The 72,089-nt window shown below is 46.1% G+C and overlaps 3 protein-coding genes across 3 annotated transcripts in view; 2 read left to right on the top strand and 1 right to left on the bottom strand.

Moving 5' to 3' along the window:
* GET3 (guided entry of tail-anchored proteins factor 3, ATPase) overlaps positions 1–4,914 on the top strand; it is a 10,674-nt gene extending 5,760 nt beyond the window's left edge. Inside the window, exons 6-7 of the mRNA XM_066593689.1 lie at positions 3,855–4,052; positions 4,398–4,914. Coding sequence (XP_066449786.1) covers positions 3,855–4,052; positions 4,398–4,529 — 330 coding nt within the window. The 3' untranslated portion in view covers positions 4,530–4,914. The remainder of the gene's footprint in view (positions 1–3,854; positions 4,053–4,397) is intronic.
* Positions 4,915–16,414: 11,500 nt separating this feature from the next.
* BEST2 (bestrophin 2) lies at positions 16,415–23,863 on the top strand. The gene is made up of 9 exons (XM_066590074.1): positions 16,415–16,566; positions 16,640–16,734; positions 16,908–17,141; positions 17,349–17,503; positions 21,798–21,875; positions 22,118–22,270; positions 22,398–22,478; positions 22,620–22,774; positions 23,161–23,863. Exons 1-9 carry the CDS (start codon positions 16,415–16,417, stop codon positions 23,588–23,590), a joined length of 1,533 nt encoding a protein of 510 aa, XP_066446171.1. The 3' UTR covers positions 23,591–23,863.
* Positions 23,864–36,003: 12,140 nt separating this feature from the next.
* Positions 36,004–63,396, bottom strand: HOOK2 (hook microtubule tethering protein 2). The gene is made up of 22 exons (XM_066593688.1): positions 63,185–63,396; positions 60,620–60,705; positions 60,125–60,197; positions 59,922–59,972; positions 53,444–53,576; positions 52,682–52,749; positions 50,678–50,740; positions 50,109–50,189; positions 47,603–47,766; positions 47,095–47,235; positions 46,671–46,872; positions 46,382–46,492; positions 45,102–45,189; positions 44,331–44,394; positions 44,109–44,246; positions 43,919–44,006; positions 43,813–43,847; positions 42,997–43,079; positions 40,190–40,293; positions 38,640–38,744; positions 38,383–38,454; positions 36,004–38,297 (listed from the first exon to the last, which is right to left on the bottom strand). Exons 1-22 carry the CDS (start codon positions 63,230–63,232, stop codon positions 38,148–38,150), a joined length of 2,148 nt encoding a protein of 715 aa, XP_066449785.1. The 5' UTR covers positions 63,233–63,396; the 3' UTR covers positions 36,004–38,147.
* Positions 63,397–72,089: the final 8,693 nt, after the last annotated feature.

Genomic DNA, 72,089 nt, shown 5'->3' with positions numbered 1-72,089 from the left:
AATATAACTACTATAATACTGCCCCTATGTACAAGAATATAACTACTATAATACTGCTCCTATGTACAAGAATACAACTACTATAATACTGCCCCCTATGTACCAGAATATAACTACTATAATACTGCCCCCTATGTACAAGAATATAACTACTATAATACTGCCCCCTATGTACAAGAATATAACTACTTAATACTGCCTGCTATGTACAAGAAGATAACTACTATAATACTGCCTCCTATGTACAGGAATATAACTACTATAATACTGCCTGCTATGTACAAGAAGATAACTACTATAATACTGTCCTATGTACAAGAATATACCTACTATAATACTGCCCCCTATGCACAAGAATATAACTACTATAATACTGCTCCTATGTACAAGAATATAACTACTATAATACTGCCCCCTATGTACAAGAATAGAACTGCTATAATACTGCCCCTATGTACAAGAATATAACTACTATAATACTGCCCCCTATGTACAAGGATATAACTACTATAATACTGCCTCCTATGTACAAGAAGATAACTACTATAATACTGCCTGCTATGTACAAGAAGATAACTACTATAATACTGTCCTATGTACAAGAATATACCTACTATAATACTGCCCCCTATGCACAAGAATATAACTACTATAATACTGCTCCTATGTACAAGAATATAACTACTATAATACTGCCTCCTATGTACAAGAATATAACTACTATAATACTGCTCCTATGTACAAGAATATAACTACTATAATACTGCCTCCTATGTACAAGAATATAACTACTATAATACTGCCTGCTATGTACAAGAAGATAACTACTATAATACTGTCCTATGCACAAGAATATAACTACTATAATACTGCCCCCTATGTACAAGAATATAACTACTATAATACTGCCCCCTATGTACAAGAATATAACTACTTAATACTGCCTGCTATGTACAAGAAGATAACTACTATAATACTGCCTCCTATGTACAGGAATATAACTACTATAATACTGCCTGCTATGTACAAGAAGATAACTACTATAATACTGTCCTATGTACAAGAATATACCTACTATAATACTGCCCCCTATGCACAAGAATATAACTACTATAATACTGCTCCTATGTACAAGAATATAACTACTATAATACTGCCTCCTATGTACAAGAAGATAACTACTATAATACTGCCTGCTATGTACAAGAAGATAACTACTATAATACTGTCCTATGTACAAGAATATACCTACTATAATACTGCCCCCTATGCACAAGAATATAACTACTATAATACTGCTCCTATGTACAAGAATATAACTACTATAATACTGCCTCCTATGTACAAGAATATAACTACTATAATACTGCCTCCTATGTACAAGAATATAACTACTATAATACTGCCTGCTATGTACAAGAAGATAACTACTATAATACTGTCCTATGTACAAGAATATACCTACTATAATACTGCCCCCTATGCACAAGAATATAACTACTATAATACTACCCCCTATGTACAAGAATATAACTACTATAATACGGCCCCCTATGTACAAGAATATAACTACTATAATACTGCCCCCCCCCCCCCCCGTGTACAAAAATATAACTACCATAATACTGCACCCCCATGTACAAGAATATACCTACTATAATACTGCTAAGTACAAGAATATAACTACTATAATACTGCCCCCTATGTACAAGAATATAATTACTATAATACTGCCCCCTATGTACAAGAATATAACTACTATAATACGGCCCCCTATGTACAAGAATATAACTACTATAATACTGCCCCCCCCCCCCCCCCGTGTACAAAAATATAACTACCATAATACTGCACCCCCATGTACAAGAATATACCTACTATAATACTGGCCTCCATGTACAAGAATATACCTACTATAATACTGGCCTCCATGTACAAGAATATACCTACTATAATACTGGCCTCCATGTACAAGAATATACCTACTATAATACTGCCTCTATGTACAAGAATATAACTACTATAATATTGCCCCCTATGTACAAGAATATAACTACTACAATACTGCCTCCTATGTACAAGAATATAACTACTATAATACTGCCCCCTATGTACAAGAATATAACTACTATAATACTGCTCCTATATACAAGAATATAACTACTATAATACTGCCCCCTATGTACAAGAATATAACTACTATAATACTGCCCCCTATGTACAAGAATATAACTACTATAATACTGCCCCCTGTGTACAAGAATATAACTACTATAATACTGCCCCCTATGTACAAGAATATAATTACTATAATACTGCCCCCATGTACAAGAATATAACTACTATAATACTGCTAAGTACAAGAATATAACTACTATAATACTGCTCCCTATGTACAAGAATATAACTACTATAATACTGCCCCCTATGTACAAGAATATAATTACTATAATACTGCCCCCATGTACAAGAATATAACTACTATAATACGGCCCCCTATGTACAAGAATATAACTACTATAATACTGCCTCTATGTACAAGAATATAACTACTATAATATTGCCCCCTATGTACAAGAATATAACTACTACAATACTGCCTCCTATGTACAAGAATATAACTACTATAATACTGCTAAGTACAAGAATATAACTACTATAATACTGCTCCCTATGTACAAGAATATAACTACTATAATACTGCCCCCTATGTACAAGAATATAATTACTATAATACTGCCCCCATGTACAAGAATATAACTACTATAATACGGCCCCCTATGTACAAGAATATAACTACTATAATACTGCCCCCCCCCCCCCCCCCCCGTGTACAAAAATATAACTACCATAATACTGGCCTCCTATGTACAAGAATATAACTACTATAATACTGCCCCTATGTACAAGAATATAACTACTATAATACTGCTCCCTATGTACAAGAATATAACTACTATAATACTGTCTCCTATGTACAAGAATATAACTACTATAATACTGCCCCCTATGTACAAGAATATAACTATTATAATACTGCCCCCTATGTACAAGAATATAACTACTATAATGCTGCCCCCTATGTACAAGAATATAACTACTATAATACTGCCCCCATGTACAAGAATATAACTACTATAATACTGCCCCCTATGTACAAGAATATAACTACTATAATACTGCCTCCTATGTACAAGAATATAACTACTATAATACTGCCCCTATGTACAAGAATATAACTACTATAATACTGCCCCCATGTACAAGAATATAACTACTATAATACTGCTCTCTATGTACAAGAATATAACTACTATAATACTTCCCCCTATGTACAAGGATGGAACTACTATAATACTGCTCCTATGTACAAGAATATAACTACTATAATACTGCCTCCTATGTACAAGAATATAACTACTATAATACTGCCCTCTATGTACAAGAATATAACTACTATAATACTGCCCTCTATGTACAAGAATATAACTACTATAATACTGCCTCCTATGTACAAGAATATAACTACTATAATACTGCCCTCTATGTACAAGAATATAACTACTATAATACTGCTCCTATGTACAAGAATATAACTACTATAATACTGCCCCCTATGTACAAGAATATAACTACTGTAATACTGCCCCCTATGTACAAGAATATAACTACTATAATACTGCCCCCTATGTACAAGAATATAACTACTATAATACTATCCCCCATGTACAAGGATGGAACTACTATAATACTGCCTCCTATGTACAAGGATGGAACTACTATAATACTGCCCCCCCAGTGCTGAAGTGCAGAACTGCCAGTAATTGATGCCTGTTTTGTTGTCTCGTCCTCAGGAGCAGACCACTTTCATTTGTGTTTGTATTGCGGAGTTCCTCTCTCTGTATGAGACGGAGCGGCTGATCCAGGAGTTGGCCAAGTGTAAAATAGACACCCACAATATTATCGTCAACCAGTTGGTATTTCCTGAACCTGAGAAACCTTGTCGTATGTGTGAGGCACGGCACAAGATTCAGTCCAAGTACCTGGACCAGGTAGGACGGCTTGGGCTTGAGACTATTTTGTAGAGCGTTAATGTTGTGTACAGCACTGCTCCTCCTACTGGGGGGCAGTCCATCGTGTAGCGCATCCACGCCTTCCTATTCTTGTACACTATTGTTGTTTCAGTAGAGGACCCCAGTCGTGTGATATAGCGCCGGCTCTGGGTTTTTGATTCCACCCTGTAGGCTTATCTCTATATGATATGGCAGTAAGATGTGTGGGTGCAGCCTTCATACCATTGCACAGGCTGGAAGGACTTATGTAATACCTCTCGGTTGCCACTAGGTGTCACGATCCCGATCGCCCTGTATAACCATCCCTGTTTCTCTTGTTCGCAGATGGAAGACCTGTATGAAGATTTCCACATTGTGAAGCTTCCCCTTCTCCCTCATGAGGTCCGAGGTGCAGAAAACGTCAACACCTTCTCCAACCTTCTCCTCGAGCCGTACAAGCCCCCCAGCGGGAAATGAGATGTTGGGGTGCTGCGCGACGACCCTCCTCTGTGTTTGAGGCACAAGACACATTACACCCCTCTGACTGACAGATCAGGCTCCATCCTCCCAGAACCTCTTGTCTTCTCCCCCCACCCTTCTCCTTACTTACTTTAGGGAGGGGTCTATTTATTTTCGGATTTTGGGGACCCAGTCGCTTTGTACATCTCATTCTCTCCACTTTGTTGTCTGTCTCTTCATCTCAAATTTCCACCTACCCGTAAGAATGTTGGGCCCTGAGTCCGTACGGAGCATGACGGCCTCATGGTCTGTAGTTACTGACCGCCATCCCCTGTCTCTTCCCTCAGTGTCATGTCGTGTAGCGCTCTGGGGCGGGGTGACAATTAAACTCTGTTTATATAAAGCTGTGTATGTTGTGTGATCATTCTCGGTGCTCACAGCTCCGCCGCTATAGGTGACTTCCCGTCTATCGTCTTCGGTAGGTCTAGATGGATTAGTAATAGCGTAGGACGCCGCGGTATTCACATGCTGAGGAAATCTTCCCAGGAGTCCCCTCGTCGTCGGCAGCGGTCTCGCACACTCTCGCTCCCCCCCGCCTCTCTGTGTTTGATTTTTCTGCTTAATTTGAGTTAAACAAAGCACCCAGGGGGCTGCGAGGAGACAGAAAGTTCTCGGCAGACTTCAGAAGCCGTCTGAGCCCCTTACATAACCCAGTGCCAACCTCTGCAGCAGAGCCACGTCTCGCTGCTGCTGCCTGCCCCCATACCTGGGCACCATAATACAGAGACCCTCAGACAGGGATTGTACATCATACTAGGTTAGTGCCACATTTATGCTTGGCATGGGTGAAACTCGCATTGGACATTGTCCAATACACAGACTACCTGCACATTGATGTGCATTGGCATGTCCTAATTCTCATCCACGATGCGGACAGGAATAGGACATGTGATGAGTTTTTCCGCCTTCGCGGCTATGGTTGGCAGTGTGCTGTCCGTGAATGAACACAGACCCAAATACACTTAGCCTTAGGCCGCCTGCAGACGAGTGGGTCGGATCCGGCAGCGAGAATTCTCGCCGCGGGACCCGACCCGAGAGCCTGCAGAGACGAGCGCGTACTCACCCGCGCCTGGCGGCCCCGGCTCTTTCATGTGCCGGCTGCCGCGCAGCCGGCGCATGCGCAGACCGGAGCCGGCGGCTGGGTGAGTGCGTGCCCCGCACAAAAATAGGACATGCCGCGGTTTGTTTGCCGCGCGAGATTTCGCGCGGCCAAACCGCGGCCGTCCGCATACGAGTGCGTATTGTAATGCACTCCTATGCAAACTTTCAGTGGCGGAAATCCCGCCGTGGGATTTCCGCCCGTGTGCAGGCGGACTTACAGCAACTTTCCAGTCCTGGACAAACAAACATGGCTGCACCACGACTACCTTCTGCTAACTGTCATCTGCATCGCTAGGCTAAGACACTTCATGCTGCTCTGAGCGGTCACGCTGCTCGTGGTTGGCACGAATTAAAGCAGGTGTAGTGTCCTAGACTACCGACGCACACTCATGGCTCGTTCACGCGAGTGCACTTATGCAGCGTATTACAGGTGCAATTTTGTGCCTATAATGCGCAGTGAATAGAACCCATCGATCTCAATGACTTCATACACGTGAGCATATTTTTTCAGGCGTAGTGCAATCTTGTGACAAAATATGAGGCATGACCCATCTTGGTGCGCGTCTGCACACTGCAGGAGCCCATGGAAATCAATGGATTTGCATAAATACGTATGACATACACATAAAACCTAATGACAAGGCAAATGGGGGCAGTAGTGAGCGCGGGCTGAGAACAGACATCCTTGTCTCTACAATTCCTGCATTGCACAAGTTTCTGGATTACTGGATGGTCGTAAATGACACCTTATGATGGCAATAAGTCCGACTGTGTAGAGGAGCGCTTTTCTAAAGGGTATTTCCAGAATTTTGCCTTTAATAACCAAAGCCAACCCTTGGAATCTCCACCAATCCGCAGAAGAAATGCTCAGTGACGCCCCTTTTACCTGACACAATAGTAACATCCCTCAATCTCTTGAACTGTAGTGAAGGAAATGAGCTGCAATACCAGACACAGCCACACATGGATGTATGTCGCTGTACCATTGAGCATGCAGCTGCCTAATAGGAGATCCCCTCAATCCCTCATTGATTGTCAATTCAATGATTATTTCAGGTCATTTACATGGACTGACTGTACACATCCAATGGTGGTTCTTATCTTGGCACTTCCTGCTGCTATTCAATGCAAATAACTGCTGACAGGATTAGAGACCCCGAAACTGAAACTTCACAAGAGGGGAAAGTAATTGATGTCATCAAGTCTACAGACTGAGATGTGGAATCTGGTAATATGGGGGATGATCTCATCTTTTACACAATAGATACTGGGTGATAACTGGAGTGCCCGGAGGAGTCCTCGCCCAACTTTCTATAGAGCCTAGATAGCATATACATCTTTACTATCATTGTGTATAGTATTATAAGGTAACTCCGAACCATTCAGATGTGTCTGCCATTCAGGGTATGCAGAAAGTTGAGTACCAAATTTATGAAAATTACAATTCGAGTCTAGTTCAGATATAATGAACTCATACTTCCCAGGAGTCCCCTTGTGAAGAATTTAGCCCTTTATTGAAAGTGTCAAAAGTTGTTAGCTGTTTTTATATTTCCAAATTCTTAAAAAAAAGGAAGGAAATGGCCGTGTACCTCTAGTAGTGACCTACAATCCACAGCTAGAGGTACAAAGGAAAACCGCAAGGAAACTCTATCATGCCCTACACAAGGATGACCGTCTGATCACCATATTCCCGCCCTCCCCGCCCCCCCCCCCCTATGTTACAGGCAGCCTCCAAATTTGAGGAACTTGAAATTCAGGAATGCATTACCCTCCAATACACAAAAAGGAACTTATCCCTGTAATGTAAGACCTGCGGACATGTATAGACCGCGGACAGGATACGGATCCCCTACACACAGCAGGACAATAAGATCCCGGGACATTCACATGTTCCACGTCTGATGTGTGCCTGATCCGCTGCAGTGAATGTCCTGTTGGGGGTCTTTATATTGGGGAAACAGGACAAAAACTGAGAGCGAGGATGAGATTGCATCACCACACGAAGAAAGAAAGACCGAATAACCTGCGGCCGAGCACTTCTCTAGTCACGGACACAACATAGAAGATATGAAAGTTGCTATATTAAAAGGCAACTTTAAATCTCAACATCATAGAAGAATTTGGGAATATAAACTTATAACAACTTTTGACACTTTGAATAGAGGGTTAAATTCTTCACGAGGATTCATGTGTGACTGGGAAGTATGAGAAATCTTTAGCGCAGATAACACAGCTGGCCTGGTGACCCCCCAACACTAATTCAGGGACCATAAAACCTTCACTCCCTTGTCAGTGACTATTTAAAGATGTTTGTATTTCTGTTGTAGTATTCTTTTATGTGCAAATTAATCACATCCATGTCTGTGCCTTGTCATAAGTATCTGTGTATAAATATGGATGCCTCTTCGGATTTATTTCATTAAGCCTGAAGAAACCCCCAACCGGGGATGGTTTGGAAGCTCGCTATAACATCATGTATTTTTGTTAGCCATTAAAAGATATTATATCTACAAGATTACTTGGTTTCTCTTGCTGGGAACAATCACATTTTAGTCTAGGTCAGCACACACAGCTGAGGGTTTGCTACAATGGATCAGTTTTCCCAATCCTATGTGAGGTATACACAGCAACAACACAATCCCCTCTCCTGTCCTGGACTCCAGACTGAGAAATTCTACCTACATTGATAGGCTGCATTCACACGGGCGTATGCGCTTCTCAGTCTGTGAACACGCAGCGTAGTGATGAGCCGAAATATGCTGTTGCTTTGCCTTTCTCCCATAGGGCTCCTTCACACTGGCGGGCGCGATATCGCACTTGCCACCATGCGAGAGCCCCATGGATGTGAGGCGTTTTCATGTGATCACTCGCATCACTTCAGGGATCCTCCGGCGCGGCTGTCACAGCAGAGGATCGCAAAGTTCTCCCATTGCTTTCAATGGGGCCGGCGCTGATGCCACTAACCCCATTGAAAACAATGGGCGATCTTGCAGAGAGATGGGACCTGCTGCGGTGTGTTTCCCGCATCCCATCGCGGTGCCATGCGGGAAAACATAGCTAATGTGAATGAACCCATTCAAAAGAATGGGGTTCATATTTATGCATCTCGCAACGCACAAATCTCGCACAATTTGCGCGCCAGTGTGAAGGCAGCCTTAGGGTGTTTTCACGCGGGCGGAATTATAATGCACAAACAATTCCGCAGCCCCCATGTAAGCCTATGAGACTTACATGTCACCACACGCCTCGCAAGTAAGGGCGCCTGCACACGGGCAGATGTGAATTGTGGAATCTGGAGCGGGCGAGCGCCTCCGGATTCAGCAGCAAATACCGCCCATAGCACACAATGCAAAAGCGATTCTTCATGCACACGAGTGGAAACAATTTGCGGTTTCCACTCGGATAGAAAAAACGCAGCATGCTCCATTTTCCTGCGGATGCCGCATTGAAAGGATTCCGCGGGGAAGCCAGTAGTTTGAAAAAACAGAAATCTGTACTACACATGTCCAACAGCGAGCCGGGCGGAACATCTGCAGTACAGAGAGAGGAAAATGAAAGCAGGTACACACGGACGCCGCTGCTGCCAGGGCCGGGCTGCGGCCCAAATCATTACTATAAGTCCGCCCTCTCGCATGGCGGAAACGCCGTGGAAATTCTGCAACATTTACAGTACGAGCCATGCGGAGTGGGGGGGTGGGGGGATATGTTTCGCAACAAATCCGCAGCGCGTCTCTTTATGCTGCAGGATTCAACACTTGGAATGCAAGGGTTAAATTCTGCAGATATTCTGCAAGTGAAAATGTCGCCACATCCGCCTCAAATCTGACCACTGCGCAATTCTTGGGCATTGCTGTGGCGTTCTGTGCAGTATAAGAAATAGCAACCAATCACAGCGCAGCTTTGATTTTACCTCAGCAGTATAAGTAATAGCAACCAATCACAGCGCAGCTTTCATTTTACTTCAGCTGTATTTCGTGTAAGGGATTTGTCACACATTATGTTTAAGTTAAAATTTTTTAGAAATCACCTGCAAAATACTTCAGCTCTGTCACTAAACCGAAAATTGTGTTTTTATCTCGCAGGATATTAAAAAATATAATTAAAGCCTTTTCCTCTTTATGGAAAGTTGGGTGGCAAACAATATGGTGCCCGAAAGGCCGGTCACCCAGCTTCCCCAAGCCTGAACGGCACGTCTGACTAGAACAAAGCCATTTTGCTGATCAGGAGTCTGGGAGAGCTGGGTGAGCCTAGTAGTACTAGGTGATATGCTCGTGCGTCGCATGGCGATTTTCTGAATAGCGGTCCTGGAATAAGTGGCCACATCAATGAGCCGAGCGCTGCAATGTTATGAAAGCTGCCCAAAAGAAAATCTGTGTTGCCCCTAGCAACCAATCACAGCGTAGCTTTCATTCTACCTCAGCAGTATAAGAAATGAAAGCTGTGCTGTGATTGGTTGCTATTGGCAACAAGAATTACATGGGAAGTCGGTGAGTTTTCGATTATTTATTGCGCCAGTATTCGTCGCCGGGTGCTGAAGAACGCTCAGGCAAAATTTGACTCGAATCAGACCATTCTGCATTCTTCCTGCGAGAGATAAAACGCATGCAAGTAAACCCAGTGATCGCAGCGGCGAGTTTTCTGCGTCTCGCATCACAAAAAAACTCGCACAGGATAATTATCCGTGTGAATACATGGATGTGTGCGGTGGACAAAGCGCCTACAACTCGTGACCGCGATCCGAGCAGTTTGGATTTTCCACAGCTGTTGTTTTGCACTTGTGTCACAGCAATACACAGAACATAGATGTTAATGAGTCCGTTCGCATGCGCGTGTTTTGCATGCGCAATTGTGTTGCACAGAAGAAAAAAGCAGCATGCTCTATGTAGATAAAAGCACGCGTCTGGCGCTCATTACACAGTTTGTCCGTCGCAATGTCTAGGAGCGGCCGCGCGTATTTTCTGGCACGTGCAGAAAGTACAGTAAAAGAAAAACGCAGTTGCACGTGCAAATATGCGTCTTTCATTCCGCAAAAAACGGGCGCAAATACGCTCACACTCATGTGAAGGGGCCCTTAGGGCGCAGGGTGGAGCGCAGCACCAGTGGCAATCATTAGAGGAGCTATGGCTGCAATCGACCTGACTGCTGGGAGTTATTGTTCTACCTCGCCCAGCGGGACAATGCCAGGAGGGATGGGCAGGGGGCACAGTAGAGTGTCAGCTGTGGGGTTGTATCCCACCCTCATGTCCCCCTCCCCCCACACCTGGACAATCCCCTGCTAGTGAGTGGGTGGGAAGTTTGGAGAAAGTTTTCTTGCATTGTGATCTAGGAGAGAGAAGGGAAGGCTGCGGAGCCGCTGGTGAGTGATATATCATTATTATACTATGGGAGGGGGGTATAATAAAGGATCATGTGACCCAGGACAACTGGCCTCTGCTATTGTGTGTGTATAAATGTAGCAGAGCTGTGTTTGTGTCATTGATCTTACATGGGACTGCAGGTGGGTCAACTGCATTGTCATCACATCTGCAGTGGAGGCTCCGTTGGGAGAATCCATGTAGTTGCAGACAAAATAGCGCAGCATGCTGCAGTACTTCATCCAGGAACATCTGAGGCGGTCTACAGGTAGCCCACCGTAGTTAATGGGGTCCGGCACGTGCCGGCTCCGGTGCTTCTGATATAACAGCGCCAAACAAGGGAAATTATGTTGGAGGTGTGAATGTGGTCTGTAATACCATCCAGTCACAATGATTCATATTGCGCAGCACGCGGCGACGTCCGATGTGACGTTACATCGCTGTGAGGACGACTTCTGTGCGGTGGTAACTAATGATCTGTCCGTGCGCCCCCACATATCCTGAGTACAGGGATACCGCTCTCTTACGTGGCATTGGGGTCTCCGGGCCCCCCCAATAGTAGGGTTCTGGTGGCCGCTACATCCTTGGTATCTTCTAGTTTAGGAGTGGGCGACCGCTATGGTCGTGCAGGGTCATTAGAGGCGTCCCAGAAATAGTCCAACAACGAGCCGAACAAACACCATAAATCTTATTATTTGTACAGCTGCACTATTTAGACAACGTGTAGCAGCATTATATACAGAGCTGTGATCTAGTCACTGTGTGGTAGTATTATCCAGTTAGTGTATGTGTAGCAGTATTATTCAGTCAGTATATGTGTGGTGGTGTTATATGAGCCCTATGTGGCTGTATTATTCAGTCAGTGTAGGTGTGGCGGTGTTATATGAGCCCTATGTGGCTGTATTATTCAGTCAGTGTAGGTGTGTCGATGTTATATGAGCCCTATGTGGCTGTATTGTTCAGTCAGTGTATGTGTGGTGGTGTTATATGAGCCCTATGCGGCTGTATCATTCAGTCAGTATATGTGTGATGGTGTTATATGAGCCCCGTGAGGCTGTATTGTTCAGTCAGTGTAGGTGTGGCGGTGTTATATGAGCCCTTTGCGGCTGTATTGTTCAGTCAGTATATGTGTGGTGGTGTTATATGAGCCCTATGCGGCTGTATCATTCAGTCAGTGTATGTGTGGTGGTGTTATATGAGCCCTATGCGGCTGTATCATTCAGTCAGTATATGTGTGGTGGTGTTATATGAGCCCTGTGAGGATGTATTGTTCAGTCAGTATATGTGTGGTGGTGTTATATGAGCCCTATGCGGCTGTATCATTCATTCAGTATATGTGTGATGGTGTTATATGAGCCCCGTGAGGCTGTATTGTTCAGTCAGTGTAGGTGTGACGGTGTTATATGAGCCCTTTGCGGCTGTATTGTTCAGTCAGTGTATGTGTGGCCGTGTTATATGAGCCCTATGCGCCTGTATTGTTCAGTCAGTGTAGGTGTGGCGGTGTTATATGAGCCCTTTGCGGCTGTATTGTTCAGTCAGTGTATGTGTAGTGGTGTTATATGATCCCTATTCGGCTGTATTGTTCAGTCAGTGTATGTGTAGTGGTGTTATATGATCCCTATTCGGCTGTATTGTTCAGTCAGTGTATGTGTAGTGGTGTTATATGATCCCTATTCGGCTGTATTGTTCAGTCAGTGTATGTGTGGTGGTGTTATATGAGCCCTATGCGGCTGTATTGTTCAGTCAGTGTATGGCTGGGTTCACACGGGACAGATTCTCGATGGAAATCTCGCAGTTTGGCCGCAGCAAAAAAGCGTGAGATTTCCGCCGGGAGAACCGTTGCTTCAAAACCCGCGGCGGTTTTGAAGCGGCCCAGCCTCTTGCTCTCCCGCTGCGGCTCGCGCTCCCATAGACAAGAGCACGGCCGCAGCGGAAGAAAAATAAATGAACATGCTGCGGCCCGCAAATCCGCGCCGCAGCGGCAGCTTCTGCCCTATCTTTCTGCGTTTCTCTAATTTTTCTCGCTCATGTTTCCCTATGGAGTTTCCGATTTATCGCATCGCAACCGCATGAACTTGCGATGCATTTTTAGCAGTAGCGACTCTTGCTGTTGTCTATTGCGCGATAAAATCATAGGCAACAGCGATGTGCGATGATTTTCAAGAAAAAGGCATCGCTGACGCTCAAAAATCGCATGAGCAAATATGCCGTGATTTTCTCGCGCTCGCCACCGTTAAGGAGCCCTGAGAGTTAATGGGTTTGTGCTCCTCCGTTGTCCTCAGGAATGTCTGCAGATACGGGAAGTCTGTGGACGGTTTGTGTAAATAGCTGCTCCCAGACCGCGTTAATAGAGGACGTTGTCAACCAACCGGCAGTCGCCACGTGGACGTGCGGCACATTATGGCGGATACGCCATGCATGAAGCTTTGTACACACATTTATGGCATACAGGAGTTGCAGTTTTGGCACACACGGGAAAATTGAGACTTTTTGCACTTTAAGTTTGGCACCGACATTTTTCCTAGAAGTGGGCAATCCGATTTTCCTATCACCCGCATACTCACCTGCCAAGAAACAACCGGCGCTATCTGCTGGCTAAAGCCAGTACTACAACAGGTAGCGTGTCGGACGTGCTCTGATAGCGGTGCAGTCGGACAAATACTGTTAAAAAAAACCCTGATGGACGTCTTCAGACATCGGAGCTGTAAAGGCTAAATCTTAATGTCGGCGGTGGAAGGGTTAATACGTTTGTTGCCTTTAGGCCGGCACGCAGTTCAGGGTCCGTTTACACCAAACGATTTTCATACCGTACAAGCAAAATGTATGCGCCCGATACGCAGAGAATAGAGACCATTGATTTCAATGTTCTATGTTCCTGCACATTTGCGCACAAAAGGTCCCCATAGAAGTCACTGGGGCTCTGCCAATGCTCGCGCAATACGAGATGCGCTCCGTAATTCTGCTGAAAAAAGAACACATCTGGAACTAATTAGACTAATTAGCCATTTAAATTGGTGCGTCTTTGTGCCCCGCACAGAAATGAACACTCCTTGCAAAAAGTGCAGTAAAATACACCGATGCGCGTGCGAAAACGCTGCGCTGAGGCGCACACAAATTTGGTGAAGTTGTGTGAAGGAAGCCTTATGGTACGCTCAGAAATCAAATTTTGGCGTTCATTTGAATCCACCTTGAGTGACGCGTCTCTTCTTAAGCGTATTTTCACACGGGCATTTTTATCGCACGACTTTTGTGCGTTGTGAGACGCACAAAACTCGTATGACCATAGAACCCATTATTTACAGCGTGTCTCACGTGGACAACAATTGCTCTCGCAGCGAGGATGGAAGGATCCGTTTGCGCTGTTTGCAGGGTGATCTCTCTCATTATTCATGGAGCGCGGCGTGCGTTTTATTCTTTCTATTGAAATAACATGCGATTTTTGACTCTGAAAATCACGTATAAGAGTGCGATATCGGTCTGCGTTCCTCGGATTGGTAGCGCACGCGCAGTGTGAATCCAGACTAACACATGGAACCCGTGCCAGAAACTCTGCACATGGATTTTTTTACCCATTTAACTAGGGCGATAAATACACGATCTCGCTGCGGATTTGTAACGCAGTTTTAGAGATGGACTCAATATGGAAAAATCCAAATTGGACTCCACTATGTGAACACAACCCGGGGGGCTCATTCACACGGACATGTTTGGGCTGTGAATAGAACCCGGGGGGCTCATTCACACGGACATGTTTGGGCTGTGAATAGAACCCGTTGATCGCAATGAGTTCACATGAGTGTATTTTACACACACGTTTTGCTTGCGCAAAAAATCCTCAGTATGTCCGTGTGTATTGCGCAGAAAAATAGAACGCCCAGGGCCTCACAAGAGCGTGCGTGCGTATCACTCCCATGTACATGCGACGTGCTGCATACGTTCAATCCCCGTAGTCCATGGCAGGTATGCAGCCAAGATAGCACATGCCGCGTTTGTGCACAATGTGCGAGCGACACAGTGACGGTCTATGGGATATTAGTACTGCGGATTGCGCTCGCAATAACTGCGCTGGTGTGAGGGAGCCCTTAAACTAAACTTATATAGAAAATGCTAAATCTATCATATACAAATCCGCAGTTCTGTTCGATTTGAGTGACATTTTAGGTTCAGTAAGTTTTTATTGGGACAGATAGTATTCCGGTATAAACAGGCCATGTGCAATAATTACACAACAATTCCAGTGCATTTTGGCATAAGTACTTTTGCTTGATTCGCCCCTCCCGCACCTGATTGGTGAGGTAAATCAACTTGTCCTCCGTTTTAGGATAACAATAGTTTTCTAGGCTCGAGCTTATGTTCTAGTAAAACTACAAAATGAACTTCAGGGGAGGGGGAACAAAAATTAGAGAGAAAGAGAGAGGAAAAGAATGAGGGGGAGAGGGGTGCGCTTTGAGTGACATTTTGCCTGAGCGTTCTTCAGCACCTGGCGACGAATACTGGCGCAATTAAAAAAAAACAAAAACTCACCGACTTCCCCTGTAATTTTTGTTGCCAATAGCAACCAATCACAGCTCAGCTTTCACTTGTTGTACTGCTGAGGTAAAATGAAAGCTGCGCTGTGATTGGTTGCTATGGGCAACACAGATTTTCTTTTGGGCAGCTTCCATAAGAATGTGGTTCTAGCCTCATTTTTGCAACCATTTCGTACATTCCTGGACTGCTAACGATAAAAACGCCATGCGACGCAGGGTATATGTATGTATGTATGTATATATGGGTATATCTCCGTGCGTGTGTGTATGTATATATATATATAGGTATATCTCCTAGTGTATGTATATATGGGTATATCTCCTAGTGTGTGTGTGTGTGTGTGTGTGTGTGTGTGTGTGTGTGTGTGTGTATATATATACATATATTATATAATTTATATATTACACACAACGCACAGGTATATCTCCTAGTGGGTGTGTGTGTGTGTATATATGTATGTATGTATATATATAGGTATATCTCCTGGTGGGGGTGTGTATGTATGTATAATATATATACAGTGTGTATATGTGTGTGTGTGTGTGTATATATATATATATATATATATATACACACACACAACACATCGCTGTGTATACACTCAACGCACAGGTATACCCGCAGCGCGCGTGTTTCTGAGTCAGCAAATACAGAAATGTGCGTAAAACTGCAACAGCCATCATGCAAATATGCAGCACAAATGCGCACGTAAATACGCATGCGCCCACGTGAAGCTGGCTTAGAGGAACAGATCAGGCAAATCAGCTGAGTGTATCACATAGCTTAGATACTAGATACCCCGTACTGCATATAATGAGCTGTAGCGTCTTGGTACATTGCAGGTACCCGCCAAGCATCATGACGGTGACGTACACGGCTCGTGTGGCGAACGCCCGCTTCGGGGGCTTCTATAAGCTGCTGCTGCTGTGGAGGGGCAGCATCTACAAGCTCTTATATAAGGAGTTCCTGGTGTTCTTCATCATGTATTCGGCCCTCAGTATAACATACAGGTAAGATGGTCGCCGCTGGGGGTCATTCACGGACGGCTCTTGGGGTTTTGAGTTACTTTTGCTGTTTCCTCAGGTTTCTCCTCACCGAGGATCGGAGACGCTGCTTCGAGAAAGTGTCACTTTACTGCAATAACTACGCCAATCTCATCCCCGTGTCCTTCGTGCTAGGTGAGGCGGTCCGACCGCAGCGTTCGCCAACTCCATATGTGACTAGTACAGCGGTCACTTACATACATAGCGCCTCCCTTATGTTCCCAGTGAAGTTATAGACTATGTGTTGTGAAAAAAAACACCTAGGGGGCGCTGTTGATCTACGCCATATTTCCTTTTTCGTCTCTCAGGTTTCTACGTCACGCTAGTAGTGAACCGTTGGTGGAATCAGTACCTCTGCATGCCAATCCCAGACAGGCTGATGTGTGCCATCTCCGCCACCGTGCACGGATCAGACGAGCGAGGGCGCATGTACCGCAGGACGCTGATGCGCTACTGCAGCATGTCCGGTCTGCTCATCCTGCGCTCTGTCAGCACTGCTGCATTCAAGAGGTTTCCAACTATCGATCACGTGGTGGAAGCGGGTAAGTGCTTAACTGACAGCAAGTAGAGATCTTGATACCGGTGACAAAGTGACACATAAAGCATATTAGAAAGTTGCAAAACTTTTGAGTACACAATAATTTAGCTTCATTTGCATAAGGCTAGACGAGCCCTTTAATGATAGAAGTGGGTGTGGTCTGTATAATGTCAGGGGGTGGGGCTTCTGGTAATAAGTGATTTTCCCGCAGGGTTTATGACTCGTCATGAGAGGAAGAAGTTTGAGAACTTGCACTCCTCCTACAATAAGTACTGGGTCCCCTGCGTCTGGTTCTGCAGTTTGGCTGCGCAGGCGCGGAGCGAGGGCCGAATCCGGGACGATCACGCATATAAAATGCTCATACAGGTGAGTGCGGAGGAGGCGTTATGGAGCGATGCTCCGCAGGATCTTGTTGGGCGCCTGTTACCTTAACATCTTGTGGCCTTAGATAAGGTGACCAGATTTTTCCAGGGTCAAAGCGGGACCAACAGTACAGATTTTGACTGTTCTCTTAGATGCTGAATTTGCTACGGAAATTTATGCTGCGGACATTCTGCAGCATTTCTGCCATGTGTAAACATACGCTGAGTCAGCTTGAGGTACGCTGCCATGTGCGGAGCGGCCTCAATAGTAATAGTGTCCCCCACAGTGACCCCAGTAGTATCGCTCCCCTATACCAGGCCCAATAATAGTATTGACCCCCACAGAAGCCCCAGCAGTAGTAGTGACCCCCCCCCACAGAAGCTCCATAGTATTAGCGCTCCCCTATACTAGCGCCAGCAATAAGTGTCCCCCACAGTGACCCCAGTAGTATTATCGCTCCCCTATACCAGGCCCAGTAATAGTATTGACCCCCACAGAAGCCCCAGCAGTAGTATTGACCCCCCACAGAAGCCCCAGCAGTAGTATTGACCCCCCACAGAAGCCCCAGCAGTAGTATTGACCCCCCACAGAAGCCCCAGCAGTAGTATTGACCCCCCACAGAAGCCCCAGCAGTAGTATTGACCCCCCACAGAAGCCCCAGCAGTAGTATTGACCCCCCACAGAAGCCCCAGCAGTAGTATTGACCCCCCACAGAAGCCCCAGCAGTAGTATTGACCCCCCACAGAAGCCCCAGCAGTAGTATTGACCCCCCACAGAAGCCCCAGCAGTAGTATTGACCCCCCACAGAAGCCCCAGCAGTAGTATTGACCCCCCACAGAAGCCCCAGCAGTAGTATTGACCCCCCACAGAAGCCCCAGCAGTAGTATTGACCCCCCACAGAAGCCCCAGCAGTAGTATTGACCCCCCACAGAAGCCCCAGCAGTAGTATTGACCCCCCACAGAAGCCCCAGCAGTAGTATTGACCCCCCACAGAAGCCCCAGCAGTAGTATTGACCCCCCACAGAAGCCCCAGCAGTAGTATTGACCCCCACAGAAGCCCCAGCAGTAGTATTGACCCCCACAGAAGCCCCAGCAGTAGTATTGACCCCCCACAGAAGCCCCAGCAGTAGTATTGACCCCCCACAGAAGCCCCAGCAGTAGTATTGACCCCCCACAGAAGCCCCAGCAGTAGTATTGACCCCCCACAGAAGCCCCAGCAGTAGTATTGACCCCCCACAGAAGCCCCAGCAGTAGTATTGACCCCCCACAGAAGCCCCAGCAGTAGTATTGACCCCCCACAGAAGCCCCAGCAGTAGTATTGACCCCCCACAGAAGCCCCAGCAGTAGTATTGACCCCCCACAGAAGCCCCAGCAGTAGTATTGACCCCCCCACAGAAGCCCCAGCAGTAGTATTGACCCCCCACAGAAGCCCCAGCAGTAGTATTGACCCCCCACAGAAGCCCCAGCAGTAGTATTGACCCCCCACAGAAGCCCCAGCAGTAGTATTGACCCCCCACAGAAGCCCCAGCAGTAGTATTGACCCCCCACAGAAGCCCCAGCAGTAGTATTGACCCCCCACAGAAGCCCCAGCAGTAGTATTGACCCCCCACAGAAGCCCCAGCAGTAGTATTGACCCCCCACAGAAGCCCCAGCAGTAGTATTGACCCCCCACAGAAGCCCCAGCAGTAGTATTGACCCCCCACAGAAGCCCCAGCAGTAGTATTGACCCCCGCAGAAACCCCAGCAGTAGTATTGACCCCCGCAGAAGCCCCAGCAGTAGTATTGACCCCCGCAGAAGCCCCAGCAGTAGTATTGACCCCCGCAGAAGCCCCAGCAGTAGTATTGACCCCCGCAGAAGCCCCAGCAGTAGTATTGACCCCCGCAGAAGCCCCAGCAGTAGTATTGATCCCCACCAGAAGCCTCAGCAGTAGTATTGATCCCCACCAGAAGCCTCAGCAGTAGTATTGATCCCCACCAGAAGCCTCAGCAGTAGTATTGATCCCCACCAGAAGCCTCAGCAGTAGTACTGACCCCCCACAGAAGCCTCAGCAGTAGTATTGACCCCCTACAGAAGCCCCAGCAGTAGTATTGATCCCCACCAGAAGCCTCAGCAGTAGTATTGATCCCCACCAGAAGCCTCAGCAGTAGTATTGATCCCCACCAGAAGCCTCAGCAGTAGTATTGATCCCCACCAGAAGCCTCAGCAGTAGTATTGATCCCCACCAGAAGCCTCAGCAGTAGTACTGACCCCCCACAGAAGCCTCAGCAGTAGTATTGACCCCCCACAGAAGCCCCAGCAGTAGTATTGATCCCCACCAGAAGCCTCAGCAGTAGTATTGACCCCCACAGAAGCCCCCAGCAGTAGTATTGATCCCCACCAGAAGCCTCAGCAGTAGTATTGATCCCCACCAGAAGCCTCAGCAGTAGTATTGATCCCCACCAGAAGCCCCAGCAGTAGTATTGATCCCCACCAGAAGCCCCAGCAGTAGTATTGACCCCCACCAGAAGCCCCAGCAGTAGTATTGACCCCCACCAGAAGCCCCAGCAGTAGTATTGACCCCCACCAGAAGCCCCAGCAGTAGTATTGACCCCCACCAGAAGCCCCAGCAGTAGTATTGACCCCCACCAGAAGCCCCAGCAGTAGTATTGACCCCCACCAGAAGCCCCAGCAGTAGTATTGACCCCCACCAGAAGCCCCAGCAGTAGTATTGACCCCCACCAGAAGCCCCAGCAGTAGTATTGACCCCCACCAGAAGCCCCAGCAGTAGTATTGACCCCCCCACCAGAAGCCCCAGCAGTAGTATTGACCCCCCCCCCCCCACGGAAGCCCCAGCAGTAGTATTGACCCCCCCCCCCCCCCCACGGAAGCCCCCAGCAGTAGTATTGACCCCCCCCCCCACGGAAGCCCCCAGCAGTAGTATTGACCCCCCCCCCCCCACGGAAGCCCCCAGCAGTAGTATTGACACCCCCCTCCACGGAAGCCCCCAGCAGTAGTATTGACCCCCCCCTCCACAGAAGCCCCCAGCAGTAGTATTGACCCCCCCTCCACAGAAGCCCCCAGCAGTAGTATTGACCCCCCCTCCACAGAAGCCCCAAGCAGTAGTATTGACCCCCCTTCACAGAAGCCCCCAGCAGTAGTATTGACCCCCCCCACAGAAGCCCCAAGCAGTAGTAGTGACCCCCCCCCCCCCCCACAGAAGCTCCATAGTATTAGCGCTCCCCTATACTAGCCCCAGCAATAATAATGACCCCCACAGTGACCCATAGTAGCGGTCCCCTATTCCAGACTAGCAGTAAGGCTGCATTCACACAGGGCGGATTTGCCGCGGTTCTGCCGCAGCAGATCCTCCCGCGGCAAAACCGCCTGCGGCCGCTAATCTCGGTATTAGCCAGCCATGTGGACGAGGTTTCTCAGAAACCTCGTCCACACGGGACGGCTAATGCGCTGCGGTAAATCCGGTTGAAACCGCGGCTGCGGCCGCCGCGGTTTCAAAAGATTGAGCATGTCTGTTTACAGTCGGTTTTTTGTTTATTTATGTTACGGCCGCGCTCTCCTCTATGGGAGCGCCGGCCGCAACGGAAAAGCATGCGGCCGGGCCGCTTCAAAGCCACCGCGGCTTAAACCGTGACGGTTCTCCCGGCGGAAATCTTGCGGTTTTTGCTGCGGCCAAACCGCGAGATTTCCGACGGGAATCCGCCGTGTGTGAACCCTGCCTAATAGTGACCCATATACTTACACTCCTCCTGGAGCAGCGCCTTCTCCCCTCTGCTCTCATCTCCTCTCTAGCGAAACCAAAGTGGAGAGCTGAGGTGAGCAATGCTGGGAAAGCCTTTTAAATGGTAATAGTCCATGAAAAGGCCACTAGGGGGCGCTCGCTGCATGTGGTTTTACTTTGTTCAATGGAATCCGAGTACATCCTTGTGGAGTGAGCGCCCCCTAGTGTTGGGTGCAGGAAGACCGTTTATTGTAAAGGGTAACCGAGCAGCGCTGTAATGTTGAGTTGTCCACTAGGGCGGCGCTGTAATGCTGAGTTGTGCACTAGGGCGGCTTTTGTAACCATGACAAAAGTGTGAAATACGTAAGCTTTCTGTCTGACTGTTTCTGTTTTATGTTTGATGTCTGTTTTCATAAAAGCAGTTGTGTTATTAGATACAAATACTGGATGCCGTTTCCTTGACACTGGGGGGCGCTGTTATGTGCTGAAGACTGGGAGATGCTCTTCTCCATATATTTCGGGTACAATAATGCCTTAATTGAATCTTCTGCATTTGTCCTCCCCATCTTCCATTTTTACAGGAGTTAAACACTTTCCGTGGCAACTGCAGCATGCTCTTCCACTACGACTGGATCAGTGTACCACTTGTGTACACTCAGGTAAGGACGCTGGCCCTTTACATCCATTACTCTAAACCGTGTGGTGCCCGATGACATAGTGGTGCCGCTCCCAGTGGCATATCAAAAAAATGCACTGTTTGCCCTCTGTGTATAGAGCCCATAGAGGGCCGTGAAGGGGGTGGAGCTGCAATACCCAACACAACCCACAGACAATAGTGGCGCTGTTTCTCATAAGCAGGCCTCTTTCTTTCTAATCCTTGACCCTCTCTCCTTGGTGTTAGGTAGTGACCATCGCCGTCTACAGCTACTTTCTGTCATGTATCATTGGACGGCAGTTCTTGGACCCCTCCCAGGGTTACAGCGGCCATGAACTCGACCTCTACGTCCCCGTCTTCACTCTCCTGCAGTTCTTCTTTTACGCTGGCTGGCTGAAGGTAAATGAGAAGTCAAGATATTTTGCGTTTAGTTCTACTGGAAGGTTTCTTTATAGTAGTGGAGTTCCTATAGATCACATGGTATTGCACATATTTACACACCCCTCCCCTCCACCACACCCTCTAGGTGGCAGAGCAGCTCATCAACCCTTTCGGGGAGGACGACGATGACTTTGAGACCAACTTCTTGATTGATAGGAACTTCCAGGTAAAGAGAATCTGTACTTGGGGGGGTCACTAACGCAATTCATGGTATAATCCATATTTCCCAATACGAGGGGGGGAATAATTTTTCAGTGGGTGAAGTATCTAAGAGCAGCCATAACTCTGCCCTCTGCCCCTGTGCTAGGTGTCCATGCTGGCCGTTGATGAGATGTACGGTGATGTTCCCCTCCTGGTAAAAGATCGATACTGGAATGACTCAGATCCTCATCCTCCGTACACCGCCGCCACATTGTTCCAGAAGCATCAGCCTTCCTTCCAAGGATCAACTTTTGACATGGCGTAAGTAGCAAGTCTCCTTCTGGGGTGTTTGCTTGCAGGAAGCTGAGATATAGGGAGTTTGTTTGTTGGGGTCTTCAGAGTTCTGAAGTGGTAAAGTCCAGTTATTAGTCATCAATAGTAAATCGGTGAGGGTCTGCTGCCAGGGACTCCTCCAATGAGCTGTTCTACAGCCCAGTGAGCTGCTCATACACTGAGCTGATTTCAGCAGGGAGCAGATAGCTCCGTTCTCACTGCAGTGGCCAGCCTTGGTATTGCAGGTCAAGTTGCCATTGAGCCGAAAGGGAACTTTGCTTGTATTACAGCTCCTCCTATCTCTGCTCCCTGGAGACACAAGGGAGGGGGATATTGTCTGTAAATACTCCTTTAACTCCTCATTTTCCTCTCAGGCTCGCTAAGGAGGACATGCAGTTCCAGCCCCTCTCTGACATTGAGGAGATGAATGAAGAAACCTATAACCACCCATTCCCACTCTTCAACCGCCTGCTCCCGGGTGTGGGGCCCTCTCCACTTTCCTCTTCTGCTGCTCTCACTACTCCCTTTTTGGCCCCTGGGAGCCGTATGACTCTATTGAGACGATCGACGAGCTCTGCCTCCAGGTCTTCTGGCAGTCTGTACCAGGAAAGTCCTCAAGACCCAACGCAAGCAGGGACCCTTCCTCATCCTGAGACGCGACCTCATGATGTCCCAGTCCAGTCGCTCTTCCAGGCTGAGACCCACCCATCCTTCATACCACACAGTGAGGTTACTGCCCACATTGCAGATACCATTGCTGCCACCCAGGAGGTGGAGGCCAAAACCTTATATGAGGCCTTCTGAATTATAACGAATGGGTGGAGTCAGATTTTATTATGAACTAGAACAAAATTTAGGTCAATGAACATTGCAGAGTTGGACGAGCGTCACGTCCCCAGCTCCTCGCTCTACTGTGCCAAATACGCCGTACGTACTGCTGTTTACACTTTATGATTTGGCACTGCTGCCATCTAGATCAGGTTTAGAAGAGATGCAAATCGATGCATTTTACTGCCTTTTTAGTTAGGGTTTTTCTTTTGTATTTTCTACTATTTAATAAAACTGTGCCCCTTTGTAGTTATTGGATGTACAACAGTCACACCCCCTATAAGCGACACACAGTGCCAATGTAATAACACCCGCACAATAGTGTCATCTATAACCGCAATTCCAAAAAAGGTGGGACACTGTAAAATGTAAAGGGAAAAAAAATGCAACAATTTGGAAATCTCATTTAACCAGATTTTATTTAGAGTAGAACATAGAAAATATCAGAAGGGGGAGGGGAGACATTTTTCCATTCATCTAAAAAAAATTTGATTCATTTAGAAACTGAAGTCAGCAACACATCGCACAAACGTTGGGACAGGAGTACCATAAGGCTAGAAAAAGTAAGAGGGACTAATGAAAATAGCTAGAGGGCCAATTTTCTCCTAAAACACAAGACTGTAGAAAAAAGCATGTTAGAGAGGCCGAGTTTCTCAGAAGCAAAGATGGCCAGAGGTTCACTAATCTGTGAGAAGCTGCATCTAAACATTGTGGAACAATTTCAGAAAAATGTTCAATGTAAAACTGTGAAGACTTTGAATATCCCACCAGCTACAGTACTAAATGTCATCAAAAGATGCAGAGAATGTAGAAAAATTCATGTGCACGGTCATTCAAGGTCGACGGTCAATATTGGATGCTGGAGATCTACGGCTGTCAGGCGCCACTGCATTAAAAACAGGCGTGAATCTATAATACAGGTTCCTGCAGGAGCTCAGGAATACTTCCAGAAATCATTATCTGTCAACACAGGCCGCCGTGCAATCCACAGATACAAGTTATAGCGGTATCATGCAGAGAAGAAGCCAAATAGCAACACAATCCAGACACACGTGCAAAGTATTGTAGTACAGTGATCCCTCGCTATATCGCGGTTCAATGATTGCGGCTTTAGTGCATCGCGGATTTATATATAATTCTGTTTTCGCTTGCCAACATGAGATTGTACACGGCACACTATTGGCTGAGGGAATGTGTTCTGTATCATGAGCCCTGATTGGCTCACTGATCGTAGCATCAGTCTGTCTGTTCTCCCGCACTGTGCCCGTACATGCCCATAAGAGAAAAGTTTGTGCAAGTTTGCATTTACCGTATGCCACCCAAACGGTGTGCACCTTCTAAGGCTTCTGGCAGTGAACCCAAGCGGCAGAGGAAAATGCTTACCATCAAAGAATAGGTAGAACTTCTCGACACATTAAAGGAAGGCAAAAGTGATATGGCTGTAGGCCCCCATTATGGTATAAACGAACCTACAGCTCGCTACATAAAGAAAGATGAGAAGAATATTAGGTCTACGGCAAAAATTACTTTTAGCAAGACTGCAAAGACGGTGGTCACTTCCTGCAATAAGGCCATTGTGAAGATGGAGTCTGCAGTGACTGTGTTGATAAGTGACTGCAGGAAGAAGATTTCGCTAGATACCAACATCATCCGGACGAAGGCCAAGAAACTTGATGATAGTTTTGCAGAAAGCATGGATGTTCACGAGGAAGAAGTCGAGGGCGATGAGGCAAAAGCAGGACCGTTGAGTACTTCTCTCACCCCAAAAACTCCATTCAGTGCCAGCAAGGGCTGGTTTGACAAATTTCAGAGACGCTTTGGACTCAAGAGTGTTCCTCTGCATGGATAAAGCCGGAGCCGAGGAGTATGTGAACGACGTGTTCAAATCCATCATCGAAATAGAGGGCTATAAGCCTGAACAAGTGTTCAATCTATGATCTAAAAGACTTGGGTATACTAATAGATCATAGACTGAACATGAGTCAACAATGTGATGCAGCAGCAAAATGACAAACACAATTCTGGGATGTATTAAGAGAAGCATAGAGTCTAGATCACTGGAGGTCATTATCCCCCTCTGCTCTTCCTTAGTCAGACCTCATCTGGAATACTGGGTCCAGTTCTGGACACCCCACTTTAAAAAAGACATAGACAAACTGGAGCAAGTTCAGATGATGGTAAGCGGTCTGCAAATCATGTCCTATGAAGAACGGTTAAAGGACCTGGGACTGTTTAGCTTGCAAAAACGAAGGCTGAGAGGAGATTTAATAGTGTCTACAAATATCTGAACGGCTGTCAAAGTGCAGAGGGATCAGCCCTATTCTGATCTGCACAAGGAAAGACTAGAAGCAATGAGATGAAACTGAAAGAGAGGAGACAGAGATCAGATATTAGAAAAAACTTTCTGACAGTGAGGGGGATCAATGAGTGGAACAGGGTGCCATGGGAGGTGGTGAGTTCTCCTTCAATGGAAGTGTTCAAACAAAGGCTGGATAAATGTCTCTCTGGGATGATTTAGTCAATGCTGCACTGCCTGGATAACAAAACTCCTCATGGCTGATTGGTTCCACCAATCGGAGGTAAAACTTTATCTGGCAGAGAAAAACCTGGAGGTCAAAGTGCTTCTGATCATGGACAATGCTGGAGGCCATGCTGCCGAACTGTCATATAACGACGTCCAGATAGAGTTCTTGTCACCTAACACCACATCACTCATTCAGCCAATGGATCAAGGCGTTAGTCAAACCTATAAGGTGCTCTACATATGAAATGCCCTGCAAAACCTGGTTGAAGCTATGGACTTGGAGGAAAACATCTAGCTGAGGGCTCTTTCCAACGAGCGTATATCGGCTAGCATTTTCACGGTCGGCCGATATACGCCATCATCTGGGGCGTAGAAGCTCGTGAACAGGTGCACAAATCTAACATTTGTGTTCCCATTCACACGGCATGGGCCCCGGTGTATATGCGCCGAGGTCACCATGCCATCGCCCCTTTTGCCCTCCCTCTCCACAGCAGGCTAACCTCTGCTCTCCTCCCCGCTTGTTCTTTGCAATGGGAGGGGGCAAGGACGGAGTTAAGTGCTGGCCCGTCCCGCCTCTTCCCATTGATGGCTATGGACAAGGGGCGGGGAGAGGGTAGGAGCTTAGCTCTCCCCCACGTCCCTCCCCTTGTCTGCAGCTAGCAATGGGAGGGGATGGGACGGTGCTTAGCTCCGCCCCAACCACCCTTCCATTGCAAAGAACAAGCGGGGGCGGTCAGAGGGAGGGAGTTTGGCAGCCACACTGCTAAACTTCCTCCCACCTCTAGTAGCTGCCATGGGCTCCCATAGGAGCCTATGCAGCAGCCGACGTATTCTGGCCCAAAAGATAGTTCCACGACTATCTTTTGGGCCTGACATAAAAACGCCCGGCGCTATATTGGCAGGCCGGATGCTTTTACGTCTCAGGAATACGGCCATGTGATCTGATGCATTGGAATCCAATGTTTGAGATGACAGCGTATAGCGGCCGGTCGTGAAAACGGACGGCCGATATACGCTCGTGGGAAAGAACCCTAAAGGCGTACTGGCGTGACTACACTATTGCATTGTGTCTCCTAACTATTCAGAAGGCCATAAACGAGATGAAGAGTGAAACTGTAATTCACAGAGGCAGAGGGATATAGAAGAAAGGCTTTCTCAAAATATTCACTCGGTATATCCCTTAAAATATAACTTTTATTGATCAATAAATATAAAATGATTGGGCCTCACACAAAACAGACAAACTGGAACTAACAAACACAGAGCAAGAATTTTAAACCCTGGAAAAGGACCAGAGAAAATATATGCAATTGACACCTCTATTACAATGCAGACGTATCCTGCAACGTGAGACACTCTAATGCACTCTTTTTCAGTCACCATTGGGGATGGATGTCACCCAATAAAGATTAGAGGACCATATTAGGATGCGTCCTTCACAAAAAGATGAAAGGAGGATGATCGTTCCATCAAGGTAAGTGGTTTACGGAACACCTCCAATGGTGACGTACATTCGGGCTCCTATTGTGTCTCATCAACAAGGATCAGAATTATTAGAGGTGAAATGACAAGAGGCCACCAGGCCTATGTCTTCTTAGTACACAAACCCTCTTAAATAAGAGATAAAATCTGGTTCTTGACCAGGTAACTGCCCTATCTGGATAATAGCACCGGGCTAAGGATGCTGAAACAGTAGGACACCAGCAGCAGCCTATGATAGGTCCTTGTCCGTGATGAAAAAAGAACTGTATATAGTTTCGTTTAGAATGGACAAACCACAAGCAAAGCTTCTGCTGATGCCCCCCGAGAAAAAATACACAAGTGGCTGATTGATAACCTGTGGTTGATAATCTATCAATGAAGAATCAAATTCTGCTAGAAATAACCAGAGAACCACCATTAAGGTACTGATGCGTTCTCATGCAGAATATAGCTTCAATAACCATTCAGGACGAGATTCAGAAAAACCTTCTGAGAGAATTATTAATGCAGAAATGGTTCGTACTGGTTCAACGCGTTTCTGTCATACACAGACTCATCAGGAACCGTAATCTATGATGGTGTCATCAAACACGAAATTGTCCTTGGTAGTTATAACGTTTCTCTAATCTATGATACAAAGGTGCCATACACTGAAAATAATGCTGTTATCAGGCAATGAATATGAAACCCTGAACTTCCCTAAGTAGTTAAGTCCTCCTAGATGAGAAAAGGAGGAATTCGCTCCTCTAGATAAACCTAACCAGATTAAAAGGGACACTAAAATAGAAGATAACGCGTCCCAAATAACCCAAAAATTGATTAAACCCCTAAAAAAGGGGAGTTTTGGGATAGAAATGACAAACTGGGAACAATATCCACAGAAAACCAGCAACCCCACGATATGTGGAGAAAGCTTCTAACACAAAGGTAAACCCTAATCCGGTAGGAGACAGAGCAAAAAGTTGGAAGGAAAGAGTGAGAACAGCAGCTCCTGTCTTGATGTTCTCACTCTTTCCTTCCAACTTTTTGCTCTGTCTCCTACCGGATTAGGGTTTACCTTTGTGTTAGAAGCTTTCTCCACATATCGTGGGGTTGCTGGTTTTCTGTGGATATTGTTCCCAGTTTGTTATTTCTATCCCAAAACTCCCCTTTTTTAGGGGTTTAATCAATTTTTGGGTTATTTGGGACGCGTTATCTTCTATTTTAGTGTCCCTTTTAATCTGGTTAGGTTTATCTAGAGGAGCGAATTCCTCCTTTTCTCATCTAGGAGGACTTAACTACTTAGGGAAGTTCAGGGTTTCATATTCATTGCCTGATAACAGCATTATTTTCAGTGTATGGCACCTTTGTATCATAGATTAGAGAAACGTTATAACTACCAAGGACAATTTCGTGTCTGATGACACCATCATAGATTACGGTTCCTGATGAGTCTGTGTATGACAGAAACGCGTTGAACCAGTACGAACCATTTCTGCATTAATAATTCTCTCAGAAGGTTTTTCTGAATCTCGTCCTGAATGGTTATTGAAGCTATATTCTGCATGAGAACGCATCAGTACCTTAATGGTGGTTCTCTGGTTATTTCTAGCAGAATTTGATTCTTCATTGATTGATAACCTGTGGTTGATAATCTATCAGCCACTTGTGTATTCTTTCTCGGGGGGCATCAGCAGAAGCTTTGCTTGTGGTTTGTCCATTCTAAACGAAACTATATACAGTTCTTTTTTCATCACGGACAAGAACCTATCATAGGCTGCTGCTGGTGTCCTACTGTTTCAGCATATTTAGCCCGGTGCTATTATCCAGATAGGGCAGTTACCTGGTCAAGAACCAGATTTTATCTCTTATTTAAGAGGGTTTGTGTACTAAGAAGACATAGGCCTGGTGGCCTCTTGTCATTTCACCTCTAATAATTCTGATCCTTGTTGATGAGACACAATAGGAGCCCGAATGTACGTCACCATTGGAGGTGTTCCGTAAACCACTTACCTTGATGGAACGATCATCCTCCTTTCATCTTTTTGTGAAGGACGCATCCTAATATGGTCCTCTAATCTTTATTGGGTGACATCCATCCCCAATGGTGACTGAAAAAGAGTGCATTAGAGTGTCTCACGTTGCAGGATACTTCTGCATTGTAATAGAGGTGTCAATTGCATATATTTTCTCTGGTCCTTTTCCAGGGTTTAAAATTCTGGCTCTGTGTTTGTTAGTTCCAGTTTGTCTGTTTTTTGTGAGGCCCAATCATTTTATATTTATTGATTAATAAAAGTTATATTTTAAGGGATATACCCAGTGAATAAGAAGAGTGAAACTGTAAGTGCAAGCTGGACAAAACTGAGGCCAGAAGTGGTCCATGAATACACGGAATTCTCTCCTGATGAAGTCCCACACTCTGCGGTGAAGCTGGCAAAACTACTGGGAGGAGATGGCTTCAATGATATGACTCCTGATGACATGAAGGACCTGACTGAAGTCCACTCACAACAGACGAAGACCTGATGGAGTTGGTGAAGTCAGCAAGTGAAGAAGAGGATGCGAAACAAGACGAACTACAGGTTGGAAAAGAGGAGGAGGAGGTTGGCTTAACACTTGTTCGTCTTCAAGCATGGTCAGAATGTCGAAAGAACTTCAGCGAGCAGCTGAGGAATGGGACCCCCAGATGCTTCGTTCGTGGCACTTTGTAAATGCAATCGAGGGTGCCATGTCAGTTTATAAAAACGTCACTCAAAAAAATACAAGCAGCGCCAGTGCCTCCCCATGACTATGTTCATCACTCGGGCAAACAGATCCGTTGTGCTTACGTTTTAGTGGAAGTAGAACTTACGGGCCAGGGAGAAAATACAGTACCGCCTGATAAAGTGCCCAATGAAGTGGTGCCTTCAGAAGAGCTGTGATGCTCTTATTGGCTGTGCAGTACAGCATTCATGTCATCATCATCACCTTCATCAGTACTACACAGCTACAGAATTCATCCTCTTCATCATTCAAGATGCACATACTCCACTGGTGACTACAGAACCCAGATTATATGTTGTTAACATTACGTGGGTTTAAGAGTGTAGAATGTGTTTAAGAGCATACAAAGTGTTAATGAGAGTGTGAGAAAGGTTTATAGGAGAGTGGGAGGGGGTTTAAAAGCCTTAAGCTGGGTTTACACGAATCAATCTGTCGGGCTACTGCTGTTCGTTTGTTCGCTGCGCTAAAAAGCACATGATTCGTTCACTTTTGCGATTATTTGGCAGTTTACCCGTCAGATCGGTGTGGGTGTGTCTGTGGGGGCAGTATTATAGTAGTTATATTCTTGTACATAGGAGCAGTATTATAGTAGTTATATTCTTGTACATAGGGGGCAGTATTATAGTAGTTATATTCTTATACATAGGGGGCAGTATTATATTAGTTATATTCTTGTACATAGGAGGTAGTATTATAGTAGTTATATTCTTGTACATAGGGGACAGTATTATAGTAGTTATATTCTTATACATAGGGGGCAGTATTATATTAGTTATATTCTTGTACATAGGAGGTAGTATTATAGTAGTTATATTCTTGTACATAGGGGGCAGTATTATAGTAGTTATATTATTGTACATAGGGGGCAGTATTATAGTAATTATATTCTTGTACATAGGAGGCAGTATTATAGTAGTTATATTCTTGTACATAGGAGGCAGTATTATAGTAGGTATATTCTTGAACATAGGAGGTAGTATTATAGTAGTTATATTCTTGTACATAGGGGGCAGTATTATAGTAGTTATATTCTTGTACATAGGAGCAGTATTATTGTAGTTATATTCTTGTACATAGGAGGCAGTATTATAGTAGTTATATTCTTGTACATAGGGGGCAGTATTATAGTAGTTATATTCTTGTACATAGGAGCAGTATTATTGTAGTTATATTCTTGTACATAGGGGGCAGTATTATAGTAGTTATATTCTTGTACATAGGAGGCAGTATTATAGTAGTTATATTCTTGTATATAGGGGGCAGTATTATATTAGCTATATTCTTGTACATAGGAGCAGTATTACAGTAGTTATAGCCTTGTACATTGAAGCAGTATTATAGTAGTTATATCCTTGTACATAGGGGGCAGTATTATAGTAGTTCTATTCTTGTACATAGGGGGCAGAATTATAGTAGTTATATACTTGTACGCACGGGGCAGTATTATAGTAGTTATATTCTTGTACATAGGAGGCAGTATTATAGTAGTTATTTTCTTGTACATGGGGGCAGTATTATAGTAGTTATATTCTTGTACATAGGAGGCAGTATTATAGTAGTTATATTCTTGTACATAGGGGGCAGTATTATAGTAGTTATATTCTTGTACATAGGATGCAGTATTATAGTAGTTATATTCCTGTACATAGGAGGCAGTATTATAGTAGTTATATTCTTGTACATAGGGGGCAGTATTATAGTAGTTATATTCCTGTACATAGGAGGCAGTATTATAGTAGTTATATTCTTGTACATAGGAGGCAGTATTATAGTAGTTATATTCTTGTATATAGGAGGCAGTATTATAGTAGTTATATTCTTGTACATAGGAGCAGTATTATAGTAGTTATATTCTTGTATGCACGGGGCAGTATTATAGTAGTTATATTCTTGTACATGGGGGCAGTATTATAGCAGTTATATTCTTGTACGTAGGGGCAGTATTATAGTAGTTATATTCTTGTACGTAGGGAGCAGTATTATAGTAGTTATATTCTTGTACGTAGGGGCAGTATTATAGTAGTTATATTATTGTACGTAGGGGCAGTATTATAGTAGTTATATTATTGTACATAGGGGGCAGTATTATAGTAGTTATATTCTTGTACATAGGAGGCAGTATTATAGTAGTTATATTCTTGTACATAGGGGGCAGTATTATAGTAGTTATATTCTTGTACATAGGGGGCAGTATTATAGTAGTTATATTCTTGTACAGAGGGGGCAGTATTATAGTAGTTATATTCTTGTACAGAGGGGGCAGTATTATAGTAGTTATATTCCTGTACATAGGGGGCAGTATTATAGTAGTTATATTCTTGTACACAGGGGGCAGTATTATAGTAGTTATATTCTTGTACATAAGAGGCAGTATATTAGTTATATTCTTGTACATACGGGGGCAGTATTATAGTAGTTATATTCTTGTACATAGGAGGCAGTATTATAGTAGTTATATTCTTGTACATAGGATGCAGTATTATAGTAGTTATATTCCTGTACATAGGAGGCAGTATTATAGTAGTTATATTCTTGTACATAGGGGGCAGTATTATAGTAGTTATATTCCTGTACATAGGAGGCAGTATTATAGTAGTTATATTCTTGTACATAGGAGGCAGTATTATAGTAGTTATATTCTTGTACATAGGAGGCAGTATTATAGTAGTTATAGTCTTGTACATAGCGGACAGTATTATAGTAGTTATATTCTTGTACATAGGAGGGCAGTATTATAGTAGTTATATTCTTGTACATAGGGGGCAGTATTATAGTAGTTATATTCTTGTACATAGGAAGCAGTATTATAGTAGTTATAGTCTTGTACATAGGAGCAGTATTATAGTAGTTATATTCTTGTACATAGCGGACAGTATTATAGTAGTTATATTCTTGTACACAGGGGGCAGTATTATAGTAGTTATATTCTTGTACACAGGGGGCAGTATTATAGTAGTTATATTCTTGTACACAGGGGGCAGTAATATAGTAGTTATATTCTTGTACATAGGAGGTAGTATTATAGTAGTTATATTCTTGTACATAGGGGGCCGTATTATAGTAGTTCTATTCTTGTACATAGGGGGCCGTATTATAGTAGTTATATTCTTGTACATAGGGGGCAGTATTATAGCAGTTATATTCTTGTACATAGGGGGCAGTATTATAGTAGTTATATTCTTGTACATAGGGGGCAGTATTATAGTAGTTATATTCTTGTACATAGGGGGCAGTATTATAGGTTAGTGAAGATGCCCTAACAGCACGCAAAGGGCTGCTGCACACTTGCGTTTTTTCACACTATTGCCAATGGGACTTTTTAATGTCAAAAACACCTCAACTTGGACTGACTGGGACGGGGTTCACCCCCCTTCTCCTCCACCCGGGTGTCGGGGTCCGACCCCCGAGCAGAAACTTATCTCCTCCTGTGTACTCACGTCCTAAGTAAGCAGATCCAGATGGCAAAAGCACCAGAGCACCCCCACCTTGTAAGAAAGAGAAGATGCGAGACCCGCCCTTCCCCCTCTTCCCAACCCCCTCCGTATGGTTTCCACTTGTTGATGTCATTTTATACCCTTGGTTGTACATTTTAGGCCAGGGGGATATCCCGGACAGGGGCCGGTGTCCCTGGGTCGGACCTACCTGACCTCTTATGGCTCTGGTTACATCTTTGTTGTTGATAGTCCCTGTACTCTCAAATTGTATATTGTAATCCTCATGGACACAAATATGCTACTGTAACCAATCATTTAATTCATTGAGACTATGTATGTCAAATATTCAAAATTTCAATAAACATTGATTAGAAAAAAAGAAAAAAGCTTATCCCCCCCCCCCCCCCCCCCCAAAAAAAAAAACCACACACCAACTTGCAAAGCGTTAACATTAGAAAGTCCCATCGCGTGAAAAAATAAAAGCCGGGAAAGATAGCGTGTGAAAAAACCGCAAGGGTGTAGGTGCCCTAACAGTACCCTAATGCCACCTTCACAGCTGCAGGATCTGCTCCTCTTTTTTTTCCTGCAGTGGGATTCATTTGTGCCCTTAAATCTGGTATGTGAGTAGGCGATAGGGCTGCAGAAGCATTGTACGACCTATTGTAATGAATTTAGCCTGTAGGTCAATGTGTTCTTCTGAGGAACAAGAATCTCAAACCTCCCTGTACATGGTTACCTTTTCCTTCTGGCGAAGACTCTGTTCTGGTTTATACCCGTAGTTATGTTACAGGGCCAATTAGAAGGTTGGACCTTGACTTATAGGGCGCTACCTTCCAATAGGTGGCGCTGTAGATACATTATATAAGCCCCTATTTGCATATGAAATGTCTCAGAGAAGTCTCCTCACCTCTACTACACGCTCTCCACAAGGAGAACCAGTTCCCCTCTCCTGCCATCAAATATTCATATATTGTAGAATATGGACCAGATATGACTGTATGACACCTGCTTCTGAGAAGAGAGATACTCCGAGTGCATTTAGGTTTTATTATCTAGATCCCTCACTAAAGTGACCCTCCAGGCTTGGAGAAAGAAAGATGGCTGAACATTAATGTGCGTTGGTACCGGCGCTGCTCTGACCGGCCAGCTCTGCTTAATCTAAGCTGGGGTAGTATCTAAGACTAATGATGCGTACTAATGTACATCACATAGGCAGAGGAGCTGGTGTGGCCATCTTTGTTTCTTTGCACCCCGAGGTCGCTTTAAAAGATATCAGTGATGCCAAAAATCACCCATCAGCTTGCCACCCTCACCTGTCCAGTGGAAGTGCTCTATGGAAGCTGCGATCTGATCGGTTCCCATCTGGGGTGATCACTCCGCTCTTTAGCTGAGCTAGCCATTATGTATAGAGAAGAGGGGAATGTTAGGGTAAGGTATGGCTCGAGGGACTATGAGTGAACTGTACGTCACATCACTTAGCGTATTAATGCAAATACCCCCCAAAAAAGCAATGGATTTTGGAAAGCAGCTGCAATGCTGAATGCACTGAGGGAATATAGCCATATGGTCTATCTTGAATCGTATATATTTGCATACGTTAATACTTAGTGGGGCTCCTTTGGCCCCAATGACTTTCTACCAATGTCTGATACACTTCAGCTCTTATTTCCCTCCATTCATCCTGCAAAAGAATAGCGGGTTCTCTTGTATTTCTGTTCATATTTCCTGACCTGATGTTGCAGTTTGTCCCAGAGATGTTCAGCAGGTCGGTCCAATTATGAAAAATCCTTATCCTTAGCCTACGTAAAACAGTGTTAGATTTGTGACAAGGTGCGTCGTCTGGTTGGAAGTATGGCCGACCATTCCCAGAGTATTGTCACAGTGTTGGCAACACATTACTGTCTAGAATGTCAGGGTCCCCTCCATGTTCACGGTTCTTGTCACTTCAACCAGCGGATGGAGGCCATGCCGCGTAAAACTTCCCCAGACCATAACGGAACCTCTGTTGTACTTTTCTGTTGGCACAACACATAGTGTGGCCCATTACTCAATACAAGATATTAACAGTATAACTGCATTTGTCTAGAATTGTGACTTTACTAATAAAATGTGGTCTATTATTTACCAATGCAGAAATCCAGGGAATTCCAAAAGGGTTCACTTAGTTTTTCTGGATATCCGGGGAAGAAGAACAAGACACATTTTGGTAAAAACAGAGATAAAAGTTTATTTGTAGTGTATAAAAGTAGACAACTTTATAAACAATACTACGAACGGTAAGCCAACCGCAGATAGAAAAACAAAAACCATGGGGATGACTAGAGGTCATCACATAGTCGTACATACTGTATAGACAGAGGTTATTCCATCCAGCACCATCTAGAGGCCGTGGGCAGGTACTGCAGCTCTAGTATAGTTAAACACAGGCCTTTTACCCTAATAGAAGAACCTTGTAGGAACCTAAAAAGCAGCTTTCTTCCTATGAGATTTAAATAAAATATTTCTACCTTCGGGCACGGCGCCATAATTATACGTAACGGAGGAGGGCCAGGAGTGACGCACAAACCAAATAAAGGATTTAAAAAAAAAAAAAAAAAAAAAAGAAAAACCAACAACTTAGTTTTAAAAAGTAGCAATTCACAGCTTAAAATATCTATAAATACAGGCAGGAAACATCAATATTTGTGTATACAGACCCAAAAGAAAAAAACATTCCAAGGTTACGTGTTCTGAGAATTAAAAGAGATGAGAAAATGCATTGTGAGATGGGGGCGGAGCTAAGTACCGACGCCTAGCTCTGCCCCCACCCCTCCCCTCCCATTGCAAATATTGGCGAGGGGCGGGAGCTCAGTTCCTGCTCCTGGCTCTTCCATCCCACCCCGCAGACAAGGACACCGTATATCGGCGCGGCGTGAAAACCCAGCCAATATACGGTTGTCTAAATAAGTCCTTAAAGGGATTGATTGGACAGGAGTACAAAAACATAGCTGCTCTCTTCTAGAAACAGCACCACTCCCATCCACTGGTTGCAGCTGGTATTGCAGCTCAGCTGCACTGAAGTAAATGGGACTTGTCTGCAATACTACACACAACCCAAGGACAGGGGTGATGCAATTTCTGAAAGAGAGCAGCCATGTTTTCTACTCCTGTCTAACCCCTTTAAAAGTGTTGTTCAGTATCAGGAGAAAAAAAAAAAAAAAAAGCTACTTTCTTCATGTGCGTGGGTTGTCTAGCTCCATAGAAGTGATTGGGACTGACCGGCAATACCCCACACAACCTGTGGACAGGTGTGGTGCTTTTTTTTTTTTGTAGCTCAATTGCCCATAATTAGAAAAGCATGGCTCCTTTCTTTCAAAAACCGCACCACACCCATCCACAGGTTGTGTATGGCATTTCAGCTCAACCCAATTCACTGAGCTGCAACACCAGACAACCCATGGCTAGGCATAGCACCAATTTTGGAAGAAAGCATGTTTTTTCTAATCCTGTATGGCTCCTTTAAGAAAAAAAGTAAAAAAGGTCCCAAAAACTTGTATCTTCCACACAGCCATTTATATATATGTGATAATGACATGACTGAAGAAGCGGATGTATCCAGAATACTCTTCGTGTTACTAACCTTCATGTATATACACTAGATCCCACAATGGTAACGCAACCCCCCGTGGAGCCTGTAGTACCTAATGGTGCCTTAAATCCATTCCCTCACGGCAAACGGGGCCGTAGAAGCAGTAAGTGTGCAAGCTATTCCCACGTCCACTGAGGACCTACAAGAAGAGGTGAACGTGCAGCCCAAGGGGAGCCCTTTGGATTGTGCTAAACTACAACAGACGTAAAGTGCACCAGTGGTGGAAGAAGACGGGGAGAAAAACCTCGCCAAGTGACATCTAAGAATAATCCTATGCTGTCTCATTGTAGTCACCACGAACTACCACAAGGTGGTGCTGCAAGAGTAGTCATATCTTCATAGACTCCAACCATAGAGGTCCTGGCTGTCAGTTTTCTACATCCCATGTAAGAGTCTCTTATGTGACAATGCAGCGAGTCCTTGGCGTGTACGGAGCGATTTATGGAGGCGTTGGAGTGACCGTAAGCCTTATACAAGAGCGCTGCTCAGACTAAAGCAGGTAGATCGCCAACGAGCACGAGGCAAACGAGAGCGCATCAGGAAGTGCAACACGCAGGGTAAAAAGAGGCAACAAAAAGGTTAAAAAAAGGCAGATCCCCACTAAAAGGAGGGGAAATTGTCTTATAAAGAGGGACAGCGGTGCCCCCTACAGGAGTGCGATTGTCCAGACAGTGGCCGGTTAGTTCCTAGCACTGGGTATCCGTTTGTGATTCATGACATGCTTTAGCGCTTGTCGCCGTATCGGGGGAGTAGGGAGCGGGAGTGTTGTCCACGTCGGGCATTGGTGGCCAGTCTCTGCTGGGCCAGGAACGACTGAGCTCCACTGGGGACTTGTGTCCTCTCATCTGTGACTTTCTGCTGCAGCGCCATCCCCTGGGGAGAGAGGGCATAATACATAGTTTGTGTAACACCCAGCCAGTGCACCCCCCATAGCCGAGCGCTCCACGCAGTCACCCACCATGTTATACCAGGCACTTATGATCAGCTTTTCCTCCTGGTCTCTCTGGGACTTGGTCTTCTCATAGTCAGTCTGCAGAAAGAGGAGAAAGTATAAAAGATTCCTGTACACCCCTGTAACTATACCTTCCCTCCCCCACGCTGATCTTCCATTGAGCCGTCAACCCAAAGAGTTGCAACGCCACGAGCTGTGGGTCAGGTTGTCAGATTCTGCCTTCCTCCGACAACCCCGTCACCTACTCCACAGTGCCGTCTCACCTCCAAGTGGCGGATTCGGTTGTCCTTCTCCTGCAGTTGGTTCTTTAAGGCCTGGATCTCCGGAGGACTGTAATTCTGCTGCTTGGGATCCAGAGTTTTAATAACCTGAAGGAAGGTTCAGTCATTTGAGTAAATCCAAAAATCAGATGTTGGTTAATTGACTGCAATGTGTGTGCGAGATAGGGAGATGACACACAGACATGCCAAAAGTCATGGGACAGCAAGTGCAGCTACCGATGTAGCATTGGTTCCACAAGTGAATAGAAGACGTCTGGAGGGATGTGGCGCCACCTGGATAGCCCCCCCACAGCTAAGGGGTATCTGTAGGTACCAGATCTCGGGTGTGAATGGACCTCTCCACCACATCCCATAAATGTTGGGTTCATATTGGGCGATTGTGCCAACCACACCTTTCGTAGGAACTCTCCAGAATGCCCCTCAAACTAATTCTGGACAACTTGGGCCCAATAGTGAGCACTGGTCATAGGCGTTTTAGGCAGACCAGAGTACCCAAGCCATGGCATGAAGACACCCCACACCAGTACAGAACCACCACCAACCTGCACAGCCTCGACAATTGGATCTGCACCATACATGAACCCTACCATCTGTCCAAAACAACTGGTACCGTGACTCATCAGACCACATCGCCAGTTCTAGGGTCCAGTTAGCAACCTCACGACCCTGGTGAGGCGCTGTGTCCGGTGTCGTGGTGCTAACAGAGGCCTCTGGGTCTTCTGCCCCCATATCCCATGGAAGGTAAAGAATGCTGCGCTGACCTGCGGGATATATGTGCGCGGCCTCCTGAGTCTCGGTGCGGTTTTTTCCAAAGTTACTTGTCTCAAACAATTCTAGTCAGATGCCATTGGCTCCAATTATTAAGCAGTCTTGGGTGACCACAGCATGTCCACTGTGGGTAATAATGCCTTCTATCACGCATTCCCCGTACTCACACGACACCGTGGACCCCCCCCCCCCCCCCCGTCTGTCACCCATTGGGTCTCGATCAAACTCCAATAATTTGCTTCACCTTGCCACGAGCGTGCTGGACGGTGTTCAACCTCACTCACAAGATAGCAATTCACACAGGTGAGGGCGTTCCCAAGCTGTAGCCTGTGGTAACACCACATCATCATCAATATACAGTACATACTGCTATCCCGTTGCCCGAGGTAACAGTACTTACTCAGTTTACATGCTATCCCATGACTTCTGGCATGTCCGTGTATAGAGGCCCTACTGAGGGCTATGAAAAACAAGAGAAAAGTGGTAGTACCCAAGCTCCCCTCTCGGGGAGCTGTGAAAACTGCACAGGTGCCCTTAGGTGTCGGCGTCCCACACAATTAGCTGTGGGCATAAAAGTCATCAGTTGTCGATACAGAACCATAGAAATTAAGCTAAATGGGTGCCAACCAGCATTCGTTGCTTGCAGATCAGCGTAAACGGGCCTTTACTGGCATCTTACAGGCCATCAGTGACAGAGCAAAGAAAACGGATGAATACCGATTGGCAAGCCAAGGATGGGAGGCTGGAAGGATTTTACTGCTCACCGTCCGGGCTTTATCCACATATCGCTTGTATCGGTCCTCCATAGCTCGCATGTCCTCCTCCTTCTGCCGCAAAATCTGCTGCAACTCATTCACCTTTCGGGACACTGAGATAGCAGGGAGGGAGGGAGGGAGGGAGGGTTACACATTATCAGGGTATGCACAGAAATTATAAAGCCCCACAGCAGAAATCAGGCTCCTAAATGAGCATATTGAACTGACTATGTGGACCCTTGACCGAAAAATATAATAAAATATAGCTTTTATTAAAGAAATAACTAAAAGGAAGAACATACACACATAAATCTAGATCCAGGAAAACCCATGGAACCGATAAAAATGTATTGATACCACTGTCCATAAACAGTAATAGACCGGTCAGTCTGAGTATCGTTATGACTCAGCCATTTAGTGTATTCAGTCTCTTTGCAGAATCTGACAGGATTATCAGAATCTATTGTATACACGTCAACCTAATCAGGAGATGAAAAAGTGACATAAGTCCGACAGTTGGATGTTACAGAACGTGACCCAAAATCCAGAGAACAGGTTCGGTGATGTATACGTCGTTCACATCGAGAAAATAAGCTATGCCGGACCACTAAAAATTGTAAGCGTAACCCAACGCGTTTCTCCCACAACGTGGGTTCATCAGGGGTTTCAATACGCAAAAAATGGTACTTTACTGGTTTAATGACTCCCAGTCAGAAATCGGATAGTGGTACAAAAGTAAAAAATTGATGAAGCCTCAATGTCCAGCACTGTCAAATAAATGACACACTGGATATAGAGGGATCAGTCAGAGTAGAACTGTCATTTCCACTGGTGACAATTATATTACTAGATAGATTGTCGCCATATAAGATAAATGAACTGACAGGACTACGAGAACCCTACTGCTACAATGGTAGAAATAAGAGTAGGGTACAGGTAAGAAAAATTTCTACCCTTTAAGCGAGAGAAAATTATAATTTCTCAGGGATAATAGTCCCGAGTACAGAAAGATAGAATAATTTTAGCCGTTAAGTCAAAGTGTATCCCGAGGGCAAAATTTTTGCAATCGGGTCCCTGGATAATCAGATGGCATATTCACAGCAGCCCAGACTAGCCGCCTTTTGGATAGCCATCTGATAAAGTTTCGCTCTAGACCTACAAGGAAAATTCCTAAGACCTATAATAGTCCCTCAATAGAGTGGAAAGAGGATTCAAAGACCTATATTAGTCCCTCAATAAAGGTGGTCACTAAGTCAGAGCCATAATAAGCAAAAACTGAAATCAAACAAATAAACAAAACGGCGGCATGTCAGCCCTGGTGGTGGACTGACAGCACCAGGGCTGACATGCCGCTGTTTTGTTTATTTGTGAATATGCCATCTGATTATCCAGGGACCCGATTGCAAAAATTTTGCCCTCGGGATACACTTTGACTTAACGGCTAAAATTATTCTATCTTTCTGTACTCGGGACTATTATCCCTGAGAAATTATAATTTTCTCTCGCTTAAAGGGTAGAAATTTTTCTTACCTGTACCCTACTCTTATTTCTACCATTGTAGTAGTAGGGTTCTCGTAGTCCTGTCAGTTCATTTATCTTATATGGCGACAATAATCTATCTAGTAATATAATCGTCACCAGTGGAAATGACAGTTCTACTCTGATTGATCCCTCTATATCCAGTGTGTCATTTATTTGACAGTGCTGGACATTTTGAGGCCTCATCAATTTTTTATTTTTGTACCACTATCCGATTTCTGACTGGGAGTCATTAAACCAGTAAAGTACCATTTTTTGCGTATTGAAACCCCTGATGAACCCACGTTGTGGGAGAAACGCGTTGGGTTACGCTTACAATTTTTAGTGGTCCGGCATAGCTTATTTTCTCGATGTGAACGACGTATACATCACCGAACCTGATCTCTGGAGTTTGGGTCACGTTCTGTAACATCCAACTGTCGGACTTATGTCACTTTTTCATCTCCTGATTAGGTCGACGTGTATACAATAGATTCTGATAATCCTGTCAGATTCTGCAAAGAGACCGAATACACTAAATGGCTGAGTCATAACGATACTCAGACTGACCGGTCTATTACTGTTTATGGACAGTGGTATCAATACATTTTTTATCGGTTCCATGGGTTTTCCTGGATCTAGATTTATGTGTGTATGTTCTTCCTTTTAGTTATTTCTTTAATAAAAGTTATATTTTATTATATTTTTCGGTCAAGGGTCCACATAGTCAGTTCTTTCCAAACTAGTTGGACTTCACTGCCTCTGTTAAATTAAATGAGCATATTGGGAGCTGTATAATTCTGTATGCAGGGAGCTCCCTCTAGTGGTGGCTGCAGAGATATAGAATTTTATCATTTCATTTAAATGGGTTATCCAGTTGAAAACTATTGATGGCGGTCAGCCACTCAGGATCACCAGCGATCAGCTGTTTTCTTGGCTGGTGCACTCATGCACTGAGTAAATTTCTTCAGGAAACAGACAGCTCCGTTCCCACTGCAGTGGTCAGGCTTGGTATTATAGGCATTCATTTCAATAACAATTTTTCATCTACCACCAAGCCTAACCTCTGCAGTGGGAACAGAGCTGTCTGCTTCCTGCAGAAATCAGCTGATCAGTGGTGGGGACCTGGGTGGCAGACCCCTGCCAATCTACTACTGATGGTACAGTTTACAGTTGAATGACCCCTTTATTGACAGAATGAACACAAGACCCAAACTACAGAGAATGAAGGGTGACCGATAATTAGGATATGTATTTATAAAAATAAATAGATTTTTAAAAAAAAGTTAATTCCTTACTGTTGAGGTCAGCCTTGGGTTGCAGGGTTTCAATATATTCTCTCTTCTTCTGCAATTCCGAGTGAGCATCATGCAGCATCTCCCTAGAAAAGCAGACATAACAGTGCACTTAATACAATGACAGATGTGTATTAGTCAGCTCTGCAGGTGTGTGTGTGTGTGTGTGTGTGTGTGTGTGTGTGTGTGTGTGTGTGTGTGTGTGTGTGTGTATATTCAGAGAACAGACCACCCTACCTTTGTGATGAGGCTGACAGCTGAGACAATGTAATCAGCTGTTATCAGCACTCACTGGGCAGAGCACAGCGTGTGGTCCGTCTTATCAGCTGTTCTGCCAAACAATGGATTTCAAGCCGAACTGACATTCATTGTTCAGCAGAAAAGTGAAAGATGGGCACATTTACATGCCATGATTATCGCTCAAAAGGTGGCTTTTGAGCGATAATCCTGTCTAAATGGGCCTTTAGGCCTCCACGACGTTTGCATGTATGGGACTGTGTGCCATCTGCGTTAATCCACAGACAGCAAATGGCCCCATTCTAGTCCTGTGAGGCCATTCATATGCCTTTTTTTCTTACATGGACTGATTGTCTGTGACAAACCCTCATGGCACGTCCCATTTCTGTCCATTTAACCGATAAGACATGCAAACGCACGTCAGTGTGATGTGTCCATGTTTTTCAGACTAGTGTCCGTGCGCTGTTCAATGCAAGTTGTGCCCGAGCCTTTTGGGGGCAACTGGCACTTAAAGCAGAGCTTGCACACTAGCTGTATATGTGCACTAGAGTGTAAGCTCTGCTGGGTAGGCGATGTACTTACAGATGTTCTTCCAGCTTCCTCTTCAGCTGTGAGGACTAGAACAGAGAAGAGACACATCAGCATCCAGCAGCTGACTGCGCAGCTCATACATACACAGGGTACTTACATCTTCGGCCCGGCTACCCTGCTCCCTCAGCTGCCTCTGAAGATCCTCAATCTGAACCCTCAGCTCCTGGATCTGCTGTTGATTGAGCCTGAAACAAGAGGGTCACCATATTAGAAGGCTGTATGGCGGCATACCTGGAGGTCAGAGGTTAATGCTAGCAGATACACGATGGCCTCCGCCCATTCCTTACCGGTTTTCACTCTCTAGTCTGTTTCGGCCGCGGTTGGACTCCTCCAAGAGGTTCTGCAGCTCGGACAGACGCTGCTGGTACGAGGCCTCCTGCACACAGAGCATCTTATTCTCCTGCTGCAGACGCATGACAGTCTCCCTAAGAAATTCACAGGGGTCAGTACAGCGCGGTCCGTATACAACCTTTATTGTATACTGCAGGCAGCGCTGGCGCAACGCTTACTTGAGCTCTGCAGGGAGGATCTCCGCCGCCAAATTGTCCATGGAAGATAGTCCAGAGAGGGCATCTGTGAGCGGATGAAAACACCCATGGATGAATGTAGGATTAGAAGGGGGAAGGAACAAAAATAGGTCACCCCTTAAATGGGCTTCTCCTATATGGACAACTTCCCATTCTATAGATCCTATTAGGACACATGGGGACAAATCCATCATTCAGGAAGCCCCCGGATTATGCTGGCCATTACACCAGCACTTGGGCAATAAGTTGTATGACCCATAGAGCACAAACCATCACAATCGTACAAGGGGAACAACCACCCCTACTGGGGTGTTCTTTAAGACTGTATTTGCGTGGGTGACTATCTCGCGAGGTTTGTATGTTGGGAGACGCATGGAAATAGAACCCATTATTTACAAAGGATCTATTTACATATGGAATGATTTAGGGATCCTGCACTGAGCAGGCGGTTGGACCCGATGACCCCGGAGGTCCCTTCCAACTCTACCATTCTATGATCCATAGTCGATTATTCTCTTCTAGTGAAGAATTGCAGAATGTCCTATACTTGGGCGATCTCGCTCATTTTCTGAGATTTTAATTAAAAAAACAAGAAAAACAAAAAACGACTGCAGGTTTGCAAGCACGGGATTGGTCAGAGTTCCTCAGACAGCTATTGCTCTCGCCTGGGTAAATATAGCCCAAGTAGTAATCTTAGAAGCCCAGTAATAGAATTGGTAGCCACCACGTTAGTTGGAGGCCGTGCCTTCTCACCTGCTTGTACCAGGCACGTCTGCTGGAGGTGAGAGCAGCGCAGCTCTTCGTTCGTCTCTCGGAGCGAGTCCCTTTCTGCCAACAGCCGCTGAAAGAAAACACGACAGTGAAGTCCAGAAAACATCCCACCGGAGACTCCCGGTCAGTGCAGAATCTGAGAAGTGGCCGTGCGAAGCAGAAACCGATAGGTCTGAGCTTGTCTAGAACATCCGGGCCACCACAGAGATCGGCAGCAGACACCAAAAACGTATAAAATGTATTGTTCCCGGCGGTCTCACGACCATTTTTCTTTTCCTTGTGTCATTTTTGGTTAGGGGATTGTAACAGAGCCCAGGGATTATTGGGTCCTCTGGGGATCCCATTAGGGATCTGAAGGTAACGTAGGGTCTCTCCATGTCCTTTCTAGGACATTATCCCTCCGAGCGTCAGTCTGTCTCCTTAATTGGACTTCCTGTTTTTTTTTTTTTTGGAGGAGATCGTGCCTCCTGGGATCACACTCCTCGTTTGGGGTGGGCGATTCTGAACCTTCATCGCTAGTCCAAAGGGCAGTCTTTGGATGTGAACTATATGATCTTGTAGCAATTGAATCCATTTTTATCAAGACACTTAGGTTCCTGATGAGCTGTAGGTCCAACAGAAACGCGTCAAACCCACTTGAACCTCCTCATTAATTTTAGCTTAACCATTTTGAGTCAGGGATTATTTCCCGAACTTCTACCTCTATCGCGTTAGCCATCTTGTATCATAGTAACCATCTCTGCCTGGATAGGGGTGACTCATTATTCAAGCAGAGTCAATCCACTAAATAGGAGAGTGGAGACACCTATTCATTCCTACATATATTCTGGATCCTGGCATCTATGCCTTCAGAATTAACCCCCGGATACCCAGCATACAGCCGCATTGCAGTAGGACACCTCTCTGGCGTGGGGGTTAGAGACAATCCAGCCGGGGAGTTATTTGGTTTGGGGGTTTTCCTCCTATTCCTTGGAGCTATAGACCCCCATCTAGGGATCCCTCCATAGGGAAGGAGGACGGATTCTCCAACCCTGATCCTTATGAGTTATGTTTTGTCTCCTTTACTTGTTAGTCTATAGCCCTTAGTCCTAAATTGATATCAATAAAGGTTACATTTTAGGCACTCGTCTGAACGTCCGTTCTCACAGCAGAGAGCAGCAGGTTCACACTGAACACATGACAGAGCCAATGTGCGACTTAAGCGTTCCCTTCATTTAGAGAAGTGTATACAGCCAACCACATGAACGGAGGCCCATCCTCACCTCTCGCTCCTTCTGTAAAGCCTCAAACTTTTCCTTTAGGGTCTGAAACTCGAACTGCCACTTCTCGGCCCGCAGGGACTCCGCAGAGTGCTTCTTATTCAAGTCCTGGACCTGCCAAAGTGACAGAGAAGAAGATAAACCAGCAGCGCAGGACCGCCCGGCCACCAACCACCACCACAAGACCGCCTGGCCACCAATCATCACCCCCACGCTCTTCTAGTCAGGTCTGGATATTCCATCAATCCTACACATCCATATGCTTACTGTCAGGCCTGGTCCGGCATCTCACCTGTCGGTTGAGGCTCTCCACCTGTCCGCGGGAGGCGTGGGCTTTGTGTAGCTCCTCCTCCAGCTGACACGTGCGCTGCATATAGACCGTGTTTCTCTCCTCCAGAAGCTTCACCTGGCGCCGCAGATCCCCCAGATCTTCCAGCTTCTTTTTGTAAGACTCAACTAGAGTCTCCAACTTCCCCACACGGTCTGAAGAATGCCTGATGGGAGGTAGAAACAAGGGGCCACAGTTGTGATGAGCCCCAGTAGACGTCTTATCACAGCAGCCATATTTATATTGGTTACAGTGGGGAAAAAACGCTACCTACATCTGCTGTGTAGTTTAATGCCATCTATTATTCCCTGTTGTCAGCCATGTCACTGGAAAAATCTTGCACCTATAAGCACAATGTGGGTCATATTGCCCAACCCTCTGCCCTTACCGAAGTACATCCATCTCATCCCGCAGCGACTGGGCCTCGTGTGCCAGACCAGTTAAGTCCTGGTTCCGCTGATGTAGGTCCACCACCTCCCGGTCCAGCTCCTCGCACCGCTGCCGGTAGTCATCGCGGGCACTCTCCAGCCTGCAACAAAGAGGCATTTAGTCACAGACAATACTACAAAATCATGCCTACATTCGTCCTAAAAACAGCACCACTTATGTCCACAGGTTACATGTGGTATTGCAGTTCAGCTCTATTCACTTCAATACAGCGGTAATACAAGAAAACGTGAAATAATGGACTTATTGTGATCTCCAACATGTTATAAGTAATACGGGGTCATAACCCAGTATCCCTCTGACCCTGAATGCTATACAAGTCTGGTTAGCTATGCCGAGGCCCCTCCCCCATCGTTCCAACGCTGTGTCAGTCTTCGCTATAGCCCTTTCATGCCATTCATGAACCTGCAGAGTCCGTTGGATCAGCGTCTCTCCTTGTGCCGCCGTACCTGTAGTTTTCTTCCTGAAGTTGCTCGATCTGACTTTGCAGCAGCAGCATCTTCTTGCTGAACATTTGGGGGTTCCCCGTGTCTCCGTCGGGCAAGTCCTGCTGCTCTCGGAGGACTCGGTTCTCAGACAACAGATTACGCTTCTCTTCCATCAGCAACGAGACCTTAAGAAAGAAAGGTGGGGACACGACACGGGAAGGAGGGGAGCGGGGCGTACAGAGTGTGAGAAGGGTTAAAGGACAACAGTGAAGAGTTAAAGGGGAGAAGGGGCGCAACGATTGGGAACCCCCGCGGCTACCCCAGAAATGTTTGCCTGAAGATTTTATGGGGGTCAACAACTATGAAGTAAAGGCAACCATCGGCCATCTAGGTGGTGTAGAACTACAACTCCCAACATGGAAGCCCTAGATCACTCAAACCTAACTGTTAACACGTAGCACCAGGAAACGTAACAGATAAAAACCCATGATGCAGTGCGATCTGCGGGCAGTCCCATGCAAAGGGGGTGGGGAACCAGGTATGGATATAGCATGCAACATTTGGTGAATCCTAATCACTTGTGGCGGTTTGGTGCAGTCCTAATTAATGTCTTTTGCAGAAGAGACCAACTGACTGAACCCCCCCCCCCCATCCCCAATAGTAAACAGGCTACTTCTATAGGCGGCTAATCTGGAGCTGGGCAGGGGTAAAAGGGGCAAGGTGCCCATACTGGATGCCACGCCAAGTGGAGTGTGGGCAAAACTTCCACTAACCAATGAAGTCCTTGGCTGGGGACACAATGCCTAAACCTCCCTCGGTATTTGGGCTGCATACAACACATACAAGGAATACAGACAACGTGTTTAATAAGGCAAAGTGCGTGACACGGGGGCCGGAAGCACAAGCACATGTAGACGACTGATCGCTGGCACTGGGCTGCAGGGCGATGCCCCGGGTTAGGCAGCTGGCAGGCATCGCTGGCATGCAAAAAAGGTTAGGATTGTAGGTAGCAGGTACAAGGCAGGCGGTAAACTCACCCAACATCTCCGGATGCCAAACCAAACTCAGCTTAAAACCTTTTTAGGAGGGTGAAATCACTCAGTGAAGTGCCATGTTTAGAAGCCAGATACCCCCCAACCACCAGAGTCTGCTGGTCAGAAACCGTGCCGTCGTAAAGCCCAATGTGAGAAGGGTAAATGCCACCTTCACTTATCTAGTGGGCAGTCAATGGGATCTGATGTGAGAAAAAGTGGACTTGCCAAGGGGTAAATATATGGCGTTTGGTCCTGGGCTATAGCAGAGATGTACAGTGTGGGATTAAAGCCTCTGCTCCTGCAATCAAGCAGGAGCAGGTCAGGTTCTCAGCTGTAAGTCACAGCTGAGGACCCAGAGGAGAAGGGAGAAGCGGTTTTTACCCGTTTCTGCCTTTTAGTTTCCTGAGTACATAGCACCCAATGTGCACCATGTACTAAAAAGTGAAGGTGGAAGTGCTTCTTCCTCTACACAACCCAGACCAGCTCTGCCTGCAACTATTGTCACTACAAGGGTATAGCGCCCTGTAATCCAGAATTATACAGAAATATATCAAAAATGTTCAAAACAAAAGTGAGGAACCCATTCTGTACTTTATTTTTAAAATAAACAATTCTAAAGACGGAAAAAAAAAAAAAAAAAAAAAAAAAAAAAGGAAAAAAACATTTTTTTAGCTTTTTACCTCCGAGAAGAATAAAAAATAAATCTGTGAAAAATACTTAACAAAAAAAAAAAAGAAAAAAAAAGCCAAAACCAGCAAAAATAATTTTAAAATCTGAAAAGAAAAATGTAAAAAAAAAAGGGTCGTAAAACCACCATAAACGTGAATTCCCTAAAAAGGGTCCGTTCCTCTAGGAGCACAACACACCGTGTAACTATCCTTACTCGGAGGAGTGCCGTCCTAGCTGTGACAACCCATAAGGTATGTGGAGGATGTAAGCGCCAAGCTGCGGTATGGTTAGTGTACTTCCCGTTCGTACACCCACGCTTCACCCATCCCGCACGACGGCGCGTTTCTGCCAGCAGACTTTCAATTAGCAAAATCAACAACTATGTAATGCGATGGTAAATGTCGTGTTGTCCGTGGCAACCAATCAGGCATCTACTCATATTGCGTTAAGATGGATTGCGCTATGGTGAAAATCCAGCTTAATTAGCGCCATTTTCACGACTGTCTCAATGGCAGATCCCGGCCCAGAGCTCCACCATAAGGAGCGGATTTATCATTCCAGTGCGACGGCCTAGAGGGCAACCAGTATGAGCGGCAAGCAGATTAGTTGCCAGGGACGACTCTGCGGTGCCGATTAGGATAAATCCCCCACTAACGAGCCGGCTAATGTCTTGTCACCACCAGGTAGGCAAATTAATGAGTCACGGACCCCCTCACTTTGGGTTGTAATCCAGCAAGTGCAGAACACACCACCACCACATACGTGTGCAACTTAGTAAACACGCCATCACCACAGGAGCAGCGCACGCCCCATGGCCCACATACCTGCTGCTCCAGCTCATGGCAGCGGTTCAGGGCGGACGTCTTCTCATCCGTGTCCTCGCTCAGGAAGTAGTATTTACGGGACTGCAAGACAAACACAGAAGTGAAGGCGGCTGGGGAGCAGAAGTCTCCAGGGGTATCCGCATTCCTTGGAGACCAGTTATATATTCTACTCTAGTCGCATCCAAAGCTGTATATATATTTCCAACAGCTGCCTTATGCCTCCTAGGGTGCCTTTACAAAGCACAGTGCATTGTGGGATGTGTAGTGCTTGTACAGTGGTCTGCTGTTGTGGAACTGCAATGCATCCTGGGAGTTGTAGTTGCACCGGTTACAGAACACCAAGACCATGTACAGTAGACTTAGGCAACATCTTAGGCCGGGCTCACACGAACGGGGCGGATGCCACATACAGATTTCCTCAGCGGAAGACCTGCGATAATTCACATAAACCGCCAATTGCCAAAGATGTGAGCGGTTTTCCGTGCGGATGTACAGCCTATCGACTGGCATTCTAGACAGGAGGTAACTGTGGGAGGGGCGCTAGTCGGGTCTGGCAGGGCGCCACTTACCTGACTGTCGTAGTTGACGTAGCTGTCGGCCGTCACTGTGTCCGTAGTGTCCTTGTTCAGTAGCTGCAGAGGGTATAATATATAGTCGGTGAATACAGAACAAACATATCAGCTGTCATTACATGTCCTACATACTAAGACCACCCAGGTTGTACACATGGGCATCGGGGGCACATTTGGGGCTCCTTAGCCCATAATCTAGGATCTCTGGGTTCTGTGAAGAGAAGTGTAAACATCCCGGCGCCATCCGGTGACACGAAGGCGTTATGTAAAGAGTCAGACAGTTTCCAGTATGTCCTCACCGGCCCGTGTCCCCTCCTCCGCTAGCAGCGTATACATGCAGCTGTATAGTGGGGAGCTGCAGTCCCTATGGAGCATGGCTGAAAGATTTGCAGTGGGGCTTCTAACTATTTTGGGGGTTCCCTTACCTGAAGATGCATGAGGGTGACGGTCCCCCAATATTCTGGTCAGTCACCACACCCAAGGCATCTGTGGCAAGACTGCTTTGCACTGTAGAAGGTATATATATGTATACCCAAGGTGCGCAGGGTTCATATGGCACAGCCTTGGAAGCCAAGCCCGCTCCGAAGACAGTCAAGACCGGCTGTGTACGACAGCTGACAGCCGACCGCAACAGCTGCCATCAGCGTATAGATCGGTCATGGCTGTTAACCCTTTAAAACACTGTCAATCCCAACAGTAGCATTTAAATTGATCAGATTGGCATTCTTGAACATCCACTACCCCCCGCAATGAGATTGCGAACTGCCGCCCAGCTGTCATGGCAGCCGGGGGCCTTCTGAAGCCCCCCAGAACTGACTTGTACTTCAACTTATTAAAATGGGCCTTCTGCATGCCTTAATAGATTGCCTGCAGAAATACCATAAACTGCAATACTGAAGTGTTGCAGTATATGGTGTAGGTGATCAAATGATCGGAACTTCGTGTTCCCTTAAGGAACGAAGCAAAAAACAAACCCCTTGCTTCTTACACTTATTGTTTTTGCACATTTTTCCCCCTTTACACATTATTCTCAGTTGTGGTGGACACGTCATTCTATTTCCCACGAACGCTGATCCATCTCCTTTTCTCTAGATTTACGTATTTTATATGCAATTTCCCAAAAGTTTAGAGGATTGTAAGTTAGAACCCGTTTCTCAGGGCGCCTTCCCACAACCGTATCCGTAAAACTGTGCAGGACTCACTCAGTATTTTACTGGGCTGTTTGTGACGGCGGAGACCGAGTACGGCGACAAGTGCACCGCGCACGACCGCGTATCTCACGGACACGGATATGAGCAGAGCGACTTTTTAAAAATAAATCCCCCGCTGTTTCATAGTGGGGTTGCATATAAGTCACCGTCCATACACAATGTATTGCATATAGACAGTGTTGCATATGCTGGGTATAGGGCTCACGCTGAGCGGAGAAGTCGAGCCGGATGCCATCTACGTGAACGGATCAATGAAAGCCTATTTACTTTCATTGACTCCATTCATCACATGTCACGCGGCCGTAATACCTGCCAAAGCTGAAGTCGTGTGAATGAGCCCCTTGGGCCCACAGGACTTGGTTAGCCCTTAAAAGCCACAAACAAAAGTAAAGCTACACATAAGGGCCCTCGGACACAAGCGTTTACCGGCACTTTCTGCGCACATATCTACATTGCCCACTGCTGTGTGCTGACAAATCCCCATACACTATTTTGGCGTGTCTGCGTGTGCGATCTGCACCAAGATAGCGCATGTCGGGGTCTTTTACGCACACTTATTCTGCATGTTGTGTGTGAAGCAGTTGAAAGTAACGTCAACCAGAGACCTTTATATTCTATACACAAAAGAGGGGATAGATAGGATTGCTGGGACCCCCGGAGATCTAGTGATTGCAGCAGTGGCGCGCACGCTCGACCACTCCTCTACGAGACCAGCATAGATCAACGAGACCGGCCGTCTTCCCCCGTCGCCATCTTTGGGGGGGGGGGGGGGGGGCGCATTGGCACCTACCTCCTGTATGGACTCCATGACCGCTTGCTGCACCGACTCCCCCAGGGTCATGATCTGCTGGATGTGCTCTGAGCAAACACAAAACAGAGGATGAGAGTTATACCCGAGGCCGGGTCACCATGTGGGTTCTGGGCGCACCTGGTGATAAACGCTGCCAACGTAACTTTAAGGAACGCTGCAGGCAGGAGGGATACTGCGTGTTATACCTGCTGCAGGGCCCGAGGGGAAGGAGCATGGCAGCGCTTCAACGAACAGCAGGGAGAATCCCCGTGTTATACACCAACCTCTGTACTAGCACACCATGGCTCATTCACCCCCCCCCCCCTCATTTACGGGTCTGTACCCGGTATAGTTTTCTTCCCTTTCCCACTTAAGACAAATCCATAGGGTTTAAAGAGTGAAGTAAACGCATTCCATTCCTTTCTGGCATACGTGGCGGACCGGTTGGTGAAGCCGATTGCGCCATTCTGTCCTCCAAAATATAAGACCAATTAGTCTCCATCTGACTGAAACCCTGTGGATCCATCTGAATGCCGTTTTTGGCAATTTAGAACGTATCCCAGGACAGACTGAACGCACTACAGCACTGTGCGAACCTAGCTTAATTTAGGTAAGCAGTGCTGCAGTGTAAAGCATGGAGAGGGCCAGGAAAGTATCCTCAGTTACTGATCACACAGAAATCTCTCAGCCTTCGATGAATCCACTTACAGTCTGAGAACATCGGTCAGTAAGGGAGAAGCTTCCCTTCAGTGTCCGGCTCACCTTCCTTCTTGTCACAGCTGATGGCGCACCCCAGCACCAGCTGCACCATCTTCCTCAGCTCCGTAGTGTTAGAAAACTCCCCAATCAGAGCAACGTTGGGTATGTGGTCCTCAGAGACCGGATGGCCCAGAACCTGGTCAGAAATAAAGACGTTACAACTATATATGCTTCACAGCTGAAATCTCCCTGCTTGTTCAGTGTCTGCAAAGAACTTACTGAGATGATTTGTTGTCTGGGAAGCGTCAGCTTTACACCAGTTAGAACAACTAGGACAAGCTTGCTGCAGAATAGTGAGTGCAGCTCTGGGGTATAATACAGGATGTAACTCAGGATCAGTACAAGATAAGTAATGTATGTACACAGTGACTCCACCAGCAGAATAGTGAGTGCAGCTCTGGGGTATAATACAGGATGTAACTCAGGATCAGTATAGGATAAGTAATGTATGTACACAGTGACTCCACCAGCAGAATACTGAGTGCAGCTCTGGGGTATAATACAGGATGTAACTCAGGATCAGTATAGGATAAGTAATGTATGTACACAGTGACTCCACCAGCTGAATAGTGAGTGCAGCTCTGGGGTATAATACAGGATGTAAGTAAGGATCAGTACAGGATAAGTAATGTATGTACACAGTGACTCCACCAGCAGCAGAATAGTGAGTGCAGCTCTGGGGTATAATACAGGATGTAAGTAAGGATCAGTGCAGGATAAGTAATGTATGTACATAGTGACTCCACCAGCAGCAGAATAGTGAGTGCAGCTCTGGAGTATAATGCAGGATGTAACTCAGGATCAGTACCGGATAAGTAATGTATGTACACAGTGACTCCACCAGCAGAATAGTGAGTGCAGCTCTGGAGTATAATGCAGGATGTACTCAGGATCAGCACAGGATAAGTAATGTATGTACACAGTGACTCCAGCAGCAGAATAGTGAGTGCAGCTCTGGAGTATAATACAGGAGGTAAGTCAGGATCAGTACAGGATAAGTAATGTATGTACACAGTGACTCCACCATTGGAATAGTGAGTGCAGCTCTGGAGTAGAATACAGGATGTAACTCAGGATCAGTGCAGGATAAGTAATGTATGTACACTGTGACTCCACCAGCAGAATAGCGAGTGCAGCTCTGGGGTATAATACAGGATGTAACTCAGGATCAGTGCAGGATAAGTAATGTATGTACACTGTGACTCCACCAGCAGAATAGTGAGTTCAGCTCTGCAGTATAGTACAGGTTTAGTAATGTAGCCTCTATAATTTAACAAATCCAGGACCAATATTTATTAAACTAAGTGTTAACACTACATTTTCCAGGAATTTCTGGTGTAGCCGAGAGCCTCATCCTGTTCTGTGCAGATCTAAAATGAACAAAATGCAGGTGCATGCAGTGAGCAGCAGGTGGCGCCCTTGCATGCGCAATAATCAGTTTTGCGTGGTCATCCGATATTTTGTAATATGGACTTGTAATTATCAAGACGCTCTGATGGATAAGCGTGCTTTCAGGCATCAGAAAGTGACACGTCACCATCAGGCCTCACCCCCGGCCTCCTGACGTGCCCAAACCATCAGCCTTCGGCACATGGAGGGTTAACAGCCATGCAAGACACTACTGCACATGTCACATGCAGCTGAATGGAAAACTAACAGAATATACAAGTTGCTGCCATTTTCACAATCTCCACTTGCAGTCAGTGAACGGAATATTCCAGTATACCAAATATATATAGTTCCATCAAAACCGAAAATAAATGGCTTATTTTAGTTCAGGACTAGAAGATGATTCATCCTGATCTCAGGGGACGTTATCCGGGGAAGAGCTGAGGCGGCGGGTCAGAGGGCGTGTGGGCGGAGGACATGCTCTATATAGATAAGAGGGATGAAATTCCAGATAGGGGAAATCCAACCAGACAAAGGCGCCATTGTGTATACTGCAGCGGAACAAGGGATTGTCACGGGACAAGGTGACGGTTACACGGAGATAGAGGGGAAGAAAGAAAGCAAACAATAAAAACACCTACACAGTGTACATCCCAGGCCAAGTGTGGTCACTGCTAATAGTCTGTACACAAACTGGAGAGCATCTGGCATCTACTCAGTTATAGCAGCTCTGAATACTGCCCCGCCCCCCTCCGTACGAGAATATATATATATCTATAACTACTATAATACCGCCCCCTCCGTACGAGAATATATATATATATATATATATATCTATAACTACTATAATACCGCCCCCTCCGTACGAGAATATATATATATATATATATATATCTATAACTACTATAATACCGCCCCCTCCGTACGAGAATATATATATATATATATATATATCTATAACTACTATAATACCGCCCCCTCCGTACGAGAATATATATATATATATATATATATCTATAACTACTATAATACCGCCCCCTCCGTACGAGAATATATATATATATATATATATATCTATAACTACTATAATACCGCCCCCTCCGTACGAGAATATATATATATATATATATATATATCTATAACTACTATAATACCGCCCCCTCCGTACGAGAATATATATATATATATATATATATCTATAACTACTATAATACCGCCCCCTCCGTACGAGAATATATATATATATATATATATATCTATAACTACTATAATACCGCCCCCTCCGTACGAGAATATATATATATATATATATATCTATAACTACTATAATACCGCCCCCTCCGTACGAGAATATATATATATATATATATATATCTATAACTACTATAATACCGCCCCCTCCGTACGAGAATATATAGCTATAACTACTATAATACCGCCCCCTCCATACGAGAATGTATGTGTGTGTGTGTGTGTGTGTGTGTGTGTGTGTGTGTGTGTGTGTGTGTGTGTGTGTGTGTGTGTGTGTGTGTGTGTGTGTGTGTGTGTGTGTGTGTGTGTGTGTGTGTGTGTGTGTGTGTGTGTGTGTGTGTGTGTGTGTGTGTGTGTGTGTGTGTGTGTGTGTGTGTGTGTGTGTGTGTGTGTGTGTGTGTGTGTGTATATATATACACACACACACACACACATATACATATACACATATACATTCTCGTATGGAGGGGGCGGTATTATAGTAGTTATAGCTATATATTCTCGTACGGAGGGGGCGGTATTATAGTAGATATATATTCTCGTACGGAGGGGGCGGTATTATAGTAGTTATATATAACTACTATAATACCGCCCCCTCCGTACGAGAAATATATATACAACTACTATAATACTGCCCCCTATGTACAAGAATATAACTACTATAATACTGCCCCCTATGTACAAGAATATAACTACTATAATACTGCACCCTATGTACAAGAATATAACTACTATAATACTACTACTATGTACAAGAATATAACTACTATAATACTGCCTCCTATGTACAAGAATATAACTACTAGAATACTGCCTCCTATGTACAAGAATATAACTACTAGAATACTGCCTCCTATGTACAAGAATATAACTACTAGAATACTGCCTCCTATGTACAAGAATATAACTACTATAATACTGCCCCCTATATACAAGAATATATCTACTATAATACTGCCTCCTATGTACAAGAATATAACTACTATAATACTGCCCCCTATATACAAGAATATATCTACTATAATACTGCCTCCTATGTACAAGAATATAACTACTAGAATACTGCCTCCTATGTACAAGAATATAACTACTATAATACTGCCACCTATGTACAAGAATATAACTACTATAATACTGCCACCTATGTACAAGAATATAACTACTATAATACTGCCACCTATGTACAAGAATATAACTACTATAATACTGCCACCTATGTACAAGAATATAACTACTATAATACTGCCTCCTATGTACAAGAATATAACTACTATAATACTGCCCCTATGTACAAGAATATAACTACTGTAATACTGCCCTCTATGTACAAGAATATAACTACTATAATACTGCCCCCTATGTACAAGAATATAACTACTATAATACTGCCCCCTATGTACAAGAATATAACTACTATAATACTGCCCCCTATGTACAAGAATATAACTACTATAATACTGCCCCCCTATGTACAAGAATATAACTGCTATAATACTGCCTCCTATGTACAAGAATATAACTGCTATAATACTGCTCCCTATGTACAAGAATATAACTACTATAATACTGCCCCCTATGTACAATAATATATCTACTATAATACTGCCTCCTATGTACAAGAATATAACTACTATAATACTGCTCCCTATGTACAATAATATATCTACTATAATACTGCCCCCTATGTACAAGAATATAACTACTAGAATACTGCCCGCTATGTACAAGAATATAACTACTAGAATACTGCCTCCTATGTACAAGAATATAACTACTAGAATACTGCCCGCTATGTACAAGAATATAACTACTAGAATACTGCCCCCTATATACAAGAATATAACTACTATAATACTGCTCCCTATGTACAATAATATATCTACTATAATACTGCCTCCTATGTACAAGAATATATCTACTAGAATACTGCCTCCTATGTACAAGAATATAACTACTAGAATACTGCCTCCTATGTACAAGAATATAACTACTAGAATACTGCCCCCTATATACAAGAATATAACTACTATAATACTGCTCCCTATGTACAAGAATATATCTACTATAATACTGCCTCCAATGTACAAGAATATATCTACTAGAATACTGCCTCCTATGTACAAGAATATAACTACTAGAATACTGCCTCCTATGTACAAGAATATAACTACTAGAATACTGCCTCCTATGTACAAGAATATAACTACTAGAATACTGCCCCCTATGTACAAGAATATAACTACTATAATACTGCCCCCTATATACAAGAATATATCTACTATAATACTGCCTCCTATGTACAAGAATATAACAACTAGAATACTGCCTCCTATGTACAAGAATATAACTACTATAATACTGCCCCCCATGTACAGGAATATAACTACTATAATACTGCCCCTTATGTACAAGAATATAACTACTATAATACTGCCCCTATGTACAAGAATATAACTACTATAATACTGCCCCCTATGTACAAGAATATAACTACTATAATACTGCCTCCTATGTACAAGAATATAACTACTATAATACTGCCTCCTATGTACAAGAATATAACTACTATAATACTGCTCCCTATGTACAATAATATATCTACTATAATACTGCTCCCTATGTACAAGAATATAACTACTATAATACACCCCCCTATGTACTAGAATATAACTACTATAATACTGTCCCCTACGTACAAGAATATAACTACTATAATACTGCCCCCTACGTACAAGAATATAACTACTATAATACTGCCTCCCATGTACAAGAATATAACTACTATAATACTGCCCCCTATGTACAGGAATATAACTCCTATAATACTGCCCCCTATGTACAAGAATATAACTCCTATAATACTGCCCCCTATGTACAAGAATATAACTACTATAATACTGCCCCCTATGTACAAGAATATAACTACTATAATACACCCCCCTATGTACTAGAATATAACTACTATAATACTGTCCCCTACGTACAAGAATATAACTCCTATAATACTGCCCCCTACGTACAAGAATATAACTACTATAATACTGCCTCCCATGTACAAGAATATAACTACTATAATACTGCCCACTATGTACAAGAATATAACTACTATAATACTGCCCCCTATGTACAAGAATATAACTAATATAATACTGCCCCTATGTACAAGAATATAACTCCTATAATACTGCCCCCTATGTACAAGAATATAACTACTATAATACTGCCCCTATGTACAAGAATATAACTACTATAATACTGCCTCCCATGTACAAGAATATAACTCCTATAATACTGCCCCCTATGTACAAGAATATAACTAATATAATACTGCCTCCCATGTACAAGAATATAACTCCTATAATACTGCCCCCTATGTACAAGAATATAACTACTATAATACTGCTCCTATGTACAAGAATATAACTACTATAATACTGCCCCCTATGTATAAGAATATAACTACTATAATATTGCCCCCTATGTACAAGAATATAACTCCTATAATACTGCCTCCCATGTACAAGAATATAACTACTATAATACTGCCCACTATGTACAAGAATATAACTACTATAATACTGCCCCCTATGTACAAGAATATAACTACTATAATACTGCCCCCTATGTACAAGAATATAACTCCTATAATACTGCCCCCTATGTACAAGAATATAACTACTATAATACTGCCCCTATGTACAAGAATATAACTACTATAATACTGCCCCCTATGTACAAGAATATAACTACTATAATACAGCCCCCTATGTACTAGATTATATATCTATATACAGTATAGTAGCTGTGGGGTGTAATCTCCGTGGCGGTAGATGATACTCACATCCTGATAATACTCCAGGACGCTCTGCAGGATCCTCTTCAGATTACTGACCTGACGGAGGAGATTTGGCGCGTGTTAGAAAGTGATTTTTTACGATTTTATGCAAGTTTTATTCCTTGCCCCTAGGGGTGACGACCCTGTTGTACCGCCACCTCTGCACCCTCTAATGTGGCGTTGTGACATGACTTACTGTAATAACTTACCTTCAGCCTCCAGTTGTCCGTAGAGTCCGGCTTTATCCTCATCAGCCAGGCTTCATTAAACCAAGCGGGGTCTCTGCAGACATGACAGAAGAATTAGGTGAAGGATCGGACATCCAAGTGAAGCGCCGGCCGCCATCATCAGCGCTCTCCTATGCAGTAAAGCCACATAGGGTCCTGTTTAAATAAAGTGCCCCCTCCATACATACAGCACTGCTCTTGTCCATAATATGGGCTACTACAGGGCATTCCTAGTCACTCAACTACAGCTTAGCTGCAGTACCAGACATAACCATGGACAGCAGTGGCGCTGTACTGTGCATGTGCTAAGCATCTTGGGCCAGATTCTGCACTGATGGAACGCAGCAGCACCGTTTTTGCTGGTTTCCTCTTAATTTGAGTCACTCACACCAAAGACCCCAGACCCCAGCCGCCCCCCTGTATCCAGAGCATGGACACATATTAGATGAGATGCGGGTGACCCCATTATCTACTCACATGAGATTCAAGACCTGGGCGATCGCCAATCCGTCCGTCAGATCCCCGTAGGACGCACACGGGCCGGAGACTTGGAAGGTTTGCATCTACGGAACAACGGCATGCATGATAAAACCAATATAGAGGTAGAGTCCCCGCGCAGCCGAGCAGGGGGGCTCCGGCGTGGAGGAGGGGGGGGGGGGGGAGGAAGTACCCCCATAGCGTAACCGAGCGGGGGGCTCCGGGATGGAGGAGGGGGGGGGGGGGGCGCGTAACCGAGCGGGGGGCTCCGGCGTGGAGGAGGGGGGGGGGGGCGTAACCGAGCGGGGGGCTCCGGCGTGGAGGAGGAGCACCGCCATAGTATAACAGTAGGGGGCACTAGCAGAGGGGTAGAGCACCGCCATAGTATAACAGTAGGGGGGCACTAGCAGAGGGGTAGAGTACCGCCATAGTATAACAGTAGGGGGCACTAGCAGAGGGGTAGAGTACCGCCATAGTATAACAGTAGGGGGCACTAGCAGAGGGGTAGAGTACCGCCATAGTATAACAGTAGGGGGGCACTAGCAGAGGGGTAGAGTACCGCCATAGTATAACAGTAGGGGGGCACTAGCAGAGGGGTAGAGTACCGCCATAGTATAACAGTAGGGGGGCACTAGCAGAGGGGTAGAGTACCGCCATAGTATAACAGTAGGGGGGCACTAGCAGAGGGGTAGAGCACCGCCATAGTATAACAGTAGGGGGCACTAGCAGAGGGGTAGAGTACCGCCATAGTATAACAGTAGGGGGCACTAGCAGAGGGGTAGAGTACCGCCATAGTATAACAGTAGGGGGGCACTAGCAGAGGGGTAGAGTACCGCCATAGTATAACAGTAGGGGGGCACTAGCAGAGGGGTAGAGTACCGCCATAGTATAACAGTAGGGGGGCACTAGCAGAGGGGTAGAGTACCGCCATAGTATAACAGTAGGGGGGCACTAGCAGAGGGGTAGAGTACCGCCATAGTATAACAGTAGGGGGGCACTAGCAGAGGGGTAGAGTACCGCCATAGTATAACAGTAGGGGGGCACTAGCAGAGGGGTAGAGTACCGCCATAGTATAACAGTAGGGGGGCACTAGCAGAGGGGTAGAGTACCGCCATAGTATAACAGTAGGGGGGCACTAGCAGAGGGGTAGAGTACCGCCATAGTATAACAGTAGGGGGGCACTAGCAGAGGGGTAGAGTACCGCCATAGTATAACAGTAGGGGGGCACTAGCAGAGGGGTAGAGTACCGCCATAGTATAACAGTAGGGGGGCACTAGCAGAGGGGTAGAGTACCGCCATAGTATAACAGTAGGGGGGCACTAGCAGAGGGGTAGAGTACCGCCATAGTATAACAGTAGGGGGGCACTAGCAGAGGGGTAGAGTACCGCCATAGTATAACAGTAGGGGGGCACTAGCAGAGGGGTAGAGTACCGCCATAGTATAACAGTAGGGGGGCACTAGCAGAGGGGTAGAGTACCGCCATAGTATAACAGTAGGGGGGCACTAGCAGAGGGGTAGAGTACCGCCATAGTATAACAGTAGGGGGGCACTAGCAGAGGGGTAGAGTACCGCCATAGTATAACAGTAGGGGGGCACTAGCAGAGGGGTAGAGTACCGCCATAGTATAACAGTAGGGGGGCACTAGCAGAGGGGTAGAGTACCGCCATAGTATAACAGTAGGGGGGCACTAGCAGAGGGGTAGAGTACCGCCATAGTATAACAGTAGGGGGGCACTAGCAGAGGGGTAGAGTACCGCCATAGTATAACAGTAGGGGGGCACTAGCAGAGGGGTAGAGTACCGCCATAGTATAACAGTAGGGGGGCACTAGCAGAGGGGTAGAGTACCGCCATAGTATAACAGTAGGGGGGCACTAGCAGAGGGGTAGAGTACCGCCATAGTATAACAGTAGGGGGGCACTAGCAGAGGGGTAGAGTACCGCCATAGTATAACAGTAGGGGGGCACTAGCAGAGGGGTAGAGTACCGCCATAGTATAACAGTAGGGGGGCACTAGCAGAGGGGTAGAGTACCGCCATAGTATAACAGTAGGGGGGCACTAGCAGAGGGGTAGAGTACCGCCATAGTATAACAGTAGGGGGGCACTAGCAGAGGGGTAGAGTACCGCCATAGTATAACAGTAGGGGGGCACTAGCAGAGGGGTAGAGTACCGCCATAGTATAACAGTAGGGGGGCACTAGCAGAGGGGTAGAGCACCGCCATAGTATAACAGTAGGGGGCACTAGCAGAGGGGTAGAGCACCGCCATAGTATAACAGTAGGGGGCACTAGCAGCCGGGTAGAGCACCCCCATAGTATAACAGTAGGGGGCACTAGCAGCCGGGTAGAGTACCCCCATAGTATAACAGTAGGGGGCACTAGCAGCCGGGTAGAGTACCCCCATAGTATAACAGTAGGGGGCACTAGCAGAGGGGTAGAGTACCCCATAGTATAACAGTAGGGGGCGCTAGTAGAGGGCTATTACAACCTGTTACATATCTGCTTCCCCAGGGAGGTACTACAATTCACTGACACCATCCCCTCCCCCAGCACATCCCGGGGTTCCTCACCCATGTCAGCAGGGGGTCGCTGTGCTCGCCGCTCCTCGGGCCGCTCATCTCCGCTGGATCCCCGGCTCCCTTCCCTCAGAACATATGTGAGATGCAACAGGCCGCAGCAGGCAAACTCCAGCTGTTTCTGTCCCTCCGCAGCCTCCGTAGCGCTCACGTATAACCATACACTGACCGCTCAACCATAAATGGAACGCCCACTTCCACAGCCCAGCCAATCGAAATGCAGCATTCTCTGGTCTCCAACAGCAACAGTTCCTGGAGCTAGGACCTTAGAACATGGCGTGTGGCGTTAGGGGTGCCCTCGGCGCTGCCTGATTGAAATGATTGTGATGTAGAACACCTGACGTGTCGGGCACACCCGGCCTGACCTCTGCGTAATTGTCAGCTTGTATTAAATGGTGTTCTATAAAGTGACTGCTCTGTTATTTCACATACTTCACTTCTTGCCAGGCTTGAGGACAAATCTGTATGATGTGTCAGAGCGAACAGTGGACTCCCCCTTTAAGGACAAATGTGCCAACAGAAGTCTCCATTTGTGTGGTCTGCGCTGCTGCTAAACTACAACTCCCAGCATGCACCGCGACGGTCCAGGGCATCCTAGGAGATGGTCTATTGGAGTCAGAGGCTTCACCTGCCAATCTGTCCGTCTCCGTGCCTTAAGTCTCAATCATGCGAGCAGGCGTGTATTTGCATGCACATTTGCGCTGTGTTTTGCGCGCGCGCAAAAAAAACAAACCGCGCTCCGATACTTCTCAGCCGCTGAAAGCGACTAGCTGGAAGGTTTTAACGCACCCTCTAGTAGACACGCCACTGATATTAAAGGGGTATTCTGGGTATTTAACCCCTTGAAGTACTGACGACCTATCCTCAAGATAGGTCATCAGTAGCTGATTGGCAGGGGTCCGCCGCTCGAGCCCCCCCAGCGATCTGCTGACCCCAGCTCCCATTCATTGCAGCGGGTCAGATGTTCTACTTTTAGCGCCAACCCCAATGTGGACGTTTGGCCTCGCTGCAGTGAGTGGGGGCTGAGATTAGCAGATCGCTGGGGGTCCTGTGCAGCGGACCCTGCAGATCAACTATTGATGACCTATCCTGGGCCTAGGTCACCAATACTGCAAGGGGTTAAATACCTAGAATACCCCTTTGAGTTCTCCATTTTTCTAGTATATCTTGAATTTCAATATCGTTGCTTGCTGTCAATGAGTTGAAACATTCGCTCTAGAAACTGAGAACTTGTACGGACCTAACAGCTGAGGGTTTGTTGCAGTTGCATCCAGTCTAAAAAATCCTCTTTGAATTAGGCCGCTCTCACGCCTGCGTTCGGGTCAGTTCAGGGTTTCCGTCTCTCTGATGTGTTTTTGGAGGAGAGAAGCTGAAAAAAAACGGAAAAAAAAAATGGATCCATTTTTTTTTGCCATTGATTTTCATGCGTTTTACAGCCACCTGTTAGGCCCCCACGTGTTGCCGTTCCATCAGGTTTCTGTTGTACGGAAAAATAGCGCAGTCTGCAGCGTTACGTTCAGATAATGTAAGCTTGACGGAATGGTGGACTGTTCATTCGCTTTCCGTTTTTAAAAAGATTTTTTTTAGAACCCCATCGAAATCAGTTCTTTTCTATTTTAATATTAGTTTCTCCCCTCCAAAAGCGGAGCAGGCAGACGGAAAAGCTGAACTGACCCTAACGCCGGTGTGAGAGTGGCCTCAGGGCTCCTGCACATAGTGTGAGTATATACACTCGCGAGAGCATGACGTGCTTGCGCTGTGAATGGATCGAGTGTATCTGCGCTGCTTACTGTACTCCTCTGCGCTGCCAGGCCCGTCCGCAACGGCGCTGTTTTTGAACCTGCTGAGCAGCATGATTAGTCCCAGTGTTGTCAGTTGACACAGTGAAATTGCGCAGTTACGCTTAGACACCTAGGGTGCCTATAGGAGCGTGCTGCGTATTTCTTCCCAAACGGAAATGCGTGCAAAACGCCTGAATGTGAGGGAAGCCATTGAAATGGGTTCTGTTGTCAGCGGTTTGTGCGTAATTCGCTGCGTGTCACCCCCATGAGACAGGCGTGCAGCGTGCAGCAGCTATGCAATGACATTGCCATTTTGCATGCCGCCAATCGCCATGCACTATCTTGTATGCATGCGGGATATGCGCCAAGATAGACCATTCTGCGATCTTTATTGCGCGTGTATTTTGCACAATATATGTGAGCGGCAACATGGGAGCCTATGGCGTATAAAGCGTGCAAAACCCACGCTCATAATACGCTTTGATCATACGTTCGTGTGAAGGAGCCCTTATAGTATCAGCAGCACAAACCTCTCTCCTGTGTTGATGTTTTGTTACAATGTATCAGCACAGGTTACATGTTCTCACATCACCTCCAGTGTTTTCGCTCTGGCGGAGGGGAATGCCTGCGAGCGTCAGAAGCGCGCAATAATAGAATTACACAGAAGTCTGACAGCAGTTTCATATTCCTTGAAAGTTCAGCTCAGGCTGTGAGTCATCGGTGCGGCGGCGGCGCTCTGAAACCAGTCGCTCTCCAGCTGCTGGGAAACTACAACCCTCAGTAGATCCTGCATGCTGAGAGTTGTGGCACTCGGTGTAAAGTCTTTACAGGGGTGTCCAAAACTTTTGGGACTTATACTATTGATGATCGGTGGGGGTCCGCTGCTCGGGATCCTAGTCAATCAGCTTTCGCCGGTCCTGTGTCATTGGTTGGTACTACAGGCACAGCTCCCACTGAATTTAATGGGAGCTGTGCCTGCAGTACCAAAATGGGCCACTGCAATATGGACAGCGCTATCTGCTGCCAGCGCTGTTTACACTGCCCAGTGAACGGATGATTGGCCCAGATTGTGATTGGCAGACCCCCGCTGATCAACTACTGCCGACCATTCCTGAGGATAGGTCATCAATAGTAAAAGTCCCGGACAACACTTTTTAACTTATCACAGGACCACTAGGACCTCCAACAATCTGAAGAATGAGGGTCCTGAATGTCCACGAATGAATGAAACAGTGGTCATCCATGCCTATTCAGCTCTATGGGATTGCCAGAGTGGTAATGACCATCGCGTCATTCATTCCAGGACACTTGTTCTCCTGATCGTTAACTTATCACATCATGTGATAAGTTACGAGGTTGTCCCACGAAATAAAGAACGCCTGGTTTCTGAGGTCATCGGCTGTAAGGTAGGTGCCCATGGGAGTAAAAACCTCAGCAGGTCTACCATCAGATCCTGTATTAGATGCATGTGGGCCCTTGAAGCTACAAAGTCACAGTAGGTACTATCTCTACACCACTACCGAGCGGGCCCTGGCATCAGTTTGGTACGGATGCTGGCCCTGGCAACCACTCTCTGGAAAGCATTACCATGTTAGCAAATAAGAAAGGGGTAGACTGGTTTATCGGCCATATTCCCCCCTCTCCTTTTGTCATGGAGTAATAACTGCAGCTCTTCTGAGCAGCGCCCCCTATCTGCCAACCATTTCAGAACTGTCTCTGTTTCAATGAAGCCTCGTGACCTGTCCTCGAGCCGCTGTCTACTCTATTTTGGCGCATTTTCGTCTACTCTAACACACGTCATCATCCTTCACAATGATAGGGTGCGTTATAAAGCGCGGTTGAAAGCAGTAACCTGCGTTCGAAAGCGGCTGTAAAAATCGCGGCAAGGCGCCGCAATCAAAATGGCAGCGTTTTGCTGATGCCGTGTGTGAGAGTGGCCTTACTGTGTGAAGTCACTACTGCCCCCTTTCTGAGGAGATAGCTCAGTATTAGCTTTATTAATAGTGCAAAGTAGAACAAAGGAATGTGCAGTGTCCAATCACAGGTGACCGCACCCTAAGGCACACAAACAGATCTGCATTGCGGAATCCGTGTTCGGCATCTGCACCGCAGACCTGCAGCAAATATCGCCCGTAACATGCTACTGAAAAGCGCTTCGTCCTGCACGCTTGTGGAATCGGAATTTCCGCGAGCGGAGGAAAAATAGCAGCATGTTCTCTTTTAGTGCAGATTAAATTGACTTCAATGGAAGCCGTCAGACCCGCGGCCCTTCCGCAATTGACATTGGGGAAAAGACGTGAATTCCACGTAATCGCTTAGCGCTAACTGACGCTGTTTTTAACGTACCTCGTCACCCATCACAATGATGGGGTGCGTTAAAAAGCGCTATCAAACGCTGTGCTCATTGTGATGGGTGATAAGGTACGTTAAAAACGCTAGAACGCGTGAAAATAGAGCAGACAGCGCTAGACAATCGCGGGATTATATACGTTGAAACGCTAATCATGATAAAAAGCGGGCTGTGTGCGCCCGGCGTTAGGCTGCTTATTTTGTGCGTGCGTAATGTTCAATGCTAAAGGCCTATTAATATACATTCAGTATTACATGCGTGGGATTTGCGCGCGTTATATGGTGTACCAATGTCCCATCGGCGGCCATGTTGCTGATCACACAAACTGCACAAAATACATCTTGGCAGGTATTGCACGTGCATACAGGCCACGATAGCACTTGGCGATGCACAGCAAGTACATAATGTCATTGCATGCTTGGTGCATGTCGCGCGCGTCTCTCTCGGGCGGCAAGCAGCGAGGTAGGTGCGTGTGAGCCTGGCCTTACGCACATGAAGAATACGCGGCATGTCCTATTTTGGTGCATATTTTGCGCACGATACACACCAATAACGTCTATGGGTTCCTAAAATATACAGTAAATACGCACGTTGCAGTGCATTTGCTGTGTACTGCGTATAATGCGCATAAACCGCTGAGCCCTTAGTTGTCCTAACCCTACAGTACTGAAGGTTAGTCTCATTTTCTGTGGTACAGCAGAGGGTCCCTGCGTCCACCAACGGTTGTCTACGGTGCCCATTGGTCGCAGTGTGCTATGTTCTTCCACTGCCAAGAGCCATTCTGTCTATGGATGTAGGACTAAGTGGCGCACCCCTTCCCATATTGTCCCAGCAGTTCCTCATCCAGTCCTACATGTGTAAGGGGGGTACGCTTGTATTATGGTTTTACTGTTGTTTCATTGTTTACAATGTGCTGGTGAGTACTGTGACTGCTTCTTTAAGAGCTGGAGCACGAAGAGCGGCTGGCGCTGGGCGTGAAATCACCAGCCAGAAGCTGGAAGGTGGGCAGAGAGCAGGTGAGGAGGGTGATGATTGGAGACAGCCGCTGTAACCACTCCCTCGGGCTCTCCTATCCTCCAGCCTCATTGGAGCCATATGTTACGAATATAAGCCAGGAACCAGTAGGCATTGAGAAGGACTTGAGATATAGACCCAATACCCCAAGATTGCACCCGCATACAGGACTGGTACTTGAGGGGAACCAGTACTGATAAGCGTCACTCCCAGAAAACGGGGACTTGACTGCTTGTAATTGCCCAGAACATGGATATTTGTTCTCGCAGCGTTCTGGTTGATCTTGTTATTAAAAAAACTTATGAGCAGCAATTTTCAGTCCAGGATCATTCATGACTTTTCCCCGAAGTCTCCGATATACTGCCATACCCCAGGCTTATTCCAAAACAAAGCCTACCCCTGAACCGGTCTGTCCAGAACCCGGCCATGAGGCCTTGTTTGCACTTCCTGCAGCCTGTGCTGTCCGGGGAACCATGACTCTGCAGGAGCTTGGCCTCTCGCTCCTGGATGTGCCCCAGGAAGTCCAACCGAAGGTGCCCCAGAAAACCCAACCGGAAGTGTCTTAGGAAGTCCAACCGGAGGTGCCCCAGGAACCTAACTGAAGGTGCCCCAGGAAACCTAACTGAAGGTGCCCCAGGAAGTCCAACCGGAAGTGCCCAAGGAAGTCCAACCGGAGGTGCCCCAGGAAGCCAAACTGGTCCAGCAGACATCACTGGAAAGCAGAGGGACCAGTCGAGCCTGAACGTAGGGCTCATCTACCATGAACGGTCCAGTCCCCGGCGCACTTGTTTGTTTGCTTGTATATGACTGTATGAGGAAGTTCCTGCTCTCTTGGGTGACCTCATCCCATAGAATCGTTGTGTGATTAATGCCCTACACAATGTTCTCACCTGCTGCTTGTTTTACTACTTATATTGAGTGTAAGCTCTGTGGGTGCAGCTTCTCCATATACACTCATTGTTGAAAAAATAAATAAATCCCACCCCTAGAAGAAGTTGCTGTTCACCTGTATAACCCGTCCTGCAGTTCCATCTCAGGCAGATCTGTAAATGATGAGAGTTGTGGTGATTAGATGGACGGTCTTGTCACCGGAGGCCCTAAAAGTGGTTCCCCCCTTGGCTTATAAGAGGCTCTCGGAGGCCCCTTGTGTGTAGTGACCTCTACTTCCGCTTGTAGAGCTGGTTGACCTCTAGACGCCTCTACGACGCAGAGAAGAGATTTCACCCCGTTACCAGAGTCTGAGAGGGGAGCATTACTGGGATGTTAAAAGCCGGATGGTCGTACCGATGAATTGTCCCCCACCGGGCCGTTCTGACTAGACTGTTAGAGGATGCTGAGACCAGTGGATGTGTGAGGCACACAAGGTGACCGGGCTCAGGATGTCCCCTACAGACCACCAGTAGAGAGGACCGTCTGACCAGACTGTTAGGAGGTGTTGGGACCAGTAGATGGGGGCACACAAGGTGACCGGACTCAGGACGCCCCCTACAGACCACCAGAAGAGAGGACCGTCTGACCAGACTGTTAGGAGGTGTTGGGACCAGTAGATGGGGACACACAAGGTGACCGGGCTCAGGATGCCCCCTACAGACCAGCAGTAGAGAGGAGCATCTGACCAGACTGTTAGGGGGTGCTGAGACCAGTGGTGTGTGAGGGCACACAAGGTGACCGGGCTCAGGACGCCCCCTACAGACCACCAGAAGAGAGGAGCATCTGACCAGACTGTTAGGGGGTGCTGAGACCAGTGGTGTGTGAGGGCACACAAGGTGACCGGGCTCAGGAAGCCCCCTACAGACCACCAGTAGAGGAGCGCCTGACCAGACTGTTAGGGGGTGTTGGGACCAGTGGATGTGTGAGGGCACACAAGGTGACCGGGCTCAGAACGCCCCCTACCAGTAGAGAGGAGCGTCTGATCATCCGACAAGCTGTTTCATTGTACGCCATCCGGAGACAGACGTGCGCCATCGTTACACCCCTGTGTCTATCAGAACCATTTTCATTCTTGGCTGAAGGACATATGGTCTCCCGGCCCCCATTGCATGTACAGCCTCTGACCCCCACCGTCGCCTACGTTTGCAGCGGTGTTGTGAACAATAAAACTGGACGCTGCGGTGTAGACCGGTTGTCATCAGCGATGAATCCAGGTTTAGTTTGGGCGCTGACGACGGCAGACGTGTTCGTGTCTGGAGACCTCGGGGTGAGCGCCCCAATCCTGCCTTTGTCCAGTCCGGCACACTGCCCCTGGTGTGATGGTCTGGGGGGACATGCATACGACATTTGGTCACCCCTAGTAGTGGTACGAGGGACAATGACAGCTCAGCGATATGTTCAGGACATCCTGCAGCCACATGTGTTCCTCTCATGGCGGCTTCCAGCAGGATAATGCTCGGCCGCACACAAGGGGGTCACAGGAGCCCCCACAACATTGTCACACTTCTGTGGCCGCCCAGTCACCAGATTTATAACCAATAGAACATGTATGGGACCATCTGGGATGCCAAACTACACAGCCTATGAGTTGGCACAATCTAGAGGCTCAGTTACAGCAAATGTGGAGCGATATCCCGCAGGATACTGTATACAGAATGTCTATGCCTCCATTCTTATCCATATCACATCTTGTATCCAAACTAGAGGCGGTACAACAGGATACTAGAGCTTCCATGTCCATCCATATCACATTTTGTATCCAAGCTAGAGGTGGTACAACAGGGTACTAGAGCCTCCATGCCCCCTGTATCACATCTTGTATTCAAGCTAGAGGTGGTACAACAGGGTACTAGAGCCTCCATGCCTGCCCGTATCACACCTTGTATCCAAGCTAGAGGCGGTACAACAGGGTACTAGAGCCTCCGTACAAGAGGCCAGTTCTCCACAATAAATGCTCCTTTTAGGGCTATTGCCCACGGCCGGATTTCTGCTGCGTTTTACGCGGCGGAAATCTGTGGCGTTACCCCGGAGCTATTAGGTTCTAATGTACTTAATAGTTCAATGTCCACGCTGCGGAATTCCGAATTCCGAAACATACTGGGGCATGCTCTAATTGCCGCGGGAATACGTGTGGCTGGCTTTTATTGTAGTCAATGGAAGCCGGTCATCATGCTATACTTCCGCTGTAGCACAGTTGAAGTATCGCGTGAAAACGTGTCCCCCCCCACCCTCGGCCGCGTCAACCCGCACCGCTGGCGCGTCACACACTGTACTGCGCATGCGCGCCAGCTCGAGGGACGGGAACAGCACAGCGGATCCGGGAGGTGAGTATGAGAGCTTCGGGAGGTCACCATGGCGGACTCCGCTGCAATATTCCGCTAGCGGAGTCCGTCATGGGTGTGGGCATTAGGCCTTACTCTGAAATTGTAATCACTTTGGGCTCATGCCCACAGCCGTCACGGAATTCCGCTGCTGGAGTACCGCGGTGTTAAACAAAATGCACCCGCTAGCGATTGCGGAAAAACGCACGTTTTTCTGCGGTCTCCATTAATACTATATTAATGGAGACCTCCCGCGTAAATCTGCGGAATATAGAACATGCCGTGATTTATTTCCCACAGCAAAAAACTGTGGTAAAATTCCACGTGTCGGCATTGGCAGGCTAGGTTCAATAGAACCTAATTGCTGTGGAATTCCGCCATGGGAACCGCGGTAAAAATCTGTTCGTGGGCATTAGCCCTTACCTATAACAATGTTACAATCACACAGAGAAAGTTCCATCCGACAACTTCTAGGGGAGGGATTGGTTTACAATAAGTGTAGA

This window comes from Eleutherodactylus coqui, chromosome 2, assembly GCF_035609145.1.
Source record: "Eleutherodactylus coqui strain aEleCoq1 chromosome 2, aEleCoq1.hap1, whole genome shotgun sequence".
Taxonomy (NCBI): Eukaryota; Metazoa; Chordata; class Amphibia; order Anura; family Eleutherodactylidae; genus Eleutherodactylus; species Eleutherodactylus coqui.
This window is presented reverse-complemented; position numbering and strand designations above follow the sequence as displayed.

Excerpts from the sequence above, each read along its gene's own strand:
- BEST2 (XM_066590074.1), top strand. The coding sequence starts at position 16,415 with ATGACGGTGACGTACACGGCTCGTGTGGCGAACGCCCGCTTCGGGGGC. Across the intron at positions 16,567-16,639 it reads GCCCTCAGTATAACATACAG|GTTTCTCCTCACCGAGGATC; the intron begins GTAAGATGGTCG and ends CTGTTTCCTCAG. Across the intron at positions 17,504-21,797 it reads CATATAAAATGCTCATACAG|GAGTTAAACACTTTCCGTGG; the intron begins GTGAGTGCGGAG and ends CCATTTTTACAG.
- HOOK2 (XM_066593688.1), bottom strand. The coding sequence starts at position 63,232 with ATGAGCGGCCCGAGGAGCGGCGAGCACAGCGACCCCCTGCTGACATGG. Across the intron at positions 60,198-60,619 it reads GCCCAGGTCTTGAATCTCAT|AGACCCCGCTTGGTTTAATG; the intron begins GTGAGTAGATAA and ends TCATGTCTGCAG. Across the intron at positions 47,236-47,602 it reads CTTCAGGAAGAAAACTACAG|GCTGGAGAGTGCCCGCGATG; the intron begins GTACGGCGGCAC and ends TCTTTGTTGCAG.